The following is a 72,089-nucleotide window of genomic DNA, read 5'->3' on the forward strand; positions in this document are numbered from 1 at the left end:
CCTTCCTTACATGCTCAATGTGGGAGGACCAGTCCTTGGAAAACACAAGTATGTCATCAAGGTACACTACAAGAAATACCCCCAGGTAATCTCTTAAAATCTCATTTATGAAATTCTGGAAGACCGCGGGAGCATTACACAACCCAAAGGGCATGACGAGGTATTCGAAATGACCTTCGGGCGTGTTAAACGCAGTCTTCCACTCATCCCCCTCTTTGATGCGGATAAGGTTATACGCCCCCCGTAGATCAAACTTAGAGAACCATTGGGCCCCCTGAACCTGATTAAAGAGATCAGGAATCAAAGGAAGGGGATACTGGTTCCTTACAGTGACCTTATTCAAGTTACGGTAGTCAATGCATGGCCTAAGACCACCATCCTTCTTCCCTACGAAGAAGAAGCCAGCACCTACCGGAGAAGTAGAGGGGCGAATGTAACCCTTGGCCAGGCATTCCTGGATATACTCTCTCATGGCTTCACGTTCGGGACAAGAGAGATTAAATATCCTACACTTAGGGAGCTTAGCTCCTGGTACCAAATCGATAGCGCAATCGTATTCTCTATGAGGAGGTAACACTTCGGAGGCCTCCTTAGAGAAAACATCAGTGAAGTCCTGAACAAACTCAGGTAGCGTGTTCACCTCCTCAGGGAGAGAAATAGAATTAACAGAAAAACATGACGTTAAGCATTCATTACCCCATTTGGTAAGATCCCCAGTATTCCAGTCAAACGTGGGATTATGCAACTGCAACCAGGGAAGGCCTAAAACCAAATCGGACGATAATCCCTGCATCAACAGTACAGAGCACTGCTCCAAATGCATGGAGCCAACAAGGAGTTCAAAAACAGGGGTATGCTGCGTAAAATAACCGTTAGCAAGAGGAGTGGAGTCGATACCCACTAACGGGACAGGTTTAGGCAAATCAATCAAAGGCATAGCTAGAGAGATAGCAAATTCCACAGACATAATATTAGCAGAAGACCCTGAATCCACGAAGGCACTGCCGGTAGCAGACCTACCACCAAAAGAGACCTGAAAGGGAAGCAAGATTTTATTAAGTTTCATATTTACGGGAAATACCTGTGCGCCCAAGTGACCTCCCCGATGATCACTTAGGCGCGGAAGTTTTCCGGCTGCTTATTCTTATGCCTAGGACAGGTGTTCACTTGATGCTTGTCATCCCCACAATAGAAGCAGAGACCATTCTTCCTGCGGAACTCTCAACCTTGTCGGGGGGACACGGAGGCACCGAGTTACCTCCGAGTCTTCCGTGGAAGAGCGAAGCAACGGGACCTCGGGAGGCATCATGGGGGAGTCAGAGGGGAAAACACAAAAACTTTCAAGTTGTCGTTCCCTGAGACGTCGGTCAAGTCGTACCGCTAAAGCCATAACCTGGTCTAGGGAGTCAGAAGAGGGATAGCTAACTAGCAGGTCTTTCAGGGCGTTCGACAGACCCAACCTAAACTGGCACCTTAAGGCAGGGTCATTCCACCGAGAGGCTACGCACCACTTCCTAAAGTCAGAACAATACTCCTCAACAGGTCTCTTACCCCGACGTAAGGTCACCAGCTGACTCTCGGCAAAGGCAGTCCTGTCAGTCTCGTCATAAATGGAGGTGAGCAGAAAAGAGAGCAGAAAAGAAAAGATCAACGGAGGAAAGTTCAGGGGCGTCAGGAGCCAAGGAGAAGGCCTATTCTTGGGGCCCTTCCTGGAGCCGGGACATAATTATACCCACCCGCTGGCTCTCAGAACCTGAGGAGTGGGGCTTTAAGCGAAAATAGAGCCTACAACTCTGCCGAAAGGAGAGAAAAGTCTTCCGGTCCCCTGAGAACCGGTCAGGCAACTTGAGGTGGGGTTCAAGAGGTTAGGTGGGGGGCACTACCATGGTAGCGTCAGGCTGGTTGACCCTCTGAGCCAGGGCCTGGACCAGTAGGGAGAGGCCCTGCATTTGCTGAGCCAGGGTCTCAAGGGGGTCCATAGTAGTGTGAGGGACCAGGGTAGACTAGGTATATGGCTTGTGATTATGTAATGATGGGGGTAGGAAAACAGACAAGTGAGCCCTAATCTACCCGCCACTCAGTACCTGCCTACTTGCAACGACCCGCCCTAGGCGACGGGGTACAACTGGGCGACAGTCCCTACGCTCAGTAAGTGCACGACAGACAAACAGACAAGGGTACACAAAGCTAAGGGAAATGGGGCAGTTGCCCACGGCAACACCGTGAGCAACAAGAGTGGTGAACGAGCCGAGTCAAACCAGGAGTGTACGAGGTACCAAACGCAGAGCCAGGGAGAAGTGAACAAGCCGAGTCAAACCAGGAGTGTACGAGGTACCAAACGCAGAGCAGGAGAGTAGTCAGTAAGCCAGGGTCAGTATGAAGCAGGGTCAAATAGTTCAGATGCTGCAGCAGGGCCAGGAAACCAAACTAGAAGAATCACAAGCAAGGAGGAACAGGAAAGGCAGGTATAAATAGACAGAGGGCCGGAGCTAGCTCCGTCTGGCCAGGCTGTGATAGGCTCTCCCACTCCTAAGCCTGCCATCCTGAGTGGTGGAAGATGGAGTCAGTCTCACAGACATAGAAGCAGGTGCAGACTGATTACCTATGGGTGTTGACATAGAAGCTGTGCCTGGCAGATCCTTTACACTATGTGTAAATGTCCAATCCCATACAACCCCTATAGTGCTAAACTCAATTAAATATTGAAAAGTAATCCCACATAACTAGTTTATAGTGCACATGAGATATGTTGATGATTCTTTTATCCCGCATGTGTTCTTGTCTAAAATAAACTTTAATTGATAATGTCATTTTATATTCATTTTATGAGATGTCAATAAGACCATACAAACAGTTGTACATAGATAACTGTAAAATTACACCGGAAGTGTGATTCCTACCTATAAACTAACTCTGCTTTATTAATAAGAGGTAAAGTAGGTGTTAATGGGGATTCGAATGGAAGGGCACATAGCTTGCAAATGAAAACCTTGTGCTATTACAGTAATGAGTAAGTTAAATGGCAATGAATCACAGCAAGGTCTCAAATCATAAAAATCATTCCTTTGTAATGTGTTTTTTATGTGCGTAACATGCATTGTTTACCGTTTTCTAAACATTGCATACATTAATATGTGTGTTTCATGTTTATTCTGAAATTAGGCCTTCATTGTACCCCCATTACAGTCCCCTTTTTGCACCAGTGATGTCAGAACATTCCTTTCACTCTGTATGTGTATCTTATTTATACATTTTATTGAAAAGAGCTCATTATGTAAGCCAGTGGTGGACATAGACAGCAGAGAGCCCCTGTGCAAGAACAGTATCTCTAACCACAGAGCATCTCCCTTATCATAATGTATCCCCCTTATGTCTCCCCAACAATCCACCAGTAATTGTAAACTTCATTAGCTGAATCCTTCACATGCAATCTAATAGACAGGAGGATACTGCTAGCAACTTTTAGGGTGGTAGAGGGCCCTCTTACTTGCTGGGCCCCTATAGTCCTGAACAGGTTGCACATATGGTATGTCCGCCCCTGATCAAACCATGGTATATAACAGATGTGCATTTTGGTCAAATGTTGGAAGTAGATAGGCTAATTTAACAGTCAGCTTGTTCATAAATAAGTTATACCTAAAGATAGATATAGACCTATTCACATATTCCTTGATCATAGGTTAAACTGAGAGCACATCACATGACCTTTATGTATATTGTCCCTGAAAACCCCTCTATTTAAATTCATATTTTAAGTCTATGCTTTTATTTGCATTTGCGGTTCCATTTCAAAATCATTTGTAACTCAACAGAAACCTTGAGGGAACCCAGGCGGACACGATTATACCTCGGTGGAGTCCTTCGGGCACCATTTGGATACGTCATACGGCCGGTCCGGCACAGCATTGTGACATCCATTATAAATGGAAGCCATTTCGCAGATGTGAACAGAGAATTTTATAGTCCCAGTCCCTATCAATACTGCATACGAATTGCATATAAATTTTACTCCTACTTACTACTGAATCGTGCCAATTCTCCTGGATTTCTCTCTGATCACTACCATCTGAAATATTGTTTTGAGCTGTTTTGGTCTAAGCAAGTTGGAATTTGTACAGAACCATAATATGGTCCTGTGCATAAAGCCTAAAAGTGGTAGAGGTTTACAGGTAGTCCCTTAAAAAAAAGCTTCAAGTGGCATCAGATATAGGAGGGACCACCTGTAAACCTCTACCACATTTAGGCTTTATGCACAGGATAAGCAGCCCATATAATGTTCTTGCACAGGGGCCCTCTGTTGTTGGGGTCCATCACTGATGTACTTATGAAGCAATACATTATTTTATGCCGAGTGGTAAGAACTCCAATACCTGTACTTAAAGCGACCATTCGTTCCCGGGACAACATTTTAAATATGATGGGGTATATAAAGTAATATTACCTGGTGCCCCTCTGCCATTTTAGGATTCCCTCTATGCTGTCCCAAAATGGCTGCAACGCTTCATAGATTACGAGTCAGTGACACGTCTACTATTCTCGATTGGCTCGAGTTGCTCACCTGAGCAGTTCTGTCCAATCCATGAATAGTGTCTTAGACTCAGTCTGAGAAGCGCTGTGGCCACTTTGAGACAGCATAAAGGGGATCTTAAAACGGTGGGTCCATGGCAGAGGGGCACAACTGGGAGGCACCAGGTAATATTACTTCATATACCCCATGATATTTAAAATGCTTTCCTGAGACTGGAGGGTCGCTTTAAGGGAGATCAACTTCTCATTGTCATCTTCATACATTATCGAGGATATTTGTTGTTTTTTTTTTTTAAATAGATTGATACGTCCAGAATGCCGTAATAGAGATTTAAAAAAAATGTCACAACTTATTATATTACATAGGTGAATATAGTCTATTAGTCAGGATAATCCTGTTTTTCTAGGTAGTGAACCAATCCAGAAATCTCTCAAATACTACCAGCTCCTCTGGGCAAACCATGCACAAACCGTGAGCCATGGGAGAGCTATGTAAGAGAGACTGAGTCATCCCATGATTACTTATAATGTACAGGATGATGTCAGGATCAGGAATTACCTGCATAGAACCTCGCCTACCATGGAGTATGGAGATGGTTTACAATGCACATAAAGTGGAGGCCGTCACAAGAGAGATGTCAATTTTTTGCAGAGTAATAAAGAAATCATTGTAAATGAGCACTTGTTGTTCTTATGGTTGGAATTTGGTGAGTGACAATTTATATGCTTGTTTTTCTCTTTACTGTAAGCCAACCACACCAAATTGCAAGGCTTGTAACCCCTTAATGACCAGGCCTAAAAAGATCTTAATGACCAGCTATATTGTTGTTTTTTTTGCCCCGCTGCCTTTGAGCAGTTATAATTTTTTTATTTTTTCATTGATGTGGCTATATGAAGCCTTGTTTTATGCAGGAGAATTTGTTTTATTTTTGGAGGGTAAATTTTTTTTACTGTATACGTTATGTAATTTATTTTTGCGGCGTGAATATAGAAAAAAACGATTTTCGGCATTGTTTTTTTATTATTATTTTTATCCCGTTCATGTTTTACCCTAAATAACCTGTTCAATTAATTCTTCAGGTTATTACGGTCGCGTAGATACCTAATATGTGTATGTTTTTTGTTTTAATGTAATGTATGGGTAATAAAAAAATATTTTATGCAAAATAATGACTTTGTGGACTTTTTTATTTTTATTTTTTTTTAGATATTTTTTTTAAGCCCATGAAGGGATAACTTTATTTACAACTTTATTTTATACTTATAATGTATTAGCAATCTACTCTTTGCTAATATATTACACTGTGCCACTATGACAGTGTGCCCTAACAGCAGGCATACTGAGCAGACAGCCATGGGGTCCTTTCTAAGACCCCAGGGCTAACTTCAGAGGGTTCCCTTAGTCTCCAATCTCGTCACTGGGCTTTCTGGTGGCGCAATCAAAGAGGGGAGTACCCTTTGATCATGCCACAATCATGGACCGCCGTGATCAAAGGGTTAAACAGCAGGGGTCTGATTTTTTTCCGATCCCATTTGTACTCAGAAGGCCTCTCTAAGTTCAGGAGCTGTGGGTTACAACTTCTGTTCAGAGAATAAGCACTCCCAGAAACTTTTGGCTTCGCTGTAGACTGGGGATCTGCACCACACCGTCCACTGCCAAAAGACAGCGGCAGGCGTTATGTGGTAAATATTGGTGTACGAAGTGACATTCAATGATCCGAATTCTAAATACATGCTTTGGTAAATTGCCTACTTATGACACTGCTCTTGGTTATATTATAGTGAAGGCAAAAGGGGCAATTGCCCCAAGGCCTCCAACACACTTTAAGACTGCCCCTATACATAGAGATAGCTGGATCCGGTAAACATTTGGGGATCTTCCAATTATTATGCAATTTGTATGGTTGGCTTATAACTTGTGGGAAAGGGATCGCTGACCAAATTTTTGGCCAATGAGCCTCCACCAACCTTGATTGAGACCTGGCTCCTAGGGTGTGTGTATTTGCTTATGGACATTGGAATATGTTTCAAGTGGGAATGCAAAATGATATAAGTGAATTCTCTGTAAATGTTGGGGAATTTATTAGTACTATGGGTGCATATACTATAGGGGCAGCACATGCAGCTGCTATGAGAAGAAGATACTGTAGCCCATGATAGACATATGTCTCTTTCTTATGAATTGTATGAACGTACACAGGGTTCCACCACCACATTGCTAAATACTTTAGCACAGGGGCTAATGCCACCCATCTCTGCCACTAAGGATAACAAGGGAGTGGGCAATTAACTTTAGGGTGTCTTGTCCTGGAAAGGTGGGGTGTGATGATTTTCAACAAGAGGTACCCCATAGTGATTTTGCCTTTGCCCCTTTGCTCTTTGTACACCGCTGAAAATAATGTTAAATATGTTCAGAGAGTTTTATGATAAAGAATTTAAGAGTGAGAATAGGGAAAATATAAAAGGCCTGTAAGAACTGGACCGAATATGGGGATAAGGGGCTCCTTCTTTTCGGTCATGGTCAAGGGAGAGTCCCAACATGTACAGTTGGTGTATTACACTGTTTATTTACTTGCACAATCCTCCCACCATGCGATGGTGCAAATCCAGATGCCACCCGTCTAAGGGTCCACTAAGTTTTTTTTAAAACAATCCCCTGCTTCTGCACAGGGCACACGAGGGTAGTAATGCCATGTTGCCAACCGCCAACCTTACAGTAAAACACAGTTAACCAAATAAACAGCAATTATTACATGGAAAATACACATGTAGCTCCAACTTGCTCGCCTTCTTTTCCTGCAAAACAAAACATTCAGCAGCAGTACATTTGGCATTGCAACAATTCAAATACAGTGACTGCCGTCCATGGCACTCTCTTCCGGGCACATCTTGCAGGACTTATCTTTACCTTTCTTTAAGGAACATTTCCTGCTTCAGATAAACTTGACAAGCAGCCACATTTTGCTTGCAGACAGTAGTGAATCTTCCATGTACAGTACTCTATTAACCTCAATGGCCCAATTGAATAGATGCAGATGTCCCTACTTTTTGGTCCTCCTGTAATTCTTTAGAGTCCCATCTCAGCCCTTATTATCTGTATTCACTCTTCAACAATTAGAATCAATAGTTGACAATATGGATGATGTCAAGAAGTCCTCCCAGTGAATACAGGAGCTAAGGAAAATATAAGATGCTCTGCGAAGTATTCCTGCAGCTTGCAGCAGGGAGATCAGAAGGATCTTGTTGTGTCCACGGTCGCGGACTACCGGCACGCCGTACTTACCGGCAGCCGTGAACACGGGACTCTAGGAGCTTGTTGGTGTTTCCCTCCTAGGAGACACCAACTCATGTGGCTGCTTCCCCCTGCTTCTAGTGTTTATAGTCCACGGAAGTAAGGGGATTGGTTAGGGAACATTTAGTTTGGTGCGCATGCTGGCCTTTTAAGGCCGGGGATGAGCGGGTGTGCACCAACCAGAATGTTCCCTAACCAATCCCCTTACTTCTTGGACTATATAAAGGGCTCTGCCTTTCCACTCCTTGCCTGAGCGTTGTTGTTGTATTCCCATGTTAGTCTTGCAAATGGTCCCTTAGTTGTATCCTGCTCCCAGTGTTCCCGTATCCTACTACCTGAATCCAGTATCCCGTAACTGTGCTTGTTCCTGAGTTACTTCTAGTGTTGGAGTCATGTTCTCATCTGCCACGTTCCGTGTCATCCGCAACGTGTAGTATCATCTGAACACGTCTGGTATCATCTGCCACGTCTGGTATCATCTGCCACGCCAAGCATTATCTGTGCCATGTGTCTGCTACTCCCAGCGTCTGCCTGAACAATCTCCAGGGTACTCTTACCCTAGAGACTGTTATTGACTGTAGTTGGCCAGCTGCTACTGCGCTACGATGGAGCAGCCTAGTGGGTCCACATAACCCACAGGCGTGACAGATCTGCTGGGTCTATCACAATAACCTAATACTCCTCTGTGGGCTAAAACACACCAGAAACATAAATCTCTCTCCTATCTAGTTTTCTGTAATGTATCGGTGTAAGAGAAATGTATCGTCCTGGAGTCCAGACTCTTTAACTCAGAGGATTGCCTAGACTGGATACACTTGTAGCAAACTCTAAGCTATTATGTCTATGGGTTTTAACCTCTAGATGTCAACAAAATGTTTCAACTCACGGACAGCAAGTAGAGATCTTGAAAATGGGGAGACATCGATTCACCAAATTTAGTAGGAAGTTGCAGAACTCTTTGTTATCCAATGATTGAGCATTATTTACACATCCCTGGGAAACCCTTTTAAAGGGAACCTCTCATATTGAACATGTGTCTGATCTGTGGGCAGCAAGATATAGAGCAGGAGGAGCTGAGCAGATTGATATATAGTTTTCTGGAAAAATATTAATTATCGCTGGGGGAAGCTGCGACTACCAATGTAGCTTTACATGGTGGCAATTCAAATGATGGGTTGTCCATGTAATGCACCAATGCCCGGTAGAGCATAGAGGACAGCGGACTATTATGTCAATATGCCCTAACAGGGTGTATGGTCAGTAATTGTCTTTATTAGATATAATAATAATAATAATAATAATAATAATAATAATAATAATAATAATAATAATAATAATAATAACAATATATATGTTTGAATACAACAAGGCATCTCTGATATATAGTTCATATAAAGTAGACATGACGTGATACAAACATTTCATTATCTGGAGGGATCTTAGTGCGTAGACTTGAAATCATATGCAAGTCAAATAAGACATTAGTATCATAAGTTAAACACAAGTCATGTTTGCCCTGAAGCTTTAATTCTACTAAACAGGCAAGTCGCTCATCTCTTATTTACAGGCTGGCATGTGTGATCATAGACAGGGCATTATAGGACATCTACACACAAGGTCCATACCAATATACAGTAGTCTAAAATATCTTACATGTATGGAGACAATAGAAATACAGAGAGAGATGACCACCCAAAATTGCAGTAAAAATGGTCTACTGGAGGGTGGTCCTCTCAAAGAAGAGGGCCGATATACCTAGGATATAAGGGAAATGAAAATCTGTTAAAGAAAACTCTGGTCTAGATCAGGGGTGGTCTTCTCAAAAAAGTGGTCTTTAGGAGAGATTTCATTGCATTTTGCACAGCTCCGATATATATTGGTATTGCCCAAGGGCAGATATTCTATTCTTTTTAATGAGAGACAAGAATGGCAGCTGTAAACTTAGAAGAAAGGAATTCCTTATGAAAAATTATTCACCATGTGATGTCTACAGAGGGGCCTGAGGTTGTGGTTCATAACTTGGCGACCCCAAAGAGAGAATCTCTGAGTCATGCCCCACCCCCTCGCCCAGCACTAGGCATAACACAGAGTATACATTTTGCCAGACTATTCCTTTAAGCCTGGGTTCCTATGTCTTTATGACTGAATTGAAATGACCATGACTTTACCTTCTTTCACATATAACTTAAGAGGTTAATTTTGTAACAATACGACTTTAAAGAGTAACTACCCTTTCATCAAACTTTTGATATGCCATAGAAACATATCAAAAGTTTGGATCTGTGGGGTTCTGGGTGCTGCGACCACCACTGTTGCTGACTCAACAGAACGGTGCAGAAACACCCAGCTGAGCGCCCTGCACCTTCGGCTGTGATCAGTGCTCCTCGTAAGCCTGAAGACGGCTCTCATACACGTTCTATGTACGCCATCTTCAGCATGACGAGGAGCGCCGATCATAGCTGAAAGAGCAAAGTGCTGAGCAATTTTGGACATTGGTTCTCAAGACCGGATCCCCCACCGATTCAAATTTTGATAAGTCTCCATGACATATCAAACTTTTGATGAAAGTGTGGTTCCCATTCAACAGTTCTACTGTAGATCAGCAGAATTACTAGAACGAGTACTGGAGTACTTCTGGCCCTTTAAATAGTTATCCCATAATAAATTATGATTACCTATGACATGTGTGTGGGCAAAACATACAACTGTCTTCATGTTTGCTATAGAAAAACAGGCAGAGCCTGATCTACACGGCATTGGAATTGGAAATAACTGGACCTTCCCATGAATTGTCTACTAATGTAGAGGCCAGCTACTGTCTACTATGTCACTATTGTTCCTTTATGAACCACTAGACCAGGCGCAGCTCCAGGAATATGTTGGGCCTTGGTCAAACCATCCCTCAGCAAGCACAGGGCATGTTTACCCAGATCACAATGGGCCCTACAATCCCTGTGGGTCCTGGCATCCGCCCAGTATTGCTTAGTCCTGAAGCTGGTCCTGCACGAAACCTTTATGTACTTCCTTGTCATAGAGACTTAGACAAATGCAATCTGTAAATGGAAAAAGCCTAATACAGATATGACCAATTCAGATGACTTTTACTGTAGCGTTAACTCACAATGATACGGTTTTGACCCTAGTACCATGTTGTATTGATGGTGTGAACTCCCTAGTGCCCCAGTACACTATAATATCTAACAGCTGAGAAACCAGGGAGGGATGGCGGGGAATGATTGAATGCCTGCTGGGTACCCAGGGGCACAAACAAGTCATTCTGCCCTGGCCAAGGTAGACACAGGGCTAGGGCAGTAAAATAAATCTTTGCCTTGGATGTAGGAAAGCATACAGTGAAGGAAATAAGTATTTGATCCCTTGCTGATTTTGTAAGTTTGCCCACTGTCAAAGACATGAACAGTCTAGAATTTTTAGGCTAGGTTAATTTTACCAGTGAGAGATAGATTATATAAAAAAAAACAACAGAAAATGTCTTAAATGGTCACCTGTATAAAAGACTCCTGTCCACAGACTCAATTAATCAGTCTGACTCTAACCTCTACAACATGGGCAAGACCAAAGAGCTTTCTAAGGATGTCAGGGACAAGATCATAGACCTGCACAAGGCTGGAATGGGCTACAAAACCATAAGTAAGACGCTGGGTGAGAAGGAGACAACTGTTGGTGCAATAGTAAGAAAATAGAAGACATACAAAATTACTGTCAATTTACATCGATCTGGGGCTCCATGCAAAATCTCACCTCGTGGGGTATCCTTGATCCTGAGGAAGGTGAGAGCTCAGCAGAAAACTACACGGGGGGAACTTGTTAATGATCTCAAGGCAGCTGGGACCACAGTCACCAAGAAAACCATTGGTAACACATTACGCTGTAATGGATTAAAATCCTGCAGTGCTCGCAAGGTCCCCCTGCTCAAGAAGGCACATGTACAGGCCCATCTGAAGTTTGCAAATTAACATCTGGATGATTCTGAGAGTGATTGGGAGAAGGTACTGTGGTCAGATCAGACTAAAATTGAGCTCTTTGGCATTAACTCAACTCGCCGTGTTTGGAGGAAGAGAAATGCTGCCTATGACCCAAAGAACACCGTCCCCACTGTCAAGCATGGAGGTGGAAACATTATGTTTTAGGGGTGTTTCTCTGCTAAGGGCACAGGACTACTTCACCGCATCAATGGGAGAATGGATGGAGCCATGTACCATCAAATCCTGAGTGACAACCTCCTTCCCTCCACCAGAACATTAAAAATGGCTCGTGGCTGGGTCTTCCAGCATGACAATGACCCGAAACATACAGCCAAGGCGACAAAGGAGTGGCTCAAAAAGAAGCACATTAAGGTCATGGAGTGGCCTAGCCAGTCTCCAGACCTTAATCCCATCGAAAACTTATGGAGGGAGCTGAAGATCCGATTTGCCAAGCGACAGCCTCAAAATCTTAATGATTTACAGATGATCTGCAAAGAGGAATGGGCCAAAATTCCATCTAACATGTGTGCAAACCTCATCATCAACTACAAAAAACGTCTGACTGCTGTGCTTGCCAACAAGGGTTTTGCCACCAAGTATTAAGTCTTATTTGCCAAAGGGATCAAATACTTATTTCTCTGTGCACAAGGCAAATAAATATATATAATTTTGACTATATGATTTTCTGTTTTTTTTTTTTAGATATAATCTATCTCTCACTGGTAAAATTAACCTAGCCTAAAAATTCTAGACTGTTCATGTCTTTGACAGTGGGCAAACTTACAAAATCAGCAAGGGATCAAATACTTATTTCCTTCACTGTAGCTACGACTCTATGGGAAGTAATATGGCGGAGTCCCAGACACTCTTTGGGAAACACTTCTCTAACCGTTGATTGGTTTCCAGGGTTTTTTGCCAAAGGACTAATCATAACAGGTAGATTGGGGAAATGTTTATAAAAAAATATTGCATTATGTGAGTTTATATGATCATCTACACCAAAAGGCAAATTTGGAAGTACATTTTTGGGCAAGTACATAAAAATATAGACATGATCGCCCTTGAAACTATGTACTACACATTTCATACTTTTGATACTAAAGACGCTCATACCAACTTTCCTGTGCTGGCTCTCAACGTCAACTCAACAGTGCCCCCCGCTTCCTCTGCCAATGCCCTGAAGGTAAATTCTTTACAACTTCTCTTGACTTACAAAACATCCTGTGTAGGGTTTTATATCCAGCTATGCAGATCTTTTTCTTCAGACTCCAGACACCACATAGCACAATGTGCTTTATATATTTAACCTATTAAGAAACACAGTGCGCAAAACGTATTCTTTCACTTGGGTCCCTACTCGGTAACAGCTTCTTATTCAATTCTACCCTACAAACTCTATAGACGTTTATTGTGAGAGGAAAGAAGAGCATATGGAGAACATGACGACACCACGAAGACAGCATTGATTACTTGCAAGATACGCTTCGACTATTACCACTATACTACTACTACTGTACTACTACTACTCCGACTACTTTCAATACAGCTGTATCATACAGTACAGATCTATATTGAATTAGTAGAAAACGTCTTGAATGATTTAAAAAAAATAAAAAATAACGTAAAACTCCCGGATTAATATTTTTTATTCTAATTTTTTGCTCAGAATAGCCACAATATGTCCTGGTGTACTCATTATGCTGCACTTTGGCTGGTGTGGATGACACACCAACACCAGTGACTCCCTCCATTATGGTGCCGGGTTTTGCCCCCTAGGTCAGAAGGATCGTCTCCACAACCTTTTCCATGTCCCCTGGGCCAATTCCTCACCCCCTTGTTTGATAGAAATGCAGTTCCTCTAGAGAGGGGAGTCCGGCATAGGTTCTTGCCACCCAATACCAGAGGAGGTGACACCAACCAGAACTGTGCCCCCTCTATTCAAGGGCCCTGGAGAAGCCACATGGGTTGGCTTTATGGTACATAACCACTGGTCCCTAGCTGCAGTTTTGATAACTATGTAAAAAAAATGTAGTTAAAAATTATAGTTGAAGAAGCCGGAAGAGTAGACCCAGTTAGATCTCTTTGTCTCCATGCCAGAAATTTTCCATTCCATCACATGGGATATTGCTCATTTATGTTAACCATTGACCCCAATCTCTGCTGCTCAGATGTATATTGGAACAGGCAATGGATTAGACCATATTGCTAAAAAATTGTGCACGCCTAAGCCTTGTCTATGCAATTCGTAAAACCCCTCCAAATACAATATTTGCAAAAGAGCCCTGAAGCCCATTGACATAAGAATTGCTATAAAAACTATAGACCATGTTGTGATGTTAAAAATCTCTTTAAGAATCCACGGATGATAGACGTGATGCATGTAGTAAACAACAAACTATCTGATGACATGTGCAATAAAATCTAAATGTGTCACATGACAATTGTTGCACGTTACACATGTGTTATAGAGTAGTGCCCAAACAACTCAAGTTTCTCCAATAAATCCTGAATGTAAGGATATCATAAAAATGTCACGGTTTAATCACCCGATCTACCCAGTAATTACCCCATGGCTCCGATGGATATCAGAATGTCCTAATGTAAACAGCCTAGTAAAGAATCTGAAGTTATATACAGTACATGTTCAGTATAGCATGTGCATTACTTTTCCAGTGGTAGAACTATTCTCAGACCTAGCGGTTTTATCCTAAAGAAGGCAAAACAAGAAGCTGTAGTCAATTTTACCTGACCGAAAAAACAATTCCCTCTTGAGCTCACAAGGCATAACGATATTTCATTGTCTTAGTGTAAAGAACCTTCTCCTATATCAATGATGAAATTGCCTTTCGTCCATATGTAAATGATGTCTGGGAATCAATAGTTCATGTGCAAATTTTTTGTATTGACCTTGTATTTATTTATACTTCGTAATAGGATACCCTTTAAGGTGTCTTTTTTAAAAAGCTAGACTAACCCCCGGTGAAGGAAACCTTTCCAAACCCATTTATTTATTATCCTATTTCCCTGCCTTGCTCGTACCAAAAGTCCCCCCCCCCCCCACAACTTCACTTTACAGCTGATGGCTGCAGCCCATAGTTTTTAGCTGCCCTTCTGGGTCTCCTTAGTGACCCCTCGATGCATCACTGGCAGCCAGGGGCATTGCTACGGTCTTAAAAGATCAGGGGCATAATTCCCAAGACCTATATCTTGCCACCCCCCAAAAAAATATCTATCTAGCTGTCTGTCTCTAGATCTATCTATCTATCTATCTATCTATCTATCTATCTATCTATCTATCTATCTATCTATCTATCTATCTATCTATCTATCTATCGATCTATCGATCTATCGATCTATCTATCGATCTATCGATCTATCTATCTATCTGAGACAGCATATCTATAAGACTACGACCCCGTATAGCTATGCCACTGCATATTATCATATTATTAGATACAGCGGCTCAGGAGACAGTAACACCCATGATATAATTAGATACATTGGCTCAGCAGACAATATGAAACATGACAGGCTTAGATACAGGGACCAGCAGAGAGTATCACATATGATAGGCATAGATACACGGTCCAGCAGACAGTATCACACATGATAGGCTTAGCTACAGGGCCCAGCAGAGAGTATCACACATGATCAGGGCCGGCCCTAGGATAGATGGCGCCCTGTGCGAAATGATCTTTCGGTGCCCCACCACATCATTAAAAATGCCCCATAAAAGAATTATAATGCCCCCATACAGTATAATAATAATATTTAATAATATAATATATTACAGCCCCTTCAAGGACACAGTATTTTGTCCTCTAGTTGTGCCCACAGTATTATGCCACCTGTAGTACCCCTACACAGTATAATGTCCGCTTAGTGGCCTCCACCAAGTATAGTGCCCCCTGTAGATTTTGCCATATAGCCTCCCTGTAGACAGTGCCATAATCCCCCACCTCCTTTTTGTAGATCGTGCCATACAGCCCCCCCACCTCCCCCTTGTAGACAGTGCCATAAAGTCCCCCACCTCCCTCTTGTAGACAGTGCCATGAAGTCCCCCACCTCCCCCTTGTAGACAGTGCCATACAGTCTCCCACCTCCCCCTTGTAGACAGTGCCCCCAAACAAAAACAAAAATTGTACTCACCTAGGCCCCGTTCCCATGACAAACTGAGCTGCTCCACGACGGGATCCTGTAGCCTAGTACAGAGTTTCCAAACCTTTTCGGACTCGAGGCAGCACTGGAAAAAAAAAATTTCCTCAGGGCCCCCCTACCAAAACTTGTTCGAGAAAGACAGAAAACGGCTAAGAACAAGCACTACACAAAAATCTGTCTCAAAATTCCTTCAGCAACTGACTGCGTTGTTTGACCCTTTTTTTGTGTTTTTTCTTAAGCCGTTGAAGCGGATGCAAAAGACGCAGGAAAAAAAGCTCCAAACGGGCACCGCAGGAATTTTCTGCCTCCTATTAATTTCAATTGGAGGTCAGAGGCGGAAACCACTTGAAGACCATCAGCTCACAGTAAAATGACCATCAGCCCCCCACTCACAGTAAAATGACCATCAGCCCATCACAGTAGCACAACACAGCCCCTTGTAGGTAGCACCAGACAGCCCCCTTGCAGGTAGCGCCAGACAGCCCCCTTGTGTGTATCGCCAGACAGCCCTCTTGTGGGTAGCGCCACACAGCCCCCTGTAAAGAGCGCCACGCAGCCCCCTGTAGGGAGTGCCACACAGCCTCCTGTAAAGAGCGCCACACAGCCCCCTGAAGAGTGCGCCACACAGCCCCCTGTAGGGAGTGCCGCACAGCCCCCTGGTCGGAAGTGCCGAACAGCACCCTGCTATGGAGTGCCGCACAGCACCCTGGTAGGGAGTGCCGCACAGCACCCTGGTAGGGAGTGCCGCACAGACCCCTGGTAGGGAGTGCCGCACAGACCCCTGGTAGGGAGTGCCGGACAGACCCCTGGTAGGGAGTGCCGCACAGACCCCTGGTAGGGAGTGCTGCACAGACCCCTGGTAGGGAGTGCCGCACAGACCACAGCCCCCTGGTTGGTAGTGCCCCACAGCCCATAGCCCCCTGGTTGGTAGTACCCCACAGCCCACAGCCCCCTGGTTGGTAGTGCCACACAGCCCCCTGGTTGGTAGTACCCCACAGCCCTCTTGTTGTATGTGCCGTATTCCATCTCTGTATGTGTCGTTAATCTACACATACAGAGATGGAAAAAAAAATGGCAGCCCCCATAGAGAAGTAAAAAGTAGAACAAAGTAAAAAGTAGAACACAAGATTATAAATAAATAAAATTTATGTTATTATCATATTAAAAGCAATATGATAAAACAAAATACATTTCATGACACCTTCCCTTTAAATATTCTACTTAGTTTTGTGCCATTAACATAAACTGATACTTTATATTCCATGCACAAGGTCAGTAATAAAAAATACAAAATAAACATAAAAAGGGTTGTACGTATCTACCTCTTCGGGATAGTTTTTTCTATTGTATAAGATGTTGATATCATAAACACAGCTGCATGTATAAAGTAAGGATAGCAATATGCAGTAACATGCTCCATACTATTAGAGGATTTAGAATATAAATTATAATAGTACGGCTTATTACATGTCCTCTACAGACCCAGGGAAAACCCATATACTTCTGCATTTCGACCGAAAACAACACAGTCAACTAAGGGTGGTAGAGGGAACCGGGATTCAGTTGACCAGCCCATCATGACAGACTACCCTACATATAATAACCATACATTTTCCGCCATCATGTAAAATTGAAGCCACTGTCATAACCATAAATACATTACAATTACTTGTAAAGGGACTCTTAGATAAAGCAACTTGAATAGTTAACCATCAAGTCTCCCTGGGGTATGTTCTACGCAGGTATATCCTTAGAGAATAAGGCAACACTCCCTCATCATCTCTTCATTTTCCTTTCAGTGACTTGAGAAGGTCATAATCCAGAAAGCCCCAAAATTTACTTAAGTACTCTTTTAGGTCATGAGCTGGCAGAATTTTTACAAAACTACGTGGGATGTTAAATTTCTTCTGCCTGGGTGCTAAATACTGTTTAATGGTTGCCAAGAGGACGACGAAAAATGCCAGGCAAGAAGACAACGAAAAAGAGCCATCATTAGGGTCAGTGTTTCTATTAGTCAGGGCTCTAGAGTTGGAGTCAAAGTCAGTAATGGGTGGAATCAGAATCCATAGAAATGTACAAACTCCAACTTCAGATTCAAAAATCAAAAATATAAAATTTAATGTTTTATTAACCCCTTCCCGCCGCAGCCATTTTTCAGATTTTAATTTTCGTTTTTTCCTCCCCACCTTCCAAAAGCCATAACTTTTTTATTTTTCCGTCGATATAGTCCTATGAGGGCTTGATTTTTGCGAGACGAGTTGTAGTTTTTCGTAGCACCATTTATTGGGCCATATAATGTACTAGGAAATGGGGAAAAAAAATATTTGAGAAAAATGAAAAAACAGTGATTCCTCCATTGTTTTTTGCGCTTCGTTTTTACGGAATTCAATGTGCAATTAAAACAACATTCTGTGGGTCACTATAATTACGGCGATACTAAATATATATAGTTTTTTCTATATTTTACTACTTTTACAAGTAAAATCCTAAGTGTAAATTTTTTTATTTATTTTGTGTCGCCAAATTCTGAGAGCCATACGTTTTTTATTTTCCCATCGATTAAGTGGTATGAGGGCTTATTTTTTGCGGGGTAAGCTGTAGTTTTTAATGATACCATTTTGGGGTACATGCAACATTTTGATCACTTTTTATTTCATTTTTTTGTGGGAGAAGAGGTGACCAAAAAATAGCGATTCTGGCGTTTCCAATTTTATTTTTTTTACGGCGTACATCGTGCCAGTTAAATAATGACATATTGTAATAGTTCAGACTTTTACGGACGCGGTGATACCAATTATGTTTATTTTTATTTTTTTTTACTATGCTCTAGGGGGAAAATGGGAAAAGGGTTTTTGAACTTTTAATATTGCTTGCTCTATATTCTGCAATACTAATGTATTGCAGTATATTGTGATTCTGACAGGCTTCTATTATGCCCTGCCGGAGGCACAAAGATGGCGGACCTGGGGGCCTTCATTAGGCCACCAAGCAGCCATAGCAACAATCGCCGCCCCGCGATTGCATTGCGGTGAGCTGTTAGAGGGCGTCGCCCCCCTCTTTCTAACGATTTAAATGCTGCGGTCGCTATTGACCGCGGCATTTAACGAGTTAAATGAGCGGGATCGCGCTCGAGCACGATGCCGCTCGTTACTCTGAAGTTTCGGCTGTAACATACAGCCGACACCCGCATTGTATGGAGCGGGTTTACTCCGTGAGCCCGTTCCATACTTCCCCTACCCGACTTTGGCGTATGGATTCGTCAAATGTCGGGAAGGGGTTAATATTGTATTATTTATGAAATGCGCAGTGTGTTGCATTTACAAGTTTTTGTTCAGAAATTGTATTTCAATGGATATATTTTATGTTCTTATCAGCCTGATTGTATACATGATAGTGGTGATGAAGAGCCTGAAGTTACCATTTTACGGCAAAATAAATTTGGTCCTACTAAATATTATACATAAGCCATTTATAAAGCTGACGGAGCTGGAAACAAAGTCAGACAGTGGAAATATAGAGGAGTTATGCCTTATTCACACGAACGTGTGACGACTGACTTTTTTTCTTAACGTCCGTCCCACGGCTGCATTAAAATGAATGTACTATTATGGGGCTATTGATGTTTTTTTTAACGGACTATGTGAACGACTTGTGAAAAAATCGGACATGTCCTATTTTTGTCAGTCTTCATGGACCTCTCAATAGACGTAAGTCTCTGTGAAAACGGGTCCCCCACGGATGCAAATCGGCCGTGAAAAATTGCCTTTTTTCACAGCCGATTTGACACCCGTTTGTGGGAATAAGCCGTTAGAATAGCCCGGCTATTGGCAATCCTTCAACCAAATTCATGTAACATTCTTCTGTACATTGTCTATCAGTAGATAAACCACTTGAATGTTAGTTGTAGTAGAGAAGGAGTTAACCCCTCAAGACAGTGTAAATATACTCTAGAGTCTGGAGAGCTGCAGCTGAGATATTTGTAATAGACTTCTCGGAGTACTCTGCGGTGAGGATACTCGCACATGAAGTTGGAAACTTGGCAGATCAGCCTCCACCTCTGACACACCTTGTTGGTATAATATGAATGAGGGTTAAAAAAAAAAAAAAGGAGCGAGTTGTTATTCAAAATAATAACACCAAGGTGCAGGATTGAGCAATGAGAAACGTACTTAATGAGATGACACAACCCTATTTGCCTTGCTAGGCAACTCCCACTCTGAAAGACATAAAGTAGACTAGCAAAGATACTCTTCTGCTACAGAGCAGCCGTGCGGATGAGAGTTGATGTTTGTTAAAGGTCCTCAGCTGATGTGATCATGAGCCACTACACTAGCAGCTTCCTATCATCGTCCCCCTCAGTTAACGGAGGCCTAGATGGGTCCTACAGCTCCTCATCATACAGTATTAGTGGTGGAAATCCGGTCTCAATATCCAAATCCAGCTCCATTTCTTCTGGGATTGGAAGCTATAACTTTTCCAAGGATTATGGGGAACGTCTACTGTCCAACAATGGCAAGGAGACAATGATGAATCTAAATGATCGCCTTGCTTCGTACCTGGAGAAGGTTCGCTCCCTTGAGGAAGCCAATGCCGATTTGGAGAATAAAATCCAGGAGTGGCATAAAAAGAGGTCGCAGACCAAGAAAAGAGACTACAGTGCGTATGAGAAGACCATTGCAGAACTTCAGTCCCAGGTATGAGATGTAAAATGTTTCTTTATAATATCTCATAGTCTCTTGACTGGATTAGTGGGCCTCCATGGCATAACGAATGGTACTAAACTGGGTCATATAAGTACATAAAAAACCATAAAAGTGGGAAAAAGATCCCCACTAAATATGTTATCATCTTCTGTCAGGCTATTAACTGTTTAGATATTGATATAAAGTTCATGTGTCACTACATAACTAGGCAAAATAGCAATTTAGGTGTCTAGGAAAGCTTGGGTAACAACATATGCGGAAGAGGTAATGGTGTCCAGATCAGTTTTCACCCAGATTCCCAAGAAACAGACATACTGTACCTTATATATACTGAATAGAAAAGAACTGTATTTAATGGTGTTTTAATAGCTTCATATAGCTTCTTCTTGTAAGATGCCTCCTCAACATCACCCACTGTGATGTGTTGTTGTGTCTGATCGCCTCACTATGCGCACAATGACGTATTCTTAACTCCCTTATATTGGTTAATCCCTTAAAATGTGAAAGCTTCTATCACAATCTGTCTCTCTTCTCTCATCCTTTCATCTTTCCTAGGCTCTTCCATAATCCATAGGTTCCAGCGGTCCTATCATCACAGATTACATATGCTTAAGTATAGATTTCCTATAGGGACAATAGAATTTGTTCTTGGGATTTATAAGATCTCGTCATTGATATGGAATATAGATGTCGAGTTGTAAAAAACAAAACTATTTATAGATTTATCTTTGTCTGGGGAGGCTGGGTGACAACCAATATGACCGCCATTTCAATTCCTAAAAGGGTTGTCATCCAGTCTGTGACATGAAACTGAAAGGGGTTGTGTGCTTTCAACAATTCCAACTTGTTAGACAGGTCCCTTGACAGTAAGCTGATCACAAAGTGTCCCTCTGCTGAGACCCTCAGCGATCAGATGTAATCTGTGTAGAAATATTGCAATAATTGTTCAATTTCCCTGCAGCGCCACCACAGGGGATATTAAGCATTACACAGTGTCCATTCAAATCAATTAGTTGTCTGTGTATTGCAGGACAGGACAGGTCCTCGAGAGAGAGAGAGAAAGAGAGAGTGAGAGACGCTCTTTATAACTGCTCTCCACCCAAGAGATCCTGAACAGAGGACCCCCTCTATTAATTCTCTAGTAGGGTATATGAAAATGGGTTTTCTAAACTGGACAACCGTTTTAAGAGCAGAACTAGTAGGCGCTAATTGTGTCCACTAAAAGTCACCCAAACTGTCAGCCAGGGGCCTACAACACAGTTTTCCACATATGTTATTGAGATATGAAGCAGACCCTTTACTAGTCATTTTGACCCAAGAGCAGCTCCAACACCGTACTAACTACTCTTCTGGTATTACTCTCTGGCCTGGGTCACACATCCTGGTTGCGGTATGGTCCATCAAACTTGCATTCAGCATTTTATTTTTAGCCAAACCATAATCAGATACAATCAGGGTTTTGTATCGGTATGACGTAGGCCCCTGGGCTTGAAGAGCATCCTAAGAATTCTGTTAGTTAAAGCAGCCTGCCATAGTATCAGACATGCATTATATTACATAGAAACTGCATATTGTGATTGATTTCTTTGGAAAGACAAGTGTAAACCCCAAGTTGAACACCGAGAGACCATATTGGAAATACTATTTGTACTCACTAGACTTAGTAATATCTATAGCATATAAGATCCATCCTTAGGCCTCATGCACAAGACCATATTCTGATCTGTTTTGTACAAACCCATAATACAGCACCCGTAGAAATCTATGGGCCCATATTTTACCTCTGTAGCGTCTACTATGATTTCATATAGAGCTACAGATGTGTCCCTCCTTAACCTATATCTAAAACCGACATATCCTGAGATATATGGTGCGAGATGTTAAAACAAAAGACGTATACATCTGATGGATGCCTCCAATAGAAATCATCCATCAGCCATCCATTACCCATAGACTCCCATGCAAAAAAAGTGTACGTTTAGCATATACGTTTTTTTTATTGGATGGCTGTGATGAATGACTAATGGATTCCATCCATCGCCAATAGACTCCCGTGTTTACAAAAACATATAGACTATTTTACTGGATGACATGAGATTGTATTGATTTGGTAGCATCCCATATTATATAGGTATTCTCACAGGAAGGATTTATTTTAGAGAAGAAACTGTGTTATACGAAGGGACCATACAGGACCAGACGGATTGTCTACAGAGCCATAAAACGGAACCATAGGGACTCTAGGTGCCACCATAGAGACTCCGTTCACACAGGATTGCCATGTGCATGAGACCTTACTTTTGATCTCCATATCCTTTGTGGGATCTTCTATGTTCATGTGTTACAAATCTAATTAAAGGAAAATAATTTCACCAATAAACACATAGTCTAACCTGCACCTCTAAATATTACAATGTAATCTTCACTGAAAGATTCAGAGACATAAAACTTGAAGACAGGATAGAATGGATAAATATAGGACATCTACTTACAGGTAAAACAGAGTCTGATCAGTATGGCCAATGATGGGTGTTCTTCTCAAAACTGTAAACACATAATTAACATCTTCTATGGGAGCTATGCTTTAGAAAGGTGACAATGTTCATAAATAGAAAAGTAATGTCTAATATACATCATAAATAAAGCATTCATTATCGATTACAATGATTAATAAAATGACACCCTGTATTATGGCGCCCATAAACATGATTAAACATCCTTTGTAGTTCTATGCAGTAAATTAATTAGTCACTTCACAAAACAGTTGCATGTTACATAAAATGACAACCTAAAGTACACAAAAAACATAGCAAACTAATAAATGCATGAATTATCTTCTTAATCCTCAAATTAATAATGAGGATAACATAGGTTGATCATCTCATCAACCATTATCAATATTGCTTCGTATTATCATGTGTCAAGGAAGCCAGGGTGGGACAAATAGGTTCTTCAACTTTAATGCCTAACTTAGGATTGATCTATAGTCGTGTTTTACAAAAGTGTGGGTTTTTTATTAGGATCCATGTCTGAAAAAAAATATACTGTGCATCTAGAAATAAATGTCCTTATGTTGAGGACCAGTAATGGTCATGAATATGGAGCTCATCTGGATGGCCTTTAAATAGCTTTGTTCCCTCTGGTATGTGCTACTTCTCATCAGGTAACATGGTAATACCTTCATGTTCCCATGGATGGTGGGAAGGCCACACTAGCCATTTCAATTCCAGAGACCCTAGCTGTGGGACCAATTCTTCACACACCTTAAGAGGGTGATTTAGAACATGTTAACATACTTCTGTTTTCCAAGTTTGGATCATAAAGTGACCTTACAGAGGCAAATGTTCAAATGACAGCTAGAATATAAGTATACACAGTGATAAATATTACTAGATATATCTCAGGTGACCTACTGTGGTCTATGTTTGTGGTCTAGTAGATCAGAACTTGCAAAATGAGCCAACTTGGACATGTCATTGCTTCAAAATGCCTTAATCCCTCTCACAGTTCTGGAGAACCCCGGGTAGCCAGAAGAAGTATTTCAAAGACATTACTAGAATATGTATCAAAAGAACATACCAAAAATCTTTAACTCGGAATCCCTTGTTTGGATGCACATAATCCCACTTCCAAACTGACCACCACTCTAAAAAAGCTGACAAAAGGTTTTGATGGAAGAAGAGTCCGGAATTCCATAATCAGCTCTTGTACTCATTGTTCTGAGATGTGAAGTCAAGGATTGTGCTCCTCAGCCTTATCTTAATGCCTATGTTAAGTTTTTCTTATTTTTCGTGACCACCAATTAGGTTATCTTCCCCTATCCCTTTCCTACTATCAGATCCTAATGATGTTGGATACCTAAAATGATCATAAGAGGTTTGATCTTTCTCTGCTGCAGAACCTGATCCCGTTTCTCTTATCCATACTCCATGTTCAGTAGTAAGACCACAATATAGGTCAGAGGTCCACAAATTGGCATTTATAGAATAAACAATGTACTACAACCATGTTCAATTACTGATGTCAAATATTTATCACCTGGAACAATCTCCCAGTCATGAAAACATATTTGTGTAGATGATATACCTGATGGGCAACCTAGAAGAATACCTACATTCGCAAGATATCTAGTTAACATTATACTTGCGACAAAAATCTTTAGTAGAGTATCTGAATTACTGGGATTCCCCCAAGTTTATCGGAATGTGTTCAGACGGTCGTTTCCAAAAAAATGTCCGAAATGTAACCGTTCACAAATGTCTATAGTTCTTTGTGTGTGTGAAAGTTCCCTTAATGGGGATGTAATTTCAGATGCACAGAAAGAAGAAATTCATAGAACATAATCCAGCACCATGGTATCGTGTTGACATAACTTCTTGATTTTCATACCCAGACAATAACTTCTGCTCCAGGCAGACGGCTAGAGAACGTATGTTTACAGTGGGAAAATTAATGAAGAAAACATTACTCTTACATCATAAGACCTCATGTACATGGTCATATTTTGGATCTGTAATACGGCACTCACGGATTTCTATAGGCCCATACACGAAGGTTTATGCATGCCGTATTACAGAGAGTATTCTAGAGCAGAATACAGTGTCTTGCCAAGGTCCCATATAGTGACGCATAGAATGCTTATGGATCCTTAAAGGGGTTGTCCAGGCTGAGAAAAACATGACTGTTTTCTTTCAGAAACAGTTCCCCACCTGTCCATGATTTGAGCCTGGTATTGCAGCTTAACTCCATTGAACTGAATAAGACTGAGCTGCAATACAGCACACAACCTGTTGATAATTGTGGCACTGTTTATGGAAGAAAACAGCCATGTATTTCCAATCCTGGACAACTCTTTTAATCCAACCCCTTAGGAACTCAATGTAGAGGGTCTGTGCACAAGGCTTCACTGTGTGCTAGAGATCTAAGACTCATTACTAATTATTTCATTACCTTATAGTTATACTTAGCTAAATATTTAGGCATGCTATATTTGCAGCCAGAGCAGCTGTAGACAAGGGGGCCCAATGTCAATCTAAAAGCAGCTAGCTGTTTCCTACTGTCAATTAGATTGCATGTAAGAGGCCGAGCTAATAAATTTCATGGCTTACAATTACTGGTAGATTGTTAGAGAGTCATAAGGGAGTTCTGTATGATGAGTTATTGGGGAGCCAGGGGCCAATATTATGTTGTACAGGGGCCCTCTGCTGTCTGTGTTCACCATTGTTAAAGGGGTTGTCCAGGCATGGGGCAGGTTTTTTAACTGATGACCTAGCCACAGGATAGGTCATCAGTATATGATTGGTGGGGGTCCAACACCCAGACCCCGCACCGATCAGCTGCCTCCGAGTGCCGGAAGCAATGCAGGTTCGCTACCATAAGCAGAAGGCTGCAGTCACTGTATAGCAGCCGTAAATAAGAGCAGAGCTGCAGTAACCCAGCACGACCGCTATACAGTGACTGGAGCCTTCTGCTTCCGGCAACGACCCTGCATAGCTTCCAACACCAGGAGACAGTTGGACCAGCTGTGCGGTGTGGGGTCCGGATGTCGGATCCCCACCGATCAAATACTGATGACCTATCCTGTGGATAGGTCATCAGTATAAAAACAGCCCTCAAATTGGACAACTCCTCTAAGCTTTATAGGACTATAGGGTATATACGCATATAGGGTCAAATTATTGGGTTACCTTGACTAGCATTTAGCAGGTTCATCAGATAAGCATCTATGTCTATGTAGAGATGAGCAAATACGGGAAAATTCGGCCACTTGGCCAACGGAGCCGTATTTATCACATATAAGCCAATGAAGGTTGAAATACAATCTGTTTCACCATGAGGAGTAACTCAAAGCTCTTGAGCCCCAAAGTAAAAGCTGTAACAAGGACCCAGAACCCTCAGGCACCAGAGCCTAGGTGCCACTGCTACGTCTGCACACCCTATACCAACGCCCCTGTTTTTTTACCATATTACAATATGGCTACAGGGGTGGAGGTAGAGAAGATAAGGTGAGTGCTTTCACAGATTGAATTGCTGACCTTACTTAGCATTGTACTGTTGCCCTTCTCAGATTCAGACCTATCCCCAAGTAGCAATGCTAACCCTTAAGCTGTTGGTCTAAGACATTTGGGAGAGCCCTGAATATGTGCATATGACTGCTTTGTCATAGCTTTTAATGCATACTGCTTCAGGGATAGAATCTTGTAGATTAGCCCGTCTTTGTTGAAAGAATACTTAGCCCAGCCTAATTAAGTAATAAAAAAGTATATGAATTATTGTATCGAGCTGTACATACGAGAGATGCGTACGGTATGATCCAGCCCATAGTGGAATGTTGTTAAACACTCAGCATTCCCTGGTGTTACCACATACATATATAGGCTGACCGTGCCTTGTAATTACCCTAATTGTATACACTTCTAGAAGGCTAAAAAAGAAGATTTATCATAATTACCCTTTTATGAGTTTGTGAACTGTAGTTTTGTTGTTTATAGGCTCTCATGGATTAAACTTTAGCTATAGTACAAAAAACAGCAGAAGTCAAGGCCCCATTGGGATCTAATACTAAGCTACTACCATTAATTTGCACGATAAAGCAGCTTAGAATAATTCCACAAATTCAATTTAAATAATTTCACTAATTTCACAATTTCCAATTGTCTCCTTTAAATCACAACTAAATCTAAACTAAAAAGTCCAAGTCAAGTCTTCAGTTTTTTGGAAGAGTTTACTGTAACAAGATACAGATGACGCAAACACGTAATGTGTTAGTGTATTAATTTTGAGTATGCATTGATTTTGATTTGTACACTTGAGATTTGTAAAATTGCTCCATGATATCAAAGTTTTAGAACTCACCAAAGGGTCACTCAAGTCTATAAAAGGTAGGTTGCTCTCAATGTTTTGTGATTCATATAGGCCATAAGGTAATGTTGGGCAAGCAACCAAGGAAGTGGGATAAAATAAGAAGATGAAGAGACAAACCGAGATCTAAAGAAGAGTAAGGCCTACCAATGGGAGCAAAATAGGCAAAAGTGGTCCATTTTTCCCTAACAGGCCTAGGCTCTTCATATATTTTGTCATGTTCCACCACTTGTCAAGTAATTTAAAGCTTGGCTGTAGATTTATAGTGGTAACAATTGAAAAATGAGTCTACCCATCTTTCCGCTACCTTGGGTGGCATAGCTATAAGCTTATCGTCGAAAAGGATAGAGAAGTTCCTTGTGAACCAGGCCATGAACCTAGAGGAGGCTTATGAGGTTGTTTCCGAATGCTGCTTTTGGTTCTTTAGGAGATATTTCTCAACCCACCTCTCGAAATCTCTGAAAACCCTAGACTTATTGCTCCCATGAGTAGTAGTAGCAGTAGACTTGTCGGTACCCCATGATACATATGGTGTCGTTTTATAGTGGTAGGCAGGCTGGACTTGTAGATGGAGTGTTTAGTTGTGCAGTCTGGACCTCTTTAGTGTTTCCAAATTGTGCAAATGTGGTTTCTTCATGGACTTAAAATGGATAGAAACGGAGGTGATAAACATGTTCCATCATAACTGACCAGATTGACCTCAGAATTGTGCACCGTGGTCCATGGTCACCTTAAATTGCAGACAGAAATGTTAATTTCGGCATTGCTAACTCTGCAGGTAGTCTACCTCATACCGTTGGCTGGTTGAGGCATTCAGCTTATTCTTTCTGTTGCTCACTGTCACGACATGTCTGGAGCTTGCTACTCAGGTAATTATAATCATTTCAATGGCATGACGGAGTTGATTCTGATGTAAGCATCATTTTATTTTTTTCATAAACAATGTGCAGGCAATCTGGGGAAATTGTGCCAAACGTGACTTTCTCAGTAATTGAATTTTTCAGTTGACTTCTGACGCCAGTCAAGTGAAGTCATTCAAATGACTGGATGAATGAGACAGCTTTTTGGGTGCATCTCTTGATGAGTGACAGTAGGTATGTAAACAACTGGATGACTGGACACAATAATAGTATACGTTATTGACAGGCTTTGGAGCAATACAAATGTAGAAGTGCATTTGGAAAAAAAACGGTGTCGGACTGGCCAAACAGAAGAAACTGTTGTAAGGACCAACCACAAAGACCCAGGTCATATATCTAATTAATAAATCCCAAATTCAACCCAATAGAAGCAGAAAATGATAGGGTCTAAATCCTCTTAGAATGGGGTTGTCTACTGCTAGACCTTTAGTCTCATTACTATGCCCTGCTGGAGGATACTCTGGCACTGTGGAGGGGCCACAGGACTCACAATAGGGGAGATTTAAAAAACTAGTGCAGAGGCAAAATAGAGCAGTTGTTCATAGTAACCAACCAGATTCCAGACGTTATGTTTTAGAATTTCTCTACCAAATGAACATAGCGATCTGATTGGCTGCTATTAGTAGCTTAAATAATACCATCTTAATATCAATGTACATGGATGTAGCTCAATCATCTCATTTATATATTTTACCCTGGGATGTATATAGTCGACAGTTTTGGTTTTTATTTATTATGTTATTTTGTGATCACAACGGGATTATTGTGGTTGGAGGGAGTCTCCCTGGCCGCACTCATGAGACATCAGAGGCATCGTGAGGTAACCTAAGCCAGTAGTCTTCTAAACACGGAAGAGGAAGTAAATGTATGTCTAGACCCAATATACCTCACCGTGGATTATTTCGATTTGTTTGGAGACAAGTTAGACGCCTACCTTTTACTTTTTACATTTTTATTGCAAGGTTTTGTTTTCTCACTTACAGGTAAACACTGTTAATAGTTTTACCTCGTTAAAATAGTTTTACTTTCGTTAAAATAGTCACCAAAAACTAAGTTGACCCGCAGCGATCAGTTGTAAGCTCTGGGTAAACTTGTCAGAAAGTGTTTAATTCTCCTGTAGCGCCACCACATGGGAAATTAGGGATTTAATTGAGCCCACTGGAATCCATAGAGAGAGGCACTCTTTGTAGCCACTGTCTGCAATGACTTATTGACAGAGCATCTGAATGATGGACTCCCCTCTAATTACCCAACATGCTCGAATTGTTTTTCTAAACCCGACAACTCCTTTTTAATAGGGTTTTTAATACCTGTCTTCATAGAACAGGTTTTTGTGATATTTCGACTCCTAATTAAAGAGGCTCTGTCACCACATTATAAGTGGCCTATATTGTACATAATATGAGCGGCGCTGTAATGTAGATTACAGCAGGTTTTTTTTTTTTAGAAAAACAATCATTTTTGACGAAGTTATGACCTATATTAGCTTTATTCTAATGAGTTTCTTAATGAACAACTTGGCGTGTTTTACTTTTTGGCCAAGTGGGCGTTGTACAGAGAAGTGTATGACGCTGACCAATCAGTGACCAATCAGCGTCATACACTTCTCCCCATTCATTTGCACAGCACATAGCGATATAGCTATATCGCTATGTGCAGCCACATAAACACACTATAACATTACTGCAGTGTCCTGACATTGAATATACCTTACCTCCAGCCAGGACGTGATGTGTATTCAGAATTCTGTCACTTCTGTAGCATCTCTGTGATATTTACAACAAGCCAAGCGTAATCTCGCGAGATTACGATGTAACCTGTCATTTCAAACGAGATTACTCTTGCCTTGCTGTAAATATCACAGAGACGCTACAGAAGTGATAGGATTCTAAATACACATCACATCCTGGCTGGAGGTAATGTATATTCACTGTCAGGACAATGCATTAACGTAATAGTGTGTTTATGTGGCTGCATATAACGATATATAGCTATATCGCTATGTGCAGTGTAAATTAATGGAGAGAAGTGTATGACGCTGATTGGTCAGTGTCATACAATCCTCTGTACAACGCCCACTTGGCCAAAAAGTAAAACACGCCCAGTTGTTCATTAAGAATCTCATTAGCATAAAGCTAAAATAGGTCCTAACTCTGTCAAAAATGATCGTTTTTCTAAATAAAAAACACTGCTGTGATCTACATTACAGCGCCGATCACATCATGTACAAGATAGGGCACTTATAATGTGGTGACAGAGCCCCTTTAAATAAGTTGTGACTCTTTGTAGAAAGTTCCTCTATCATCAACATCCCATAATATCTGTCTATATAATGTCCATAAATTACTTCTACCAGTTAGAGTTTAAGATGCTTAAATAAAGATACAGATGACCACACCAGATCCCCCAGATCCATTAAGATCTTACACCTTTTAAGCATCTTAGAATCAGAATAGTTCTTCTACAGTTATACATACTAGGTAATATGTTATACATTTGCTTTCCATTAGTTAAGGGGTTATTCCCATCACAGAAATTGATGTCATATCGCTAGGATGACCTGTGGGACCCCAACCGATTTTGAGACTGAAGGGCTGCAGGGCTGCTTTAGCATTTCATTCCCTTCACTGCTTTTCAGTGCATAGCAGCGCTCCCGGCCACCCACTGTGTATGGAGTGGAGGAGTCCGTGCTGCAGTTCCTTGCTGGTGGCCGGGAGCGCTGATGTGCAGGGAAAACTTTGAAGGTGATGCAGTGCTAAAGCAGTTCTGTGGCCCCTTCACTCACAGGATCGTCAGACCTCTAACGCTCAGAAAGCAATGGCATAACCCACTAATTGGAATAATCTTTAAGACTTGGTTTCTCATGGGCAACTCTGTCATAAAGAAAACCAATGGTCACAGGCCAAACGAATGCAGCTCAAAGTTTAGGTATATTATAGGTATGTTGTTGCTCACTAATAAATGGTATTCAGTATAGGGGTATGGAAAAGATTTATGGTTATGGTAGAAAATTTCACTGTCATAATTGACCAATTTGAAAGAAAATTTAAGGAAATTTTGTAACCACAATTTATGCACAAAAGTAGCCAAAGACGCTTGGGCCACAATGCAAAATCTGTAACAGGGCCCCAGCGACCATCTGCTTTTTATAATACTGGTGTCTTTTTATGTGGCCTTTGAGCTTCCTCAGGGCTATTTCTGCACCCCCCTTTAGCTATACCACTGGATGTGGCAGAGCTAAGGATCTGATATAGAGCAATTCATCATAATATTATTTTCACAGGTCTCCAGGGAACCTACTAAATTTTCTTAACAAACTATGCATCCCCCAAGACATCTAATACCAACTTCAGCTTTGCTACCTCTGAATATATATTACACAAGTGCATTTAGTAGTATTTTCGTTACAATTTATAGAATACTTGCCGTATGCACGGACCCTGAACTGCAGCATATGGAGTTACTACAGATCTCTATTTAGAACCCATAAATATTTGGTGTGCCACCATATGGTGCCTCCATGAGCATTGCTTCGAGGAGGGAACAGCTCCATAATACACCATGCTTTGATTACTTCCTTGCGGATTTTTATAGAATTCATGAGGAAAATACAGAATAAGGTCGAGTATGAGACTCTAGTAGACTATGGGTAGCATACTATGTATCCTTATAACATGTATCCCGAATATGGCCATGAGCATAAGTGAGATCCATGTCTTGTCAACGTCAATATCTTTTTTGCTTGACCAGCTACAATACATGAATGTCATTCATTCCTCACTCATTAGGAATTCAATGAATCAGCACAATGTCCCTATTAAAACAATTAAATACATTTGCTTTTTGTTCCTCAAGGACTTAAGGCCCTATTACACCGGGCAATTTTGGCCGGTACAACGAGCACCGATCAACGAGACAGCTCATTGATCAGATGTGCTGCCAACAACGATAATATTTCAGTTTTTTAAAACGATACAATCAACAGATGAACGAGCGTTTGTGCTGAACGCTTGTTTGCTCGATAATTGCCCAGTGTTAAACCCCCTTTACCCAAAGTACCGATTGTAGCATTAAATTAATAATCCTGCATTTAAGGACAAAGAGGCATTGTACCCATGGGCCCTTAATTGTGTAGTTATAGCAAAAGTGGGCAGCTTGGTATCAGCCGGCCAGTGTACAGCAGTTTTTGAGGTCAGGCTTTCTATACAATTACTATTTATTTGAATAGGTGTTTTGTTTGAAAGTTGTTCATGGCAGGTCTGAATGGGTCCCACCCTTGATCTCTCTGCTAACATTACAGATGGATGGATTAACACATTTACATTAACAAGTTATTGCTGGAACTTCAAACATGGAGCCCACGCCTTGTCAGTGACACAAACTAGCAAACCACCAAGTTACTCTTCTAGTAAATTCTTCTCACACCTCAGAGTCATAGCGTTCATGTAATAGAGCGTGAAATATTGTTATGTTTGTCACAACACATCAAGTAGCCTCCTACACAAACATATATAAAGGTGGAGGAAAAAATAAATGAGATTGGTGTGGTCTTCTTCTCAATGCCCTCACTGATTTCCTCATTTAGGCCATGGTACGCTTAAAAAAACGTGGCCAAAAAGTTTTTAAAGTGCTTCTGATTGCCTGATGTAGTTATTCATATACATCTCTGTGTTGGAAAAGACCTTCTTTCATCAGGACAACAGAAATGGTTCTTCATCAATCTTAAAGGGATTGTCCCAACAGGACAACCCTTATTCGCATGCCGTATTTTGGCAAATAGACATCATAGATGGTGGTCTCACAAAGAGTGTCTTCTGCTCTCGAGGACATGGTCCATTTAAAAGAATGTAATTTAATACTAATGTGTGTCAGCTCGCCCTTAAAATATTAGCTGATTATGTGGCTTACAGTCCAATCGCATTGAATTGGAGACCTTGACGACAGATTTGGAAATATAAAGAACTCCAAGTCAGAAGATGAAGGGACACCACACTCCAGAGGAGTGCCGTGACTACTTCATTCTAGAGATAAGTTGGCTTCACAGGGCACAGACCTCCACCGATGACATAGGGAAGGAGAGGATCAAACCCATCACTGATACAGGTTTACTGACTGTGAGACACGGGACCGATTACGGCGTTTTAATTGTGTTCTTTACAGAAGACAATATAAAATATAATCAATGTCTAATGTTGTAGAGACGTTATTAGCCTATGGGTGGACGATCCATATAGCTCCCACCTTTCTCAGTGTTAAAATTCAGCATTAGAAATTTAGGATTGGATATACCTAATACTATCTCATATCATCATCTGCATCTTAGCAAATATGATGACGATAATACTGTAAAAAACAAACCTGAGGTCATCAAGTGATGACCAGGTTATGAGCATGTTCATACAATGAAGACAAATATTGTACCATAAACACCATAAGAAACCTCAAATGACACTTAAGATGAACCTTATATTATATATTCTAGTCAAAATAAGTCACTTTGAGGGTATGTGCACACGCTAGCTTCCTTTTACATCTGAAAAGACAGACTGTTTTCAGGAGAAAACAGCTGCGTCGTTTCAGACGTAAAAGCTCCTGCTCGCATTTTGCGAGGCGTCTTTGACGCCCGTAATCTTGAGCTGCTCTTCATTGACTTCAATGAAAAACGGCTCAAATTACGTTTCAAAGAAGTGTCCTGCACTTCTTTGATGAGGCAGTCATTTTACACTTCGTCCTTTGACAACTGTCAAACGACGAAGCGTAAATGACAGGTCGTCGGCACAGTACGTCGGCGAACCCATTCAAATGAATGGGCAGATGTTTGCCGACGTATTGGAGCCGTATTTTCAGACATAAAACGAGGCATAATACGCCTCGTTTACGTCTGAAAATAGGTCGTGTGAACCCAGCCTGAGAGTAGTTTTACATGGCGGGAATACAGTCACATTTTAGGGTCTGTATTTCAGTAGAATATCTATGACAGCTTAGATCTCAAGGTCATTGGGAGCTTAATATCAAGGGCAGTAGAATATAGTGTTTAGATTTTATTCATCCATGTAATGAGTCTTTTTTCACTGTGTCCGCAGCTTATCAACGGTCATGTAAATGGCGCAAAATTAACACTACAGATGGAAAATGCCAAAATAGCCTCTGATGACTTCAAGCGCAAGTAAGTAACTAACTATGTTCATTGCATCTGGAAATCTGAAGTTGTTCATCACAACATACTGACCCCTGTGAATTCAATAGGAATGTGTCCTGTACATGTGTATTTCAATTTACTCAATATGATATTTATTATATATGGTATCAGGACATGGTATATCCTTCTCATTGGGAAAAAAAACTGTACTTGGAGCTCTGAAGGTCTCTGAGCTAAAACTCTGTTGACCCTCTACTCTAACAGCTGGTGGAGGTCCCAAATTATGGACCCGACATAATGACATCTTATGACTCTAAACTGGCTGGAACTAAGCAAGTGCTCAAAGATTTCTTGGAAATCATAAATACTACATGCTGGTATTGGATAATGTCTAGGACTAACAGGTAGACGTGGTTCACACAGTGCAGTTTTGATGCACTTTTGCTAGCCAAAATCTGAATTGGATCAGAAAAAAAAGGAGTAGTATATGCATAGGTATTTATATGAGTATATTCTTTCCAATCATAGATTTGTCTAGCATCTAGTATAGACTGCAGAGATCATAATAACCACCTGGTAATATTGCCCTTCTCGCTCTCCCTCCATGAAATAAACACACAACACGCTTATAACTTTTTTTGTTGGGGCGATCACAGCTTTATTATAATTTGTCTATAATAATATTTGAAAATTATTATTATTATTATTATTTTTCCACAACAAAGCACATGATCTGAAGCGGTATGCCAGCCGCCAGCCACCAGCCTCCTAGTGGGCAAATCCCGGTAATCTTCTCAATAACTGACCGCCAAGCTGTGGTTTGTTGTAAATGAGGAATTCACACTACCAAGAATAAAAAAACACTAAACAAAAATGCAATGTCCATCCAAAGCAGTAGAGAGGGAGGGCGGGCCGCTCTGATGAGGCAGTCGGAAAGAGGCTGAGCACCGCTCCCCACCTGAATTTATATAAGTGGAGGGTACCATCCCCTGAAAGGGGAGGAAAAAGGGGGGGGGGTGTTTTCTCATCTAAATTGGTCAGTACCAAGATCCAACAAAAAGTTGGAGGGAGGTATCACCTCTATTAGGGGTGGGGTGACTGACTCATGCAGTCAGTGACACCTTCCCTATACGATCCGGTGTCATGCATAGTGTCGAATGTCTAATATTCATGCAGATTCTTAGAGCTCACATATAAGTTATCTAGGTATAGAAATCTTGTATAGACTCATATATATAATCTTGTTATTTCTGTAAACACAGAGAGACTTTTAATACAAAGTTTAATATACCTGAACAAACACGACAACTGGCTTAACAAGGTAACACACCCTTAATATATTTAGTTCACTTAGAGTCTTAATTAGTGGTAATGATCCACATGTTTTAATAATAATGCACATGTCCTTTCATTCAGTTTTCTACTGAACATTTATATTAATCACCCGTAGTGCACAGTGTTGTTGTGGTCATGTACTTTTCAATAGGAGCAGTAAACGTACTGTATCCACTACAGCTGACTTCTAACTTTCAGAAACAGTCATGTTTATGTTAAAGGGAATGTGTTGCCAGCAAAACATGTTTTGTTTTTTTTTAGTTAAACAATTAGTGTGTAGGTGATTAAACATTGTTCTAATTTTTTTTTTTTTCACGAGTCAGGAAATATTATAAATTGGATTAAATTGGATTCTAATTTATAATATTTCCCATTGCTGGTCACTAGATGGAGCCATTCCCAAAATTGCAGCATTGCATGTGGTAAAGCAACCACATTGCTTTATGCTGCAAAATTGGGTAAAAAGACCTCGCTCTAGTGAGCTCTCAGCATCCCCCCCTCCTTTATCCTGGCTAGTGCCGGGATAAACGAGGGGTTTGAACGGTCTAACCTCCTACACTGTGTGTCGCCATTTTTTGAGCTAACACACAGTGTAGAAGGTTTACATACAGTAGTAAACACACACTGAAACACAAACATACATAGAAATCCCTTACCTGCTCCAGTCGCCGCCGCTCCCTCCGGTCCATCCGCTCCGTCTGCTGCCGCTGCTCCATGTGCACAAGTCCGGAAGCCGCGACCGGAAGTAGTAATCTTACTGTCCGGCCGCGACTTCCGGTCCACAGGAAAATGGCGCCGGACGGCGCGCATTTCAAATTGAACTGTGTGGGAGCGGCGCATGCGCCGTTCCCACACAGCGGCGTACATGTTAGTGGATGGAACGGGCCCCGTTCGCAGTCCCTATGGGACTGGAGCTGCCGTATTCCATGTCTGTATGTGTCGTTAATCGACACATACAGAAATGGAAAAAAAAATGGCAGCCCCCATAGGGAAGAAAAAGTGTAAAAATAAGAAAAAGTAACACACAAACACACAAATTAATCCAAACGTTTTTAATAAAGCACTAATATCTTTAACATATTAAAAAAAAAATTGTGGTAACACTGTTCCTTTAACAACACATTGTTGAAAGTGGTTTAATAAAATAGATCTAAGTTCTCTGAAGCCAAGTGGGTGAACATTTTAACTTTGTGTCTTATTAAAATTAAGTTGGTAAAGTTTTCTATTAAACTTATTTATATGGCAGTCACGTTCAAAGCGCTCTTGAAAAAGGTATTCATCTTAGATGGTTCTTAAAGGAACTATCTGGGCAGAAAAATACACTGTGTTATGCCTAGAGCAGGACATCATGAAGTGGTGAATGGCACAGGGTTTCTCTCTTTGATATTCTTTAAATAGGCAATGTCATTTCAACAAACTTTGCATAAATGAATGGTACAGGCGATTATAAGAAACTTTGAAATATATATTTTTAGAGTAACAAGCCTCTTTCTGCTCCTATCTGGCTACTTTTTGCTCCCCCTCCCTCTGTTAAACTGACTTTCACTCTGGAAATTCAGCTCTATCTGTCTGGAGTTGGACTGCAGCTCACATGTATCAGATTACACGTCTATGGATGTCTATGGAGAGGGGAAAGATTGAGCAGGAAATACAGGAGATAAGAGCAGAACGACAAGCATAGAAACTTTCTATCATAACTAAAACACTTTCTTCACATCAGTACAGGTCATTACTTTTCTATATATGTTCTGCATGATCCTGGGTTGTTTCTGAGTGGGAGAGAAGGTTATGGAGCAGATTCTCCTCTTCTTACTGTGTGTAGTGTATGGCTGCCAGTCTCCACCCTCAGCTCAGAGAGAAATGCAAACTATGGATATAGCATGCAAAGTGGAAAGCTTCTAAAAATGACAAAATCAAAGTCATATAATGGCCAGAAATAGTGCTGCTCCTCATGTACACACACACACACACACACATTAATTTCAATGAAAGGCAGAGGCGTTTTTTTGACCCAGGCCATCCACGGGAAAAAAAGCGACATGTCCTTTCTTGCTGCAGTTTCCACCTCTGACCTTTCATTGAAGTCAATGGGAGGCAGTAAAAACCTTCAGCGCTTGTTTATAAGCGTTTTTTGTTTGCGGTCCCTGCATGAGCTTCAAAGGCTGCAGATGAATAATGCGGCAAGAAATGCGGACAGAAAAAGGAATTATGGGGCAGTTTTATTCTGCCTGCAAAAAAAAACTCAGTGTGAACAGGGCCTTGCTGTAGTCTTATTACCATTATTTTTTTTTGTTATCACATTGTCAAAATTCTATATATTTATTTGCATTGTGCACAGAGAAATAAGTATTTGATCCCTTTGGCAAACAAGACTTAATACTTGGTGGCAAAACCCTTGTTGGCAAGCACAGCAGTCAGACGTTTTTTGTAGTTGATGATGAGGTTTGCACACATGTTAAATGGCCCACTCCTCTTTGCAGATCATCTGCAAATCATTAAGATTTCGAGGCTGTCGCTTGGCAACTCGGATCTTCAGCTCCCTCCATAAGTTTTCGATGGGATTAAGGTCTGGAGACTGGCTAGGCCACTCCATGACCTTAATGTGCTTCTTTTTGAGCCACTCCTTTGTTGCCTTGGCTGTATGTTTTGGGTCATTGTCGTGCTGGAAGACCCAGCCACGAGCCATTTTTAATGTCCTGGTGGAGGAAAGGAGGTTGTCACTCAGGATTTGACGGTACATGGCTCCATCCATTCTCTCATTGATGCGGTGAAGTAGTCCTGTGCCCTTAGCAGAGAAACACCCCCAAAACATAATGTTTCCACCTCCATGCTTGACAGTGGGGACGGTGTTCTTTGGGTCATTGTCAGCATTTCTCTTCCTCCAAACACGGCGAGTTGAGTTAATGCCAAATCCAGATGTTCATTTGCAAACTTCAGACGGGCCTGTACATGTGCCTTCTTGAGCAGGGGGACCTTGCAGGCACTGCAGGATTTTAATCCATTACGGCGTAATGTGTTACCAATGGTTTTCTTGGTGACTGTGGTCCCAGCTGCCTTGAGATCATTAACAAGTTCCCCCCCCCCCCCCGTGTAGTTTTCGGCTGAGCTCTCACCTTCCTCAGGATCAAGGATACCCCACGAGGTGAGATTTTGCATGGAGCCCCAGATCGATGTCGATTGACAGTCATTTTGTATGTCTTCCATTTTCTTACTATTGCACCAACAGTTGTCTCCTTCTCACCCAGTGTCTTACTTATGGTTTTGTAGCCCATTCCAGCCTTGTGCAGGTCTATGATCTTGTCCCTGACATCCTTAGAAAGCTCTTTGGTCTTGCACATGTTGTAGAGGTTAGAGTCAGACTGATTAATTGAGTCTGTGGACTGGAGTCTTTTATACAGGTGATCATGTAAGACAGCTGTCTTTAATGCAGGCACCAAGTTGATTTGGAGCGTGTAACTGGTCTGGAGGAGGCTGAACTCTTAATGGTTGGTAGGGGATCAAATACTTATTTCTCTGTGCACAATGCAAATAAATATATATAATTTTGACAATGTGATTTTCTGTTTTTTTTAATCTATCTCTCACTGGTAAAATTAACCTAGCCTAAAAATTCTAGACTGTTCATGTCTTTGACAGTGGGCAAACTTACAAAATCAGCAAGGGATCAAATACTTATTTCCTTCACTGTATATATATATATATATATATATATATATATACATATATATATATATAGGCACATGTAGTTCAATACTCTATCATGAAATGTGTGGAGTAAGGTGCTCTTCAACTATAACGAAATAGATACGCTTAAGTATTTTTTTCTAGTAATTTATTCATTATATTCACTGCCAATGGACCTATAGAACAGTTCTGCTCTTACCCAAATTATTGGTTATTAAGCTACTTGTTAAATGCCTGCTACCTTTTTAGACTACACGTGCTTAGGATGCTATAGATTCCAGATAAGATCCAATAAACATTACCTTGGAGAATACCTTGTAATTCTGCCAAATTCCTACCTTGTGAAATGTTACACCAAGGTTTTGAATGTGGCATTATACTCCTAAATGATCTCACCCAGGGGAACACAGAAACAGCCAGGACATGTTTTCTGAGAAATACACTAGTTGGGTTGGTTGTTGTGATGCAGATGATAGATGAGGGTTAAGCTTCACCTCCTGACACAACCATGGACATAGAGCCCTTACGTCTGCCTTATTTTGACTAATTATAGTGTTGTTCCATAAAAATGACCTCATGACCCGTTCTTTATGTCACATATCACCAGTTTTGAAATCCTTTAGAAACATTTCCGCACAAATTTGGCAACGGTATTAGACATTTTTTTTTTATTACCAGGTCTCAGATGGCTTGAACAATCATTGACTTTTCGCATTCCACTTTTAGGCACTTTTTTTTTCAGAATTAGCGCCATTCATGTCCATAGCTGTTTCTGGTATTGCAGTTTAGTCTGAATGAGGCATGACTGCAATACCAGACACAGCCAAAGATAAGAGTGGCGCTGTTCCTGGAAATAAAAAGCCAACCCTCTTTCTAATCTCATCTAGGTCTCACTTAAAATATAACAAAATAAACTGCTAAAACTAAAAGTCAGCCAAAAGTACAATAAAAAAAAAAGCAGCTTCGGGTTGAACTATCGGTGAAATTTTTAAACTTTTGTTTTTAGTATAATATTGATTATATATTATACTCACTCAAGATATATATATTTTTTTGCCGTTCTAGGTATGACACAGAAAAAGCATTTCGCGCAGTTCTAGAAGTAGACTTGGAAGGTCTTCGGAAGGTGATGGATAATCTCACTATTGTCAGAACAGACCTGGAGATGGAGATTGAAGGAATGAGGAAGCAGCTGATCTACATGAGGAAGAGCCACGAGGAGGTATTGTCTGCAATAGAATATGTATATAATATAATACACACAATAAAAAGTTTTGGGCAAGGCTTCACATAAAGGGACAACTTGGAGAAGTCAACAATGCCGTGAGTAAGATCTATGTAAACTTTAATAGACAAAAGTGAGTGAACAATTTATAAGACAATATGACTGAACAGAAGACAAAAATGTGATACCAAAATTGTGTACAATGAGTCTGGTTTCTATCCATTACCAACAGTGATACAGACTAAAAAAAAACATTGTAGCACGTGTTTACAAACTAACAATGGGTCAATTATTTATTCAATACCAAGGGGTCGATTCTATGCCGAAGACGTACGTATAATATATCAATTATGAATTGTAAGGTACTATGAAAAGAATATCTGTCCTGCAGGGGCGTAACTCTAGAGGGTGCAGAGTTTCTGGTCACACCCAGGCGCTTCAGCCTGTGTGGGCTCAGAAGGTCCCTCTATCTCTTATGAGGAGACTCGTACTATAAATGATGCATCTAAGGTGTGTAAGGGCAAGCCTGTACAAAAGCCTGCTAGCGTGTAGTCAAGGGCTTATTTTCCATAGTGGCAGCCCATGCAGCTGCCATGGGGCCCAGACCTGGTGGGTCACATCCCATTTTCTATTGGATGACAAGAACCAGTGGCTTCCTGTGTCCAGAGAAACGGCATTATTAGCAATAAAGAGGGTGGCGAATTGACTCAAGGGTCATAAAAATGGCGTGGAGAGAAAGACGAACGCCAGACCTTTCTGACAAACGTGTGAGGCCTAATGTGGAAACCACTTTATTAAGCTGATTTTGCTCCAATACAAATAATGTGTTGTTTTTTTTAAATTATGTAGGAAATGAGACTGGCCCAAGCTCAGAAGCAAGGTTCAACAGTCAATGTGGAAGTCGATGCCCCCAAGGGAGTTGATTTAGCCAAAATTATTGCTGACATGAGGAAAGAATATGAAGCCATCATTGATAAAAACCGCAGAGATGTTCAAGAGTGGTACAGACATCAGGTAAGAGGTTGTCACGTATCAGGTGCATGACCAATGGGAGCAATGGATATACACAGAAGACCTTTTTGTACTCGTCTTCTTTTTGGAATTGTGTCCATTGTCTCATATTTATTGTTCAAGCTCAAATCAAAAAGTTCAGTATTATGTAGAATTGAGATGGATCTCCCACCTCTAAAGATGTTACTTACCTGTGGTCCTCTGTTGATGTGATCTACAGGTCTTTTGTCCCCTCAGGACAATTTACCTGTTTTTTCTTATCTTCTACAACAACATTGTGGGAATAGGACTTTTTAGAATATAGACCCCACAGCTTTCTTAAAGATAGACCTTGTGAATCTAGCTTTGTTCGTAGGACTACCATGGACATTTCTTAAACTTTTTTTTTTTTTTATAGGACAATAAGCTGAGGCCTGATTACCCCATTATTTTGATTTGCTGGAATGCCCAATTGGACAATCGTCCCTTCACCTAGAGGGAATTTTCACACAATTCTTACTCTCTGTTCTTAAAGCAAAAGTTTGCCTTTTTTTTAGGGTTTTGTGTGTTGTTTTTTTAAGAACTACTTTGTTTTTAGCTGGTTCCAAATACACAAATGGCAAACATTTTTAAAGGTGAGGTAGCCAGATATAAACCCTTTAGACATAAAGCCTAAACATGATCAGAACAGAACCTTACAGAATGGCAATAATGCTCTTAATAAAAATAACCGTTTCACATATTGATGATGGAAATGCCTTTACTCAATATGTAATTAATGCCCCCTAGCAGGGCACGAATGGAGCACAGAAAGAAGGAGCATTTGCCCATGGGCATCTACCAACCCATCCTTACCACAAGACATCTCTAAACTTTGCTGCTCTGACCCTGCCTTTTAGTTTTTGCACTTTTTGGAATACATAATTTATATGGTAAATCTGTTCATGGACCCTGGGTATGTTTTTTACATATTAAAATAATCACCTCTAGGGATAGTTTCTGACTGCGATGCCATAGGGTCTAAAACCGGCCTAAGTCTTCTTAAAAAAGAAAAAAAAAATTAATCTTAAAGGAGTTTTCTATTTTGGGTAATCCCCACTTGTTAGAAAGCTCCCTTGACAAGCAGCTGATTACAAAGTGCTCCCTCGATGGGAACCCCAGTGATCATCTGTAATCTGTGGAAAACCCTGGTAGTAACTGTTTAATTTCCCTGCAGCGCCACCACTGGGGAAAATGAGCATTACACAGGGTGAATTAGAATCGATAAGTTGTCTGTGTAATGCAGGACAGGACAGGTCCTCCAGATCTATAGACACTCTTTGTAATCATTCTTCACTCTGGCTAAAAGATCCTGAACAGAGGACGCCTCTATTAACTCAGAATTCCCTAATAGGGTATATGAAAATTGGCTTTCCAATCTGGACAACCCCTTTAACTTTATTGAGTTTCTTAATGAAAGCCTTACAATTTCTCACGCTGCACAGTTGGCACTTATTTGAAGACAGCCATGTATTTATGCATAATTCGTGGCATGCTACTACCTGCTCATTGTATACATTAAATTTGTCTCAGCTCCTGTGAAATATCAAATATAGAATTCTCTCAACTTGGCACTTGCTCTGTGCCAACACATGCCACTCAGATTAGTTTGATAGGAAAAAATGCTTTGTTTGTTCCACATTTTATGCTATTCCAAATTAATTTTGACTGTAGTTATTTTGGCCCTTCATCAAATTGGAACACGTTCACTCATTTGTATGTTACCTTTAGCGATTCAGAGACATAAATAATACTATTGTTAATGAAGAAAAAATGTACTGTTGTCTTTCATTTCAGCTGCATAGATTTACATTGTATAATAATCAGACAAGAGAGACTGATACCTTAGGGTATATTCACATGGCGGAATTCTGCCTCCCATTCACTTTAATGGGAGCCGGACGCTTCTGTATCCCGCCAGTTGATTTTTTTCAGGTAGCGGGAAAAAGAAGTGTCCTACCTGATCTTCGGGCCGAGTCCGCTTGAACCTCCCTTTGAAGTGAATGGGAGGAGGAATCATCCTGCCGTCAGCAGGAATAATTTTGCGGCGGATTTTGTGGCAAAATTCGCCATGTGAATTGACCCTTATGGTAACCCTACAATCAAAATTGACCCTCTCTAACCCCTTTCCATGACCCTTTGGCCAATTCCCCACCCTCTTGTTTTACACAATGCTGTTCCTCCATAGTTAGGTCCACTCTCTCCAAGGGCTCCATAGCAGTCTCTATAGTACATACACCCTCATGTTTTTTAGTACAGTTTCCTGGTATAATAATTTTAATTCCTTTTAGTACAGAGAGTCAAGAAACTTAAGCTGGGATCACCACACATTGCATTATATGGATGTTTGTGGGTTTATTTTCTCACCAAACCCATGCAAGAAGTCCGTGGATGAATGCTGTACATTAGATTGGGACTGCATTGCCATGAGAGTATACTAATCCATGTCCAAGAGAAAGGGTCCTTTAGCCTAATCCTGGCCATGCACATGTTTGCAACCATTTTGCATTGTTGCAATACATGTAAGATAAAAAAAACATGAATCAACTTTACAAATAGTTTGAATTAAAACAACCCACCGTTTTATGTATGCAGCACCCATGGTTATATACTACAAACTCTGTGTCTAGTCTGATAATGCTATCATGTGTTGAATACCTTTTCTCCCACTTCTACTTGCTAAACCACAGGGGCATAACTAGGAAAGACTAAGCCCCATAGAAATTTTTTGACTGGGCCCCTCCTCCCCATCCCTGGGTGCCACACACAGCCCCCCTTGTAAATAGTTCCCCCGTGTAGATTGTGGGATATGGCCCCCTGTCGATTCTACCATACAGCCCCCATGTAGATTGTACCATACAGTTCCCCCTGTAGATAGTGCTATACAGCCCCCCTGTAGATAGTGCCATACAGCCCCCCATAGATTATGCCATACAGCCCCCCATAGATTGTGACATACAGCCCCCCGAAAAATCTGCCATACAGCCCCCCGTAAATTCTGCCATACAGCCCCTGTAAATTCTGCCATACCGCCCCCCCCCCCCGTAAATTCTGCCATACAGCCCCCTGTAGATAGTGCCATACAACCCTCCTGTAGATACTGCCATACAGCCCCCCTGTAGTGCCATACAACCACCTTTGGAAACAGTGCTATACAGCCCCCCTTGTAGATAGTACCACACAGCACCCCCTGTAGACAGTGCCCCTCTCCCCATTGTAGACTGTGCCATACAGTCCCCCCTTGTAGATAGTGGCCCCACCTCCCGCTTGTAGATAGTGCCACCCATCTCCCCCTTGTAGATAGTGCCCCCACCTCCCCTTGTAGACAGTGCCCCCACCTCCCCCTTGTAGATAATGCCATACTGCCCCCCCCCCCCCACCACCACCTTGTAGATAGTGCCATACAGGCCACCAAAAAAATAGAACAAAAAAATTGTACCCATCTAGGCCCCGTTCCAGCGAAGAACAGAGCTGCTCCACAGCGCCGACGGGAACCTTGCATAGGCCAGCGTGATCCAGTGACGTCATCGCACCGGCCTCTGCAGGGATCCTGTCCCTGCGCCTAATAGGCTGCAGCCTGAATGGCCTGTAGCCTAGTAAATGGCAGAGCAGGGTGGGCGGCACTGTCCCCCTCATGCTGCGGGACCCCTTACAAGCCACTATGGCTGCTACAGCGGTAGTTACACCAATGCTAACCCACAAACAGTAGAAGAGGTGTGAGATAGAAGAGCTGTTACAACAACTACTACCTCTACAACGAATAGTAATACTGTAGTTTCTAATATGATTATTATTATCAGTACTCGTAGCAGTAGTAGCGGTAAAACTACATAAATATACAGTGCTGTAAAATCAGACTGGTCTTTTAGACACCAGAGAACTGGCCTTACTGTACAAATTTCCTTGCTACAGGCATCATACAATGGCAAAAAAAATATAAGAAACTGGAAAAAATGTTTTAACGAATCTCATACAAATTATGGAAAGAACATGGAAACTCCATGCTAGCGCAACCATGAATAAACCCTGCGTATGAAATGTATTCAATAAATCCTCAAAATATGGTGTAATGTCATAATATTTGATTAGAACAGCCATAGTCTCAAGACTCATCCGTTATTTCATTGACCAAAGGGCAAATGGAAAGCCATGTCATAGCTTAGCAAGGTAGGAAAATCTTTAGACAATGGCATGATTTTAAAAAGGGCACAAAAATACACAAAAAGTTGAGAGATCCATAGTCCTTGTGGTTGTCATAATATTTACTGTTCTTTTCCAGTCATCAACAGTCCAACAGGAAGTAACAATAAACACTGAAGCGCTACAAAGTAGCAAAAACCAGATCAAGGATCTAAAGAGAACTCTGCGGGATCTGGAAATCGAGTTTCAAGCAGAGATCAGTAGGGTGAGTGTCGTTCCTTGGTCTAGATTTTTTGTCATTCTTCACTGAGGTGTTATATAAGTGTCTACTTGGGTATTATATATTTTATAGAGTATATATACAGTATAATGGTGAAGCCAACAACCAACCAATAGAAATGACAAATAGCAGCAACTAACTTTCTAATATCTGGAGTTATGATTGAAGTTTCCCAGCCTAACGTAAGACATATTGGATAATAATAGGAACACAAAACCATATTTTGGACACCCAATATGACCCTCCAGCCAACACAATATATCTCTTACATCTTATATATCAAAAGGTTTTTGGGAAGGGATATTCGCTCCTCAAATGTGTTCACCATCTAATACATTTCCAATGGAATGGTAATCTTCTATTCTAATGGATTGCCCTTACAGAGTCAACCCTCCACCTTCTTGGACCAGTGGTAGCAGCTGCCATCACCGTTAAAGGGTTTCTAGTATAAAGGGAAAATGGATGTCATAGAGGAGTCTGAAAGAGCAGCTCTTGCAGACTCGAGACGTCCATATATTACACGGATGCCCATTAATCTTAATGGCCACCATGTAACACAGTACATGAACATCTGGCTAGCTGTGGTCCCAAGAAATATGGTTAGACAGCACTCCTGTGGCCAATGATGAGATGATGTGGGGCCCGTATCCTTATGGACTTGGTCAGTCTCGTCCACAGGTATATCCAATGTACAAATAAAGAATGGACCATCACTCACTCAGTCAAATGAAATAGTGGATTTATTCCAGACATGCGACATTTCAGCTGACACACGGCCTTTCTCGAACATTTGCACTTTATTTCTACATTGGCTAGCTCAGCAAAATTAACTTTTTGCCAAGGGTTGGCGGGAGCCGAACCTGCAATGATCAGCTGATCTTTGTGGTGGCTCCAATCGGAAAGGGGTTGACGTTGATGAGACAACCGTTTTAATGGGAGACATGGTAGACTCAATTTGCCATGTTCGAGGTTAAAGTCAAATGTTAAGGATTTGTTCATCTCTAACGCAGATTCATGTACCAAGTCATTAAAAAAAAAAAATGGAGGTGTGAAAATATGGTGGACACTGTGCCATATTTACTAAAAATATTACTCCAGATGTAGACAGTTCAAAGTCAGGGGCACCATAGTTAAAATGAAAGAGTCCTACAAGGAACTCTACTGATACATGACCTCAATAGAGTTGGACCATCAGGTGAGAACTCCTACGTAGGAAAATCGTGTTCATCACCCGCCACCGTCTACCTTGAAACACCCGTATATTTTATATTTGAAATTTTTTCACAATGCCTGACGATGAACTATTTTATCTTTTAGAAAAATGGACTGGATAAAACATTAGCCGATACTCAGAATAACTCGGCAGAACATCTTGAGAAGATCCAAACGCTCATCTGCCAGCTGGAGGCTGAGCTGGGCAAAGTCAGATACGATCTGGAACGGCAGAGCAATGAGTATAAAATTCTTCTGGATATAAAGAGTCGTCTAGAGAATGAAATTAACACATATCGAAGGCTGATTGACGGAAATAACAGCAGGTATTGTAGGACTCTACGAGATGGAACATCAATGGTGGCTTTGGTTTTTGTTTGATGCACTACGGTTATAGAATAGACAATCTTTCATTTTGGGGTGGCAATAAATGCCCGAATCTAGTCACCAATAAATTAGCAAAGGGTAGAATCAGCTTTCCCAAATAGCAATGGGATTGTTTGATGAGTTGATGACCAATTGGAAACGAAAAACTCTGCGCAGAAAGTGGTGGTACATTCTATGATGTAGTGTCGCAACTCCAGTATGGAGGGATCTGGTTTATCACTTGCCATAAAATGCCATAGTTTCTCCATGCCATCACAGTTGGCAAAAATGATTTCACACAATGAATACTTTTCAGATTTCGTTTCTCGACCTGCCCTAAGACTTTTCAGAAAGTATAGCCTTTCCAGGGATGTGAGACCATAGAAGTCACCCATACACCTACAGATGTAGCCATCTTTATCTTGACTTGATAACTTACTGCAGCGTGATATCACTCAAGAAAAGTCATTGAAAAGTCATGGAAAAAGTCAAGTTAAGGTTTCTTGACCCTATATTTAATGCGTTAAATGTCAAGATAAAGATGGCTACTCTGTACGACACATACCTAATGTATACTGACAAATGCTATATTTTATTGTGAAAAATGTTTTTCCAGTCATAGATTGATGAATAATTCATCATATGATGGTTATAAGGGTTTTGCGCACTGTGACCCCTGTATTATCATGATCGGTGGGATTACCAAAGTCCAGACCCCTACTGATCAGAAAGATCAAAGTGACATGCCATAACTTTATGAGATAGGAAAACCGCTTTAAGGGTATGTGCACACGATGAGAGGCTTTTACGGCTGAAATGACAGACTGTTTTCAGGTGAAAACAGCTGCCTCGTTTCAGCCGTAAATGCTCCTCCTCGTATTATGCGAGGCGTCTTTGACGCCCGTATATCTTTAGCTGCTCTTCATTGACTTCAATGAAGAACGGCTCAAATTACGTTGCAAAGAAGTGCCCTGCACTTCTTTGACGAGGCAGTCAATTTACGCGTCGTCGTTTGACAGCTGTCAAACGACGACGCGTAAATTACAGGTCGTCTGCACAGTACGTCGGCAAACCCATTCAAATGAATGGGCAGATGTTTGCCGACGTATTGTAGCCCTATTTTCAGGCGTAAATCGAGGCATAATACGCCTCATTTACGCCTGAAAATAGGTCGTGTGAACACAGCCCAAAGGAGTTATATGAGAAAATAAAGTATGTTTTCTGCCATCCAGAATCAATGCCACTTTTGTCCATGGACTGTGTCTAGTGCGGGTGAACTGCAATACCAGACACAGACCACGGACAAGAGTGGCGCCGATTTCAGAGGAAGAAGACATATTTTTTATTCTCATACAACTCCTTTAAATGACTTTAATAACAACCATATTTATATTGTTCTCCAGTCAATTAGGTTCTGGCCGAATATTCCAAATACAATGCATGAAAAAAGTTACTACAATGACTAACATTCGTCCTTTCTGTATTTACTTACCTTTATCTCTTTCTTTCTCTTTTTTTTAGTGAAATATCTACTCAATCCACAGGTAATACTTACATTTTATTCTTTCTTTAATTTTTGTCGTGAGTCAATAATGGATTTTTCAAAAAAAGTCGATCTGTGGCGGTCCAATAGAAAAGAATGCAGAGTATGACCCGGACAGACCATCACAAGCTTCACGATGAAGTACAGATATAGCCATCTTTATCTTGTCTTTTAACGCATTAAATACACAGTGGCAAGAAGCTTTAACTTGACTTTTTTATTGGCTTATCAATGGCTTTTGTTGTGGGATATCACGCTGCAGCAAGTTATCAGAGTCAAGATAAATTTGGCTACATCTGTACCCTGTGATGTCATTACTTCTAGTGAATTGACATTTTGACTGGCCTATTATGCCTTTATTACATATGGATATGGTGGTTTCTCTCACTCGTAGGGTTTTATAACTACCATTATAATGAAGAGGGTCATCACTGCTTTCGAAACAACACTAGGAAGCCTTCCTCCTTAACAAAGGGGAGATCACAGTCGCTAGACCTCAATAGATGTGACTCTAATGGTATTGAAGTGGTTTACGAGAGTTCAAAAGAACATCAGATTTTTTCAAGAAACAGCACCCCACTTTTCCATGGGTCGTGTCTGGTATTGCAGCTCAACTTTATTCTTGTGCATCGACCTCTTTTAAGTCCACAATGCTTAGTTTAGAGTAGCAATTTCGAGTATTTTAGAGTGGTAATCTTCAGAGGTATAACGGGAAGCTTCTCTGTCCCAATGCAAAATGGGTTACAGGGTCCCTTTACTTTTGCTCATCATTATCTGCACTGGCTTTCACATATAGGACACCTTTTTGTGCCCCCCTCAGACTCTAGGGCCCGGAGTCCAATGCACCAATTATAGTAAAAGCCCCGGCTATCACAAAAAATACCAACTTATTGAATGCCTATTATTGCCTAACTACCATAATAATTCAATGTTTCTGCTACTTCAGATACAAACCGAAAAGTCAAGACCATCGTTCAAGACATGGTTAATGGAAGAGTGGTGAACTCCAGAATTTCCGAGATACCACAGAAACTGTGATAGGCATGAACACTCAAGTCTTGGGATGCAATATGTTTTACATCACAAGTGGGCGACGGGATACCCTGTTTACATGTGCCAATATTTATCATTAATGTACAGTGGGACAACTCGAATACATACTTGTCCAGAAAGATATTTATTGATGAGAACACCGGGAACAATGTATAGTATGGGCTTGTCTCCTGAATGATGCCAGTTCTACTCATTTTATTATGTTCATATGATCTACAGTAGGTTCCTTTTTAAGGGTTTTATATAGAAGCATGTTCCCGAAAAATGTGATTTATTTTTTTTTGCTAATATTTAAAGCTGGTCTTTCATACATACATGTTATATGGACCCTTAAAAGGGTAACACTCGGACTTATAAGCCCCCGTGATGATCCTTCTAGACTCATCTAGAAGTCTGGTTTGGATTAACCCATGTTCAAATCGCTTATAAAGGCTTCCTTAGTAATAGATGGGGGTCCTGAGTTTGAGACCTCTATCTATATGCCAGAGTGGAGAGTGACTGTAAAAAGTGTCTCTCCTATTCTCTCGAGGACCCAGCACATTTGTGCATTTTTCGGACGGCCTAATTATTTTAATGAGAACTATGCAATGCTTAATTTCCCCTGTGGTGGCGCTGTTGGGAAATTGAACACTTTCTGCTGGTTTCTCTAACAAATGATCGCTGGAGGTTCCAGCAGTAGGACAATTTTTAATCAGCATATCCTCGGGGGACCCTTCTAATAGGGAGATTATCCAAAGTGGACAATCCCTTTAATTTAGCTTTCTTTGAGACCAAGTGAGAAGTATTGACAGGATTTTAAGGTTAACTTTATATTATATTATTGTCCCAGTCTAGAAAAAAAATATTAAGCTATAGATAAAAACAAAATTAAAATGATTGGATTCCAGAAGTAGTTGACCTCCGTCACATGGGTAACACATAAAAAAGAGTAGTCATGGCATGGATAATAATTAATTAGCAACATAAAATATAGAACGTTTCCATAATGTGTTCTCATACTATTTAAGTAAATAGGATATCTTAATTTTATTTTAGACATAGTTTTAGTCTTTGTTGAATGTTTAAGATGTGAAAATAAACGCTGGGCCTCATTTATAAAAACCAAAGCAAGGTGGGGCCACAGAAAATTGCAACCAATCAGCTTCCAGCAATCATACGTCCTCTGCAAATCAGAAGTTGGAGCTGTAGCCAAAGTTTGGCAGTTATGTTTTACTTTCTTTCATAGATATTGGCATTTTACTAGTTATGGTGGCTTTTTTTTATAAATGTGACAACAGGAAGTGGAGTCATATTGGTTGTCCCCTTTGAGTAAACTTCTCATAAACTGTTGGTAAAACTGATCTGCTGTCTGCACGTTTAATCTATGACAACGTGTCAGTTTGACGATAAAGTTTTGAGAAAATAATTTAAAGGTGGTAACTAAAGGCTGCACTTCCTGTTGTCACTTGTACCAAAATGGCCGCCACACCAAAACAGAACAATGCCAATATCTCTGTAAGTAAATAAAATATAAGTACGAAATTTTGGCTGCTGCTACAACTTCTGGATTACCGATGTATGGCCAATTTTACGTTTTGGGTAGAAACCTCTTTGAAGGGTACCTCCAGTGACAATTACAGTCATGTCTCCCACCGGAAGTAATGGCAGAAGATGCAACTGGAAGAGTTGCCTAGGCAAACATATTAGGCCAGGATCCTTCCGGCAAAGGAGCTTTTTCCATAGTGGCATCCGGTTGCCTATACAAATGGACGCCGACTCTCAAGGCTGCGTCTCCTTCCGTCACTTTAAACTTCTGGCGGGAGACGCGGCTGTGATCAGCACTGGAGGTACCTTTTATTGGTTTCAATCTGATTGGTAGCTATTGACAACGACTCCACTCTTTCTCTCCGCGGTTTTGATAGGAGGCCCATAATGTACCCAATTCTACATTTACTTCTCTATCTTTTTCAGTTCTACATACTGAGCTGGTTATCGGCTACTTTTTTGTTACTTTTTGTCTTGTGTTCTTATTTATATTTTATTAATGTTTCAATCAAGTTGTAGTTGTTTTTTTTTGTATTACTAAAAATAATTTTTCTCATATGATTCACTTTTTTCTACCCATATCTTAGTTGTGAATGTGGTTTAGATAGTACAACGATAAAATTCTTATTAACAAAGTAAAGCGAAATGCGTCAATTAACTGTTAACATAATGCAGAGGTTTACCTAAAGTCCTAAGGATAACCACAGATAACAAAACATGATCACTCATGAAAAATAACAAGCTCAGCTCTGCTACATCTGCATACAAGAGTAACTGCCCATTACTGTATGGTTTAACATGGTTTTTATGGAAGTATCCTATGCAGGAATGGTTTCAGAAGTATATTTACTTGTTGCGGTAAAGCTAAAAGGGGTTGTTCAGGTGTTTCATAAACAGCGCCACACCTGTCCACAGGTTGTGTGTGGTATTGCATCTCAAAACCGTTTAGTTCAATGGAGCTGAACTACAATTGCCAGACACAATCCATAGATAGATGTTAAAGAAATCAGCCATGTTTTACTACTCCTAAACAACCCCGTAAACCTAGATTGGACAGTCAAAGTAAGTTTGTTTGATTGAGGCAAAAACATCAGGCATGTGTTGGGGACTGCTAAATGTAAGGCCCAAATCTAATTTTTTTTAAAACTTTTTTATGTTTTATTCTTTGTAACGAATCATTCCCCACCTCTCTTTAATAGTTATATTTAAAACGATATACATTGAGGGACTGATCATAGAATCGCTCTAAAAATGTTCAGCCAGAGCCACCGTACTGTATATATTCACTTTCGTCAGCTCACCTACAGTACCTGAGGGCAGCACTGGATAAAGGAGGAGACTATGCTCAGGGATATATGGTTTTCTTTAATTTGAGTCAGTATTTTCATGTTAATATCTCTTTAAATGCTGCCAGGACTCATAGAGAAAGCCCCACCCACACAGAGTAATTGGCAGCTCTACATGTATACACACTCATAGAAGAAAATCTGTCAATCACTGTGTGTGGGCGGGGAAAGCAGGACTCACAGGCTTTCTCTATGAGTCCTGGCAGCATTTAAAGAGGTATTTACATAAAATGACAAAATTAAAATGATAGAAAACCATATATCTCCAAACTCAGTGTCACCCCCTCTAACCTATGCTGCCCTGTAGAATTTGTTTTCCCCTTTAATAAATATAAGTTTCAAGAACTTTGTTGACTAGTAGATATGCGGAAGATTCTTCACGGAATAGTTTGATGACTTGCAGGTGTAGTTACCAGAGGTTCTAGATGTGTAAGTGAGAATGATATATATGGGTAAAAATGTACAAAAACCAAAATGTATAAAATGTATGTTGTACGCCATCAGTTTACGTGTATTTATGGATTGCTGTAAATGGATTGCTAACTCTGATCTGTAAAGTTATTTGAACTTAAGCACTTTCTTATCTATGAATATATCTACGTGTCCCTTTCACTCCTAATTTTACTGTCTGTAATTCCAAATAAAATCCTATTCTACTATATTACATAAGGAGCTCATTTCAGATAGTGTCATAGGTCATACATGGCGATAGAAGCCAAAGAATACAATTTATATAGAGCAGATAAGGCGATTCAACACTGGTCTAATGTTCCAAAAATAGCTAAAAAAAATCAAAAAGAAAAGTTTGTACTTGCAAATAATACAAATTGTGCAAAAGTTGAAATCTTTAGGTCAAGTAAATCTCCCCTTTATATTAGATATTAGGCCCGCAGGTCTTCTCAGATTTGGTATACCCCAGGGTTAACCCTTTAGACTTCTTAGTTCAATGTATTTTCTGACAGGCTGATGTCTGGAGTCCATTACAGCAGCCTGCATTCCCTTAAAAGATCTGTAGGTCAAAGACATTGACATTCATCGTAGACCTGCAAGTATGGGCAACCCTTCACAGGGGTGTACCCTTAAATAGGTTGTTTGGGATTGGGAAGAAAAAAAGTCTGCATTTTTCTCCAGAAATACCGCCACTCTTGTACGTGGGTCATTTCTGGTATTGCAGATTAGCCCCAATCAAACGAAAGGGGTGGAGCTGCCATACCAGACACGGCCTATAGAGAAGAGGGGCACGATAGCAAAAAAAAAAAGTAGATCTTTTTCTCTATTATCATACACCCTCTTTAAAATGATTGGCCCCAAAAAAAAAGAAGAAAAAAAAAGGGCGCACTGTCCCTTTAGTGGCCTATAAATCATTTACATTTCTGTATTTCTGTATTGAAGCTTTTATGTAACATACATATGTTAATATACAACACCTATTATCCATCACCAATCTCTTCCCCATCAGATTGCTGGCACCCTCACCAAGTCAATTGGAGATACAAAAACATCCGATCATGCCCACTTCACCCTTTTTGTATCTTCTTTGATGGAGAATGAAATAAATGTCTTTTTAATCTAAAGTTGATTTACTGGACAGATACCTTAAAGAGAACTCTTGTTTAATATAAAAAAATAATTGTTCCAAATTATTATGAATACATATTGGTATAACAGCACACAAGAAAATGGTGAAAGCACACTGCGAACACTAATGCCACCTAAGCTGCTAAACATAAATAAATATGCAGTAATGCTAAATCTACTTATAATAGGGAGGTTCTTAGAGCACATTTTGATCAAATTGTGTGAGCCCACCTGCCACGACAAGGCGACCTCTATGAGGTGGGAACCTACGCTGCACATACACCCAGAACTGGGACTAAGCCTACATATATGCATACCGGTATAAGTTCCCTTCCAAGGACCCTCCTTATTGTAGGGTTATGTTCTGAGCCTCCGTTGCAGATTCTGCTAAATTTGTTGGGAAATATGGTGCTATTTTTCTCGTCAAAACGACAGACACGACAAATCCCACTGTAAGTCAAATGAGTCCGTGGGGTACCGCTGGTATCCATCGTGCAACAGATCTGGCACTATGATGTGACTTTCATTAGAAACGGATGTGAACACAGCCTAAGAGGACTCCAGCACTATCCAAAGTACAAAATCCCTTCATCACTTGTTAGAATGGTCCATAATTCTGAAACGTTTCCTGATGGAATTTACTGACATGAAGGGTGATCACGATGCACAAATAATGCGGCCCAAAAAGTTTAGCTCTGCTACATCGTTTCCCAGTACAAAAGACCGAACACTAAATTAGACACCATTGCCTTGATCTACTGCCCTTCTGGTAATGGTTTGTTATGGGATAATGCCCAATAATTTATTACCTTTATAGATACAAATGGACCATTTACAAAAATCACCCAAACTTTCAATGAAGAACATAATGATGGAGGTTACAAGAAAGATAATAAAGTAACATGGTAAAGTCAACAGTATTTGCTGCGTCTTCATTTTGCAGATTCCAACATGTCAACCAAATTTAATACTTCTCCTTCCATAATCTTTTGAGCGTCAGGGCAGATGAACAAACAAATGACATAGTTTAGAAAATGTTCAGGTTGTGTCTCTTGCCCGCCAGGCACAGTAGTTGGAATCCTGCCAGCTTGGCACTTATTATCTGTCTTAGCTCAAATAATATTATGGAGGGCCAGGGTGAGCAGAGCAAAATAGCTGGTGTTATGTAGCACTAATATAGGAAGGGTGCGACCACACAAAAATTCACATACTACATCTATATACCTTTTTGGAATTAGAGCGAGCACGGTACATTGTGAGGTAGTACCTTATGTTGGTTTTTCCGCAATAGGCGCATCACTTACACATGCCCCCATTAGTGATTATTATCAATGTCCCAATGCCCCATTAATTGCCTACTATAGATGCCTTAATGTTATCAGCCTTAGCGATGCCTGCCACAGATGTCCTAGAAAAACTCATCCCACCGATAGGTCTCGGGTTGGTCTTTTCTGGACGTCTGCACGGCAGATGCTGTAAATGATGTTGGTGCCAAGTTATGTTACATTGAATGGACAGGGATAGAAGCTGTAAATACCAGATCGCTAAAATAAATAAAATCTGTAAAAGCGGGACCAGGATTTTTGGTGGTACAGACCAAAGAATTTTTGGCAAATATTGCCAAATTAATACAATTGGAGGACATGATATTATGTTGATCCACTTTCCTTAGTATGACAGAGCTCGCTATAGAGTCTGGAGCCCAAGGGGACCCAAAAAGGTCCATTTGCCCCTTATAAATAGACCAGTACTATCAAAGACGCGTGATAGGTCTAAGAAAGGTTGATGGACACTTATGTGAGAACATAGCTAGCAGGGGTGTAGATATAGGGGTGTAGATATAGCCTCATAGCCCCTCTGCCACGTCAGAAGATACCAGTATTATAAATGGCACAGATATTCCATTGGTGCCCAGGAGCTTCTAGTTAATATAAAACCATCTCACATGCCAGTCCTCTGATCCCACGCTGATCCTCTCCTAAGTAAACATCACGACCTGCACTTTCTCGTCATGCCGAATCATAAAAGTGTCAAGGAGTGAATTATAATAATTTATACTCTAGAATAATAACACAATCTCATTTCCATACATTAATCCAGAATCCCACCCAACTTGTTATCGGCATGAACAAAAACATTATAAATATCAGGGTAGATCTGATAACAAATAAAATCTGTGTAATAATGCCGGGAGGTGATTTATTTCAGATTTACCCTCAGTGAATTAATGAGCCGATCCTGCAAAAACATAAGAGGTTGAGTAACAACATGGAGATTTATCTTTATTGTTTACATAGCACCAACATATTCTGCAGCGCTGCAAAGCGATTGTCGCCATTCCCATCAGTCCCTGGCCCTGATGGGGCTCACAATCTAGTTTCCCCATTTCAGACACACACAATTTCATAGGAAGCGAATTAACCTATCAGTATGTTTTTGGGGTGTAGGAGGAAACCGGAGTACACGGGTAAACCCACACAACATACAAAATACATGATCCATGTTGGCCTTGGTCGAGTTTGAATCCAGGACCCCAATGCTGCAAGACAAAAGTTCTAACCACTGAGCCACCATGCTGCCCTAGATTATAAGAACAGCATACTGTATGTTATGTAACGGGTGGCCACCATAAATTTTCCCTCAAGGGGAAATGTAGTATTACATGGTGCCCAATGAAATGAATGGCAACCATGTAATATATGGTGGCGCCAGGTTCTCTAAAGCAGGACTTGCTCTTAGTGACTCTAACTAGCTAACAGAGGAGAGCTCCAAGCCCCTGTAAGATGCCATTGTGCGCTAATAAGACATAAAGAATAGGGGTTGTGTCATGACATAACCCATAATAAATTAAAACAACTACAAGTTGCCCTATTAGAGATGAGCAACTTATTAATCACCACCCAAGTACCAAACAGGGGGCTTAAAGAACACTTGAAGGGGTTGTCCGGGCAGCCGGAATAGCTGATCGGTGAGGGGTCTGGGTGTCGGTCCCCCACCGATCATAAACTGATGACCTATCCTGTGGATAGGTCATCAGTATAAAAAACGCCGTGCCCAGACAACCCCTTTAATGTAAATGACACCCCCGACCTCTCACAATGAGACCTCTTGGTCAGGAGCACTCAGGTGGCTCATATGCAACCAATATACTTGTTAAAAGCCCCTCTTACTCTTGCAACAAAAAGAATAAAAACTTTTTGAAAGCGAAAAGGCCGTCTTACAAGAGACACAGTAGGGAATTTTATACACTTCAGACATCTTGGCACTTCTGAACTCCCATGACAATTCAGTGGAAATTGAGAAGCGGGCACGTCATTTTCAAGTGGCATAAATACATTTTGGGTAACAAACTGCTACAGTTGTGCATACAATCCAATGGATTTTCTTTGAGTTATGTCTCAAGATGCCAATTATAATGACTTCTATTGAAATCCAAGTAGGAGGAGAAGCTAGCTACTTTCTCTCTCACTGATGTCAGTATGAAAATATTCTTCCCAACATTCCCTGTTTTAAAGCTTGTTAAAAAAAATTGAACAACCTGTAATTGTATAGGCTCTTATGAAAAGCTGACACTTTTTTTTAAAGGCCTTATTCACACGACTGTGTTCGATCGGTGAGATACAGACTGTCGGCCGCATTTTCTGGACCGAACAGTTTGGGGAGCTGTACTCCCATAGTTATCTGTGATGCTAGGAGTAACTGCCTCCCAGCAGGAATACTGTCTCGCACTGTAATCACCATTTTAATACGGGACAGTAGTCCCTCTGGGAGGCAGTGACTCACAGTATCATGAATGACTGAAGGTAGGAGTACGGTTCCCTTAACTGTGTTTGGTCCGGGAAATGTGGCCGACATACAGTCCATATCTCACAGACTGAACACGGCCGTGTGAATAAGGCGTAATGGAGAAGAAAGCATTTGGTCACCATATTTTGTTCAAACTCAACAAGGATAGATTCAATCAGGAATGTCTCAGTGAGGGGAAGGGAGGATTCTCGCACTGTGATTGACTGCCAAGAAGATATAACAGAGGGTGGGAGGATGATTGTCTGCATTACAGGGGAAAATAGAATCTAGCTCCATGAGAGACAATATGGCCAACAATGGTAGCTGCCAGATAGCTACTTCCTGTCCGAAAAAGACTAAGGCCTCATGCACACGAACGTGCTTTTGCGGCCGCAATTCCCCCGAAAATCCACAGGAGAATTGCGGCCCCATTCATTTCTATGGGCCCATGCACACGACCGTGGTTTTTACTGTCCGTGCATGGCCCGAGAGCCCACACCGCAGAAAGAACGGACATGTCTTATTACGGCCGTGTTCTGCGGTCCGGGCTCATTGAAAATAATGGCCGCGGCCATGTGCATGGCCCTCGATTTGCGGGCGGCTCGTGGCTGTCACTCCGTGGCCGGCCGACCCGAAAATCACGGCCGTGCACATGGCTACGGTCGTGTGCATGAGGCCTAAAGCCAGAAGCCAAGAGAATAAATAAACAGCATTGCATTTTCCTTTATATGACTTGGCTAACATCGGCAGAAATGTAATTTAATATTCTCCCACACTTGCATGAGCGTAACCTCTCCTCCCAGCAAATAATAAAAGACCTTCCCACATTGCATAAACAGTTTCTCCAGGGTGAGGGAGAGATGAAGTCATAGAATTAATCCAACATGTAGCGCTGGCCAAACTGGATCGACCAGGTCTCACATTGTTCCTACCATCTGACATAAATAATACATTGCCGTTTATATTCACTCTTTCCCGATAAACCACACCCCTTAAATGAAATATGTCCATACAATCTCACTATTTGCTTTGAGTGATATAAACAGTTTACTAACTGATGCTATATAATAGCAGTAATAATCCCTTAAAGGCGTATTCCATTTTTAGCAAATCAATGTTATTTTTTGTATAATGAAAAGTTACTAAATGTTCTAATATACTTTCGGTATCAATTTCTTAACAGTATTCAAGATCTCTGCTTGCCGTCCTTCAATAGTTACTTTATTGTCCACTACAAGTCGATGAAAATCTGGTCTGGTCATAGTAATGGTCAAACAGGTGCAAAAGACACAGTACGGATACATATACTGTAAGGGTATGTTCACACAGGGCAGATATGCTACCTAAAAGTACACAGCGTATCTACCCTAGACCTCCGGTGGGATCTCCGTTTGAAAAACTGCACCGCACCACATTCGGGCGGAATGTCCGCTGCGGAAAATAGCAGGTTCCAAAAAAAAAAGTTATACTTACCTGTAGACATGGAAACGCGTCACTCTGACGCCCTGCAGCCCGGTCTCCTGCGATGATGTTTCATCCCATGTGACATGTTTCATCCCATGTGACCCCTGCAGTCTGTGATTGGCTGCAGCAGTCACATGAAATGTAACGTCATCGCAGGAGACCGGGCTGCAGGACGTCAGAGGGACGCGTTTCCATGTCTACAGGTAAGTATAACCTATTTATTTTCTAAGTTGAATTTTTTCAGCGAGATTTGCAGCTTTTTAGCCGCAAGAATCACGACATTTGCGACTTCTTGTGGGTTTTACCATTGAATTTCATTGGAAAAAAACGCAACAGAAAACCAGCAATTCCGCAGCATAAATTGAGGGGCTGCAAATTAAAAAAACGCACCACAGTCCAACTTATGAATGTTTTTTCAGTTGTTTTTTTACGCAGCGTGTGGATGAGGTTTGTTCAAATCTCATCCACTCTGCCGCTACTATAATACACTGCGGATTTTCCGCAATGAAATACATTGCGGATATTCCACAGTATTTACGCTACTTGCGAACTTACCCTAACTGTAACGAAACATGCACCTGTGTGATCAAAACCTGACCAGGACAGATTAATACTATAAGATGGGAATATGGAGCTCTGAATTAGAAAATCACAGCGCTGACCGCTATACAGTAATAGTAATACAATTAAACAGCAGTGAAGGGGAGCCCTCATTTACTGCAGGGGAAATAAAGCATTACAAGAAATCAATGGGCCGTCTATGAAACACATGAACGGGACAGGCCCTCCAGAAGGAAAGACATTGTCTAGGTCTAGAAGCAGATTCAGAGTCCAGCGGCTAAACAATCTGGAGGGAGGGTCATAATGGCAAGAATAGTCAAGTGACATCCAGGTCCGGTACTCAGATAAGCGGCGACAGTTTGTAGAGGGGCAGCAATGACCTAAACTAGAGGCTGGAGGCTTAATAGGCTGGCAAGAAGGAAGTGCCAGGGCCAGACTTAGGCCCAATGCACACCACCGTATTTTTACCCGCCCGTAAATACTGGCTGTAAATACGGGTCCTTAACCCGTATTTACGGACCCGTAAAAAAAGTGGGGCTGGAAATGATGTCACAATCATATCCAAACCCCTTAAAAGGGTCACATGATCGCTCGGAAGCAATTTTCTCTGCTTCTCTTTATTCAAAAATTAAAATCCCCTGACGTCGCCTAGCAACGGTCCGGTAATTACGGGTGCACACACGTTGCCACCAGTAATTACAGGAACCCCATAGACTTCTATGGGCCTGCCCGTGCTGTAATTACGGCCTGAAATAGGACATGTTCTATATTTTTCAACGGCCTGGGCACCTTTCCATATGCAAACGGGAAGGTACCCGTGGCCAATAGAAGTTTATGGGCCCATAATTACGGGCGTATTTACGGTCGTGTGCATGGGGCCTTATATAGGAAGCCAAAAGGGTGAAACCCAACAGGTAATAAAGGAAGAAATCTCAAGACGCAGGAATCAAGAGAACCTGGACAACAGATTCAGCAGTGGAGCTGTCCAGCATTACAAGTAGCTCAGTGAGAATAGCTGCCGCTTTAGGCGTAGGGATTTCTGTGTTCGATACGTGACACTCCATGTAGTCTCTGATTCTTTTGTCCATCTGTCCCCCATTTCTTTCTATCCTAGTAGGGAGCAGACTGCATAGGAGCTTGATATACAAATCAAGAGAGGAACTTGTTAATTAAGGTAATTGGCACAGTAGCTTTATTTTTTTATTTTATTTGCAAAAGTATACTGCACCGATGTAGCCATCTTTTTTACTTTGATGCATTACAAACGCAAGTGTCAAGAAACGTTAACACGCCTTTTTCAATGAATGACTTTTCAATGGCTTTTGTTGTGTGATATCACGCTGCAGCAAGCTATCAGTCAATATAATCTTGGCTACATCTGTACATACGTTATAAGTCTAGGTTCACGCCTTTTTGCTCTGAAATTTTTCTTAACTTACTAAAAGACGGATGGCAATTTACTGACGGATTGAACTGATCGTGAAGGAACTATTAATTGTATGTAAAACTAAAAACATTCTGCAAATAAATGTGAACAGAACATGCTAGAAAATCTTCTTGCAGTGATAAGGTTTGTACCAGTCCGGACCAGTAGATGGTGCTGCAGAACACATTCCGGTTATAATGAACTGAATATAATAAAATACTCATAATCAAATCAAACTTTCAGCCCGGAGACCCTGGGGCCCATTTATCAAAAGTATATTTTTGTTGTTAGTTTTATGTCAGCAAAAATGATGTTGATTTTTCTGATTAGATATCCTCTCTCCAATGTTGGGTGAGTAGTGGCATTCTTGCTCCCTCTATGGCGCTGAACTGGTAGTGCATGCAACATGTTGATGGCCTGTTGGTTTATCATGCCTTGGACAATGACTGCAAGGATGTGGGGTTAAGGCCCCTTTAGGGCATTCAGAATAGGGCATAGACAGAAATTGGGAAGGGTGGTCTTTGGCTGCTGGCTGTGGTAGGCGGGTGATATGGGTAAGCTATGGGGGTAATGCACCAGGACAGAGCCCTTCAACTTTCGCCTAAAAAAACAAGCCAGCTGGTTATTCTGCAGATGCTGAGTGCCCCTTTATTTGGAGCATTTCTTGGAAGCTTGACCTCTAATTGAGCATTCATAGTGTCCAGGCAGATAAGCGTGGATATTTGCATGCATCCCCCATAGATCGCTTACTTTGCCATACCAGCTAGACTAGACAGCGGTTATGAAGTGCAGCTCTTGCTGTGATGGACTCGGTCCAACTATACCTTACATCATTGACTCATTGATTTTAATGGTCACCATGTAGTACTTAATTTCCCCTGTGGTGGCGCTGCATGAAAACTGGGCCATGCTCATTGACCACTGTTATTAATAACCGCAGTGAGTGGGAACTGGTGCTTGTCCCTGCTATTACTACATTACATCATCGCACTGTTATGGGTGTATTGTGGCTGGCACTGTTATGGGTGTACTGTGGCTGGCACTGTTATGGGTGTACTGTGGCTGGCACTGTTATGGGTGTACTGTGGCTGGCACTGTTATGGGTGTACTGTGGCTGGCACTGTTATGGGTGTACTGTGGCTGGCACTGTTATGGGTGTACTGTGGCTGGCACTGTTATGGGTGTACTGTGGCTGGCACTGCTATTATAGTCACACCTCCCAACTTTCAAGTATCACAAAGAGGGACAACCTTTTAAAAGTAGGCCAATGAACTTAGGCAACCGGCCACCACATGATGTAAACTAAGCAATGATAGCTCCCCTCCCTCTGTCAAACACATTAGATGCCGCTGTCGCTATTGACAGCGGCATCTAATGGTTTAAACCGCAGGAATCGGCGCACGCTTAGATTCCGGAAGTTGGGGCAGGAGCCAGGCTGTGTATAACAGCTGTGCTCCTGCCGCTGATCGCGTGAGTACACTGGCAGTACCCACGAGATCAGAAGACGGATATATCCATCCTTATGTGGGAACTAGCTCCTGCATAGGACCGATATATCCGTCCTTCGTCGTAAAGGGGTTAAAGTGGTTGCATTTATATGGCTCACATGATGAATATCTCTTCTGTATGTGCATATTATCCAATACATCATGGAAACAGCCATATTGGATTATCATAATATATACTAATACCTGACTGCTATATAATATTGAGAAATGACGAGGAGACAAAGCTTTTAATATTAAAACACAATTTATTTAACTGAAATTCCTAACTAAAGCTACTGATCCAGAAGAAGGCAAAAACCCTGCGCACGTTTACCCAATTTGTGCCACAGGGGAAAATTCCTTGTTGACCCCGAGAAAAGGCGATCAGTCCGAGAACCCAGGATCAGAGCTTGTAATGCAACTAACTAAACACATCTCATTGACAGCTATGACATTGTATTATATAGTAACTTATATCATTACGTATACGGCATATACAGAAGTTGTCCAATCCCAGTTGTTGTCCTCGATGTCCCGGTATCATGCCGGTCGCTCCTCTACTGATCGGACTCTGGAGATCACAGCACGACTATGGTCATCTCAGCTGTGAAAGAGAAAGAGAAGTTGTCCAATCCCAGTTGTTGTCCTCGATGTCCCGGTATCATGCCGGCCGCTCCTCTACTGATAGGACTCTGGAGATCACAGCACGACTATGGTCATCTCAGCTGTGACAGAGAAAGAGAAGTTGTCCAATCCCAGTTGTTGTCCTCGATGTCCCGGTATCATACCGGCCGCTCCTCTACTGATCGGACTCTGGAGATCACAGCACGACTATGGTCATCTCAGCTGTGAAAGAGAAAGAGAAGTTGTCCAATCCCAGTTGTTGTCCTCGATGTCCCGGTATCATGCCGGCCGCTCCTCTACTGATCGGACTCTGGAGATCACAGCACGACTATGGTCATCTCAGCTGTGAAAGAGAAGTTGTCCAATCCCAGTTGTTGTCCTCGATGTCCTGGTATCATGCCGGCCGCTCCTCTACTGATCGGACTCTGGAGATCACAGCACGACTATGGTCATCTCAGCTGTGAAAGAGAAAGAGAAGTTGTCCAATCCCAGTTGTTGTCCTCGATGTCCCGGTATCATGCCAGCCGCTCCTCTACTGATGGGACTCTGGAGATCACAGCACGACTATGGTCATCTCAGCTGTGACAGAGAAAGAGAAGTTGTCCAATCCCAGTTGTTGTCCTCGATGTCCCGGTATCATGCCGGCCGCTCCTCTACTGATCGGACTCTGGAGATCACAGCACGACTATGGTCATCTCAGCTGTGAAAGAGAAAGAGAAGTTGTCCAATCCCAGTTGTTGTCCTCGATGTCCGGGTATCATGCCGGCCGCTCCTCTACTGATCGGACTCTGGAGATAACAGCACGACTATGGTCATCTCAGCTGTGAAAGAGAAAGAGAAGTTGTCCAATCCCAGTTGTTGTCCTCGATGTCCCGGTATCATGCCGGCCGCTCCTCTACTGATCGGACTCTGGAGATAACAGCACGACTATGGTCATCTCAGCTGTGAAAGAGAAAGAGAAGTTGTCCAATCCCAGTTGTTGTCCTCGATGTCCCGGTATCATGCCGGCCGCTCCTCTACTGATCGGACTCTGGAGATCACAGCACGACTATGGTCATCTCAGCTGTGAAAGAGAAGTTGTCCAATCCCAGTTGTTGTCCTCGATGTCCTGGTATCATGCCGGCCGCTCCTCTACTGATCGGACTCTGGAGATCACAGCACGACTATGGTCATCTCAGCTGTGAAAGAGAAAGAGAAGTTGTCCAATCCCAGTTGTTGTCCTCGATGTCCCGGTATCATGCCAGCCGCTCCTCTACTGATGGGACTCTGGAGATCACAGCACGACTATGGTCATCTCAGCTGTGACAGAGAAAGAGAAGTTGTCCAATCCCAGTTGTTGTCCTCGATGTCCCGGTATCATGCCGGCCGCTCCTCTACTGATCGGACTCTGGAGATCACAGCACGACTATGGTCATCTCAGCTGTGAAAGAGAAAGAGAAGTTGTCCAATCCCAGTTGTTGTCCTCGATGTCCGGGTATCATGCCGGCCGCTCCTCTACTGATCGGACTCTGGAGATAACAGCACGACTATGGTCATCTCAGCTGTGAAAGAGAAAGAGAAGTTGTCCAATCCCAGTTGTTGTCCTCGATGTCCCGGTATCATGCCGGCCGCTCCTCTACTGATCGGACTCTGGAGATAACAGCACGACTATGGTCATCTCAGCTGTGAAAGAGAAAGAGAAGTTGTCCAATCCCAGTTGTTGTCCTCGATGTCCCGGTATCATGCCGGCCGCTCCTCTACTGATCGGTCTCTGGAGATCACAGCACGACTATGGTCATCTCAGCTGTGAAAGAGAAAGAGAACACTGCCCTCCTATGGCCTTCTCCTGTGACATCTAATCGTCCTATATCCCGGCATAATACAGTTTTATTAACATCCACGCTGGAGATGATCCATGGTCATAGACCCTCTATACAGACCAAACAAAAGGTCCAGGGTCTCGCAGAACACATGGGATAACTGTTAAGGAGTCTTTACATGTGTGACACGGAGGAGTTATAGGAGGACATTAAACAAGGCTCTTGCTGAAGTCAATGCATTGATTCTACGTATTTACCTTGACCTGTATAATCCATGTGTTATTTATTTCTTTCAGTTACTTTTATTGCGGCAACATATTACGTACGCAGTGCTGTACAGAGGGGTCCTCTTTTACTGTCCCCATTGGGGCTCACAATCTACATTCCCTATTGGTATGGGAGGAAACCGGAGTACCCAGAGCAAACACAGGGAGAGCATAAAAACTCTATGCAGATGTTGTCCTCGGTTGGATTTGAACCCAGGACCCCAGCGCTGCAAGGCAACAGTTCTAGCCACCGTGCTGCCCCACATGTGTGTTAAGACATCAGAAGGCGCCAAATATAAAACTATAAATAGAATTGTCACGTTACATACGATTGATGAATTTCACAGTTCTTGTCCTCATCTTCAGCCGCCGTCCAGATCTCCTCCCTGCAATGAAATAATAAGGGCAAAGTTTGCGCCATTTTAACTTTGTTTAATCCACGTTTATTAAAGTAAACTAGGTCTTCAAATTTTACGGAAAATGTATTTTACGTCGCCGCTTGACAATAATTTACAACAACCCCCCCATCCCTCAAATTTTCAGATTACATAAACGTATACATTACGTACATACATAAATGTCTGGAGATTGGCGGCATAATGGCGGCAGATTTTCTCAATGTTACTGTTTTCTTATTGGCTCCAAAACCTGAAAGTAAAGAGCACAACCCCCTATTGCCGCGTGTATAAGCCACGGTCCCAGGTGCCATTTTGTTCTCTCCCCGCCATGCGTCGAGTGTATGGTGTTTTTTGTTTCCACTGTTCCGGATTCCTGATGAATTATCTTGTGTCTTCTCTAATCATCTTCTTATCTTGGACGCAGCAGTTGCCCCCTGAACCCCAGATTCCATAGAATGAGTCATTGTGACATCAAGCAGTGAGGTAACAATGGCCGTGTGGACAGATGATGTCACAAATATGACCAGAAGTGACATCTCCTGCTATTCATAGTATTGATAGAAAGTTATTACAATGTCACCGTGCACATTGGTTAGTATTTCAATGCAGGGTTCTTAAAGGAAAACTACACACTAAAACACTGAGGTACTAGAAGTCCCAGCAAACTCAGTAATGAATAAGATTACACACTGGAAAATTGAAGAACTATAAGTCTCAGCCTTTTCTAGATATTAATAAATGCACAGTGGAGCAGAACAGCAGGGCTCACCTATCCTAGGGCTGATGTAAGACCTAGTTAAGGCTAGTGAGGGCTGGGACCCATTATTTTTTGGGTGGGTGGGTGTCATGAGTAAAGCACAATTTAATAATTTTCCACAAAATGACAGGAGTCACTACAGACATTCAGTATTTACTATATTCTTATTTTCTTAGTTTTCCAAACGAATCATTCTAGGAACTTTGTTTTATGTGACGTTTAACGCCATAAGGAATAATGGAGATGATGTTTTATCTGTCTGATGATAAAGAAATATTTTAGTAATTGGTTTTGATTAATTTTTTTTCCTATTTTGCTTCTGCAGCTTCCATGTTCTACATTACATTACAAGCTGCTTGGTCTTGATCAGTGTCCATCCCGACAGCCGTGCTCCCTGTCAGCTCAGTCTCCAGCCCCTCCTCTCTTCTCTGTAACGCAAATCTAAGCTCAATTCTGATCACATTTTATTTGATATAAACAGTATCGGTTTATCTTCCCCAACACATGTGAGCCGAGCCTAAGGGCTATCTACACCTTTGAAAGGAATTTTTTTTTTTTATTATTATAAATAATATATTGATTACATGAAAGATTGTTTCATTTGACGTACCTAACGTTATCTTGAATATTTTAGGACAGTATGAAAAATATTTTCTTTACATCTGATTCTTTCGTTTGCTTCGTTTTGTAATGCGTCATAACATGTTAAAACAATAAAAACTTTTGATTAAAAAAAAAATCTAATTATACCCCTTTACTTATATATTTTATGAAAGTAGACCTCACGCCTTGTAAAAATGTCAGTCATGCAATTTTACATCAACGCGTAACACTGTGTAAAAAATACATTTTGGGCCAGTTCACACATTGCGTAAATACTGCAGATTTTCCGCAATGGGATTTGTTGCGGAAAATCTGCAGCAAATACAGTAGCAGCAAAGTGGATGAGATTGAACAAGTCTCATCCACGTGCTGCGTAAATAGTGAGCGGAAATATCGCTCAGAAATTGACCTGAAGTTCATTCCGCAGTATGTCAATTGTCCTAACGTAAACGCTGCTTATATGTTGCGGGATTTCCCTATTGAATTCAATGGGGATGCAAGTCCCGCATCAAATAGCAGTTGTTCCGTTTTTTTGCGGTGGATTCGCTGCGATCCCGCCCAAAAAATCAGAACTCAGAAAAAAATTCAAATAACTTACCTAGGAGTTTGTGTTTCATCCTCCTGGGATGACGCTTCATCTCATGTGACCGCCGCTGCAGCCATTCACGGGAGGCCGGCCTAGATGACGTCAGAGGGCCGGCCTCCTTGGATGATGCTTCATCCCATGTGACCGCCGCTGCAGCCAACCACAGGCTGCAGCAGTCTCCTGGGATAAGACGTCATCCCAGGAGGCCGGCCAGCTTTAGTGCTGCAGTTTTTCGCAGCGGACACTTTCCGGGTGGAAAAGTTCATCACAGTTTGGTGTGGATTTTCGCCCGGAATTCCCTGCGGCAGACAGTGCGGATGCGCTGCGTGCTATTACGCAGTGTATCCGCCACATGTGAACTCATGTTTGTGGACTAAAGTCTGACCCAAACAGAAACTGAGATGCGTAAAACTTCCTAAAATATATAAGATGTGCAGAGTTCATACATGTCACTTATGTCTATATCTACATGCACTCGTCTTCATATAGCAACAGAATTGAAGATATCAAAAATCTCTGCCATCCAGTTGGTGGTAAACACATACCTCCCAGCTTTGAAGTATAACAAAGAGGGACAACCGATGCAGCGCGAGCAGCACGTCGCTGCAAATTTCCCCCAATCCCCGCCCATACACACCTGGTTCAGCCCACACAGTATCATGCTCCCATAGTGCTTCCCACACAATATAATACCAAATAGCTGGCCACACACAGTATAATGCCCTCTAGCTGCCACCATACAGCATAATGCCCCATAGATGCACCTGTACAGTATAAAACCAACACAGATGCCCCCATACAGTATAATGCCCACACATATTCTCCCATGCAGTATAATGCAGATACAGATGCTTCAATGCAGTATAATGCCCAAACAAATTCCCTCATACAGAATAATGCCCCATAGCTGCCCCCATGCAGCATAACGCCCCATAGCTGCCCCATACAGTATAATGACCACCGTACAGTATAATGCCCACACAGATGACCCATACAGTATAATGCCCCCATATCTGCCGCATACAGTACAATGCCCCATAACTGCCCCATACAGCATAATGCCCCCATAGCTGCCCCCATACAGTATAATGTTCCCTAGCTGCCCTTATACAGTATAATTCCCCCTAAGGTGCCCCTAATGCCAGTACTTTTGTAGATAGTGACACAGTGCCCATGTAGATAGTGCCCATGTAGATAGCGCCACAGTGTCCCCTTTAGATAGTGCCCCTATATAGTGCCACAGTGTCCATGTAGATAGTGACACACCTCTTGAAGATATCACCCCCCTTGTATATAATGCCATTGGGATTCTCCCTAGGAGCGGAATCCGTTCCTAGTGGGAAGCCCTGATGTCATGTCCATTGCCGACTCTGGCCGGGGATTCTGCTCCAGTAGGAGCCCCAGACATCAATGTCCATAAATGGACAGTGTCGTCAACGGCTTCCCCGAGCACAGCGCTTAAAGGGGTTTTCCCGATCAGAGCCCCAGACGTCAAAGTCCATATATGGACAGTGACCTCAGGGGTTTCCTCTAGGAGCGGAATCCCCGGCCAGATCATAGGCAACGGGGATTCCGCTCAAGGAGTAGACACTGACATCACTGTCCATATATGGACAGTGGCATCAATGGCTTCCCCGAGCAAAGCGCTTAAAGGGGTTTTCCCATTAAAGACATTTATGACATATCCACAGGATATACAGCAGAAAAATAAATGCCACCTAAGCCACTAAGTATAAATAAATATGCATTACTGCTAAATCTACTTACAAATAGGGAGGTTCTTAGTGCACATTTTGATCAAAAAGTGCTTGCCCACCTGCCACGACAAGGCGACCTCTGTAAGGTGGGGACCTACTCTGCACATACACCCAGAACACAGGATATGTCATAAATGTCAGATAGATGTGGGTCCCTCCTCTGGGACCCGCACCTATCCCTAGAACGGAAACACGGAAAAAGGCTGCCTGCAACAGCCAAACCCAATTTCCCAGCCACCACTAATATAAAAATAATAAATTGTACTTTATTAGCTACGTATAGCTGAACAGACCACACTTAGAATTAAAATTGTCACTGGCCGAGATCGGACGCACAATGTATTACCTGATTAAACAGGCATATGTTGTATGTTAACGTAGGAATGATGCTTCCCTATTCAGTTAAATTGTGAAACAACTAGTGGACAACAATAGGTCCGGTCATCGGCAGTGTTTAAAATATTAACAGCCCCCCCGACATGTTTCGCTACAAAGCAGCGTCCTCAGGGGTACACGGGGCTAATGGCGGCGCGAAATGAAAATGATCCTAATGTAGACACGCAAGATGACGCGTCCGAAGGTGTGTCGGGCCAGATGGCCTATGGCGATGGAGGAGACACAAATGCCTCTCGGCTGTATTTGGTTGACGAATGACCAACCAGATAAGATAGCTCAATCAGAGACCAGAGACGACGCATGCGCATGGGGGTGAAAGAAGGACTCAGTGCACTCAAAGCAACCTAGATTGCGACTCACCGAGTGAGTCACCAGCGCATGCGCAGATGCATGAAACAATGACTCAGTGCGAGAGAGGCTCACCATGTCTATCGATGTGCAACACTATGTGCAGCGGTACCCCTAAACGATATTCAACGAGCATATATCTACCAGTCAAGCTGGTCTGAGTGTAAATGAATAAAGAGGAGCCCATAGTCCATCGAGACAAATATAAAGTGATTGAATGGATAGCCCAAAGTGTATATTTAACACTCGGTTGCCATATTACAATATAGATCATGACCAGGTTGATAAGTCCACATCAATGTATCCGAATAATATAAAAAATCAGGGCACATGTGCACCAACATAAGTCAGGTTCAAGGAGTGACATCCCCATGCGTCTACAGACATCAGATAGTGTGGTAATTCCCCACAAATAAGGGGGGGGGAGCGAGGAGCGAAGGAAATGTCATTCACGACCAAAATGTACCTCAGAAATCTCCAATTGGGGATATGCCATATCTCTGAGGGTCGACACGGGATCAGTAATTATGTACATAGTGTCAGTGACAATAAGCCGCCTTCATCATGTGATCACAGCTATAATAAACGTAAATACGTCGATTAATCCAACCATTGGATCAGAAATAATTCTCATATTATTTTGTTATTCTGTTATTTATGTGATTCAAGAAAAGTTCTCCACAATTATGTAGAGAACGCAATGGCAGATAAACAAAGTTCAATTTGTAAATAGTTTTTATATATACATATGTGATTCTACAGAGGTCCAATAGTATGGACAAAAAACGGGAATTATTCGATGTCTCACTGCAGAACTAGAGAAACGCACTGAAGGTGAACCCCTCATTCAGACCTATGGGAGACATGGTATTAAGTCGGTGGATCCACCTCGCTTCCTCCTGTAGGAGTTTACGGTCCAAATTGCCCGCTCTA

General features: G+C 41.6%; 1 protein-coding gene and 1 long non-coding RNA gene across 2 annotated transcripts; one reads left to right on the forward strand and one right to left on the reverse strand.

Moving 5' to 3' along the window:
- Nucleotides 1–20,276: 20,276 nt before the first annotated feature.
- Nucleotides 20,277–50,459, forward strand: LOC142665807 (keratin, type I cytoskeletal 19-like). The gene is made up of 8 exons (XM_075845583.1): nucleotides 20,277–20,654; nucleotides 34,528–34,610; nucleotides 40,668–40,824; nucleotides 41,677–41,841; nucleotides 46,136–46,261; nucleotides 47,594–47,814; nucleotides 49,376–49,398; nucleotides 50,344–50,459. Exons 1-8 carry the CDS (start codon nucleotides 20,277–20,279, stop codon nucleotides 50,433–50,435), a joined length of 1,245 nt encoding a protein of 414 aa, XP_075701698.1. The 3' UTR covers nucleotides 50,436–50,459.
- A 13,409-nt stretch (nucleotides 50,460–63,868) lies between these two features.
- Nucleotides 63,869–67,097, reverse strand: LOC142665862 (uncharacterized). The gene is made up of 2 exons (XR_012851589.1): nucleotides 66,881–67,097; nucleotides 63,869–66,697 (listed from the first exon to the last, which is right to left on the reverse strand). It is a non-coding gene; the product is annotated as an uncharacterized LOC142665862 (long non-coding RNA).
- Nucleotides 67,098–72,089: the final 4,992 nt, after the last annotated feature.

This window comes from Rhinoderma darwinii, chromosome 13 (assembly GCF_050947455.1).
Source record: "Rhinoderma darwinii isolate aRhiDar2 chromosome 13, aRhiDar2.hap1, whole genome shotgun sequence".
NCBI lineage: Eukaryota > Metazoa > Chordata > Amphibia > Anura > Rhinodermatidae > Rhinoderma > Rhinoderma darwinii.

Excerpts from the sequence above, each read along its gene's own strand:
- LOC142665807 (XM_075845583.1), top strand. The coding sequence starts at position 20,277 with ATGAGCCACTACACTAGCAGCTTCCTATCATCGTCCCCCTCAGTTAAC. Across the intron at positions 40,825-41,676 it reads TGAGGAAGAGCCACGAGGAG|GAAATGAGACTGGCCCAAGC; the intron begins GTATTGTCTGCA and ends TAAATTATGTAG. Across the intron at positions 47,815-49,375 it reads ATTGACGGAAATAACAGCAG|TGAAATATCTACTCAATCCA; the intron begins GTATTGTAGGAC and ends TCTTTTTTTTAG.